At 38.0% G+C, this 70,122-nt stretch overlaps 2 protein-coding genes and 1 long non-coding RNA gene across 3 annotated transcripts; 1 reads left to right on the top strand and 2 right to left on the bottom strand.

Annotated features, from left to right (window-relative positions):
* The first annotated feature begins 26,572 nt into the window (after positions 1-26,572).
* On the top strand, positions 26,573-37,724 carry LOC107828834 (isopentenyl-diphosphate Delta-isomerase I-like). Its single transcript, NM_001326211.1, has 6 exons — positions 26,573-26,815; positions 27,247-27,302; positions 36,050-36,141; positions 36,727-36,829; positions 36,909-37,046; positions 37,266-37,724. Exons 1-6 carry the CDS (start codon positions 26,586-26,588, stop codon positions 37,517-37,519), a joined length of 873 nt encoding a protein of 290 aa, NP_001313140.1. The 5' UTR covers positions 26,573-26,585; the 3' UTR covers positions 37,520-37,724.
* A 125-nt stretch (positions 37,725-37,849) lies between these two features.
* Positions 37,850-40,469, bottom strand: LOC107828835 (seipin-1-like). The gene is made up of 2 exons (XM_016656211.2): positions 39,716-40,469; positions 37,850-38,803 (listed from the first exon to the last, which is right to left on the bottom strand). The coding sequence occupies exons 1-2, from the start codon at positions 40,334-40,336 to the stop codon at positions 38,159-38,161; spliced, it is 1,266 nt and encodes a 421-aa protein (XP_016511697.1). The 5' UTR covers positions 40,337-40,469; the 3' UTR covers positions 37,850-38,158.
* A 22,326-nt stretch (positions 40,470-62,795) lies between these two features.
* On the bottom strand, positions 62,796-64,195 carry LOC142166518 (uncharacterized). The gene is made up of 2 exons (XR_012696927.1): positions 63,780-64,195; positions 62,796-63,023 (listed from the first exon to the last, which is right to left on the bottom strand). It is a non-coding gene; the product is annotated as an uncharacterized LOC142166518 (long non-coding RNA).
* Positions 64,196-70,122: the final 5,927 nt, after the last annotated feature.

The following is a 70,122-nucleotide window of genomic DNA, read 5'->3' on the forward strand; positions in this document are numbered from 1 at the left end:
TATCAAAGATTGGTAACCAAAATGTTCAAGTACCAACTCGGCAAAACTATGGAAGTTTACATATATGATATGTTGGTCAAGTCGAAAAGGAAGAAAGATCACCTCGATCACCTGAAAGAGGCCTTCTGAATATTGAGGCAATACTGGATGAAGTTGAACCCCAAAAATGCACCTTTGGCGTAACTTCAGGCAAGTTCCTTGGTTTCTTGGTGTCACAAAGTGGCATCGAAGTCAACCCCGACCAAATCAAGGCCATTTAGGGAATACCTGAAATGTTAACTAGCAAGAAACATGTACAAAAATTGACGGGCCGCATAGTTGCCCTGTCAAGGTTCATCTCATGATCCTCTGACAGGTGTCACAAGTTTTTTAACGTGCTTAAAATGGACAAAGGGCTCCAATGGAATGAAGAGTGCATAAAGCCTTAAAAAAACTGAAGGCATATTTTTCATCTCCCCCGCTACTCGCCAAGGCAGAACCCAGTGAGCTCCTCCTTATCTATTTGGTCGTATCATAGATTGCAGTAAGCGTAGTGTTGGTCCCCGAAGATAAAGGTATGCAATATCCAATCTATTATACAAAACTCTTGTCGACGCCGAAATGAGGTACTCTCACCTTGAAAAATAGGCCTCGATGTTAGTTATAGCTTCACGGAAGTTTAGGCCATATTTTCAATGCTACCCTATATCGGTGGTAATGACTTTTCCCCTACGAGGTATCTTGCATAAACCCGAGCTATCGGGGAGATTGGCCAAATAGGCCATACAGCCAAGCGAACATGATATAACCTATCAGCCGTGAACAACAATAAAATTACAAGTACTCGCCGACTTCGTCACCGATTTCGGTGCCAAAATATTGACTGAGGTTAAACAAGAAGCTTCTCGCACCTCGCCCAGTCTACCCGACCTATGGGTCATGTATATTGACGGCGCATCCAACGCGTCAGGATTTGGACTGGGACTCGTACTCGTACTCGAGGTCCCAATGAGCGAAGTCATTGGCCAGTCCATACGATGCCCTGATATGACTAACAATGAGGCCGAGTATGAGGCCGTAATTGCAGGATTAAAGCTAGCTCTCAAATATGGAGCACGGCGAGTTGCCCTTAGATGTGACTCACAGCTCGTCGTCAACCAAGTCACAGGGACTTTCCAAATAAAAGAGTAGAGGCTACAAAGGGACCAGGCAGAAATTCATAAACTGCTACCAGAATTCGATGAATGTCGACTCGACCTGATACCTAGAGCACAAAGCATCGAAGCAGACGGCCTCTCAAAATTAGCAGCGACTACCAAAAAAGGAAAATGTGGTCACCCTCCTCCATTCATCGGTACACCAACTAGAGGTACACTCTATAAATTTGACTTGGGACTGACGCAACCGAATTATAACATATTTGCAGGAAGGAGCACTCCCAGCAGACAAAAAAGAAGCCAAAAAGCTTTGAATGTAGGCGAGCAGGTACAACCTCATAAATCACTAGTTATACAAAAGAATGTTTGGAGGCCCTTTAGAGAAATGCCTAGGGCCGAATCAAACGAGGCACGTACTCGAGGAAGTACACAAAGGCCACTGTGGTGCCAATACTGGCAATCGGGCCCTCGTCAGATGCCTCATTCGAGCAGGATATTATTTTGCCCACAATGAAGAAGGAAGCCACCAATTATGTCAAGAAATGCGAACAGTGCCAAAAGTATGCCCCTATGATACACCAAGAGGGCGAGCACCTCTATTCTGTTACATCGCCATGGCCGTTCACCAAATGGGGAATGGACATTGTCGGACCCCTCCCAGCAAGGCGAGGTAATGTATACTTTTTTTAGTTTTAACTGACTATTTCTCTAAATGGGTAGAAGCAGGTGCGTTCACCCAAATACGCGAACACGAAGTTATCACATTCATATGGAGAAACATCATATGTCACTTCGGCATCCCCAAAAAAATCAACTATGACTATGACAATTGACCCCAGTTCACCGGAAAGAAGACCGCCAAGTTCTTTGAAAAATGGCACATCAAGCGAATACTCTCCACGCCATATCACCCTACCGGTAACGGTCAGGCCGAGTCCTCCAACTAAACAATATTGAATATCTTGAAGAAAAAACTTGAAGATGCCAAGGGACTATGGCCGGAATTACTTCCAGAGGTACTGTGGGCATACCGCACCACACCGAAAAACAAACACAGGAGAAACTCCATACTCACTAGTCTACTGACTAACACCATGATACCGATTGAGGTCAGCGGTATCATTTTACGTTCGACCTCGCTCGAATCATTTTACGTTCTACCTCGTTCGAATTGTTTTACATTCAACCTCGCTCGAATTGTTTCACATTCGACCTCGCTCGAATTATTTTACATTCGACCTCGCTCGAATAATTTTATATTCGACCTCGCTCAGTTTACTTTGTATGCGACTTAGCTTGAAGCCTCCAATGTCCGACTGCGTCAAACATCAAACTTATCAAAAAATTAGGGACTTACCAACATAAAAAAAAAGAGCGAAAATCAAGAAACGCATAGCAAAAAAGGGGGAGGGACTATTCCATTACAACTGTCAAGGTACAATACTTTTTACAAAAGGCCCAAAGACGCCCTCACAAAAATAGCAAAACAAAACAAAAACTAAGTATAACGGCTTTACGCCGCATCATCCCCATCGGCATACTCATCATTATACCAATAATTAGAGGCAAGCCTATCCGCATCATCGTCAACGTCATCCCCACCAGTCATATCAGGGGCATAACCGCAAGCTTCACGGGTCGCACGTGCCTTAACACGGACGCTCTCAAGTTCCGCATAGGAAATATTCCCGTTGATTTTTAAAGACCTATATACGTCAAACTGAGCCTCGGCGTGAACCCACATCTCATAAAACTCTCGTGGCATGCCAGGATCAGTAGAAGTATGAGACATAGACGGCTGTGATTGCCGTTGCATCTCCTCAGCTTTCAAGGTAACAACTTGCTCATTCAATCCAGATAACTTTGCCTCCAAATTTTGGATCTGTTCCTCTAATCTCGCCACCAGAAGCGTCGATGTCTCTGCCTTGCTCTCCCGCTCGGACCTACAAACGCGGAGAGTCTTCCAAGGCCACCGCTTTAACCACAACGGCCATTCTGTGTTTCTCGGTACGAGCCAACTCTTCGACCCTAGCGCTCAACTCACCCCATAGATCAACAACATTCGCCTCTCTCTTCCCAAGTTCAATAGTTAAAAATGCCACCCTAGCTTGAAGATCAACATTCTTAGCCATCACCCCTTTACTCACCTCGAGCTCATCATCCTTGGCCTTTAAAGCTGCCTCGAGCTCACTGCATCGACCGATGACTCTTATCATCTCATTGTCCCTCTCCTTTAGCTCTTCATCTTTCTTCACCAACTCCTCATCTTTCTGTTTGAACCCGTCGCGAAACAACTGAAATTTGCTATTCTGGGTAAAGACATCGGCCATCGTTCGATACTTAGTATGGTACTCCTTGTACTTGGAAGTTACCTTTTTGAAGAGGGTCGTCCTCTGCTCTTCCATCCGTTATGCCCAATCCCCATGATAAGAGTCTAACATGCAAAAGAAAAGAGTCAGTATAAACAAATTACACATACAAAACAAATCCTAACATTGAAAAGCACTTACTCGCGAAGCCATGCCAGATATACTCAGCGATAACTCGGTATCGCTCATCGCCTGCAGCGTCGTGTTCTCAGAAGTGGCACATAAGGGGGCAAAGGACAGCACTGCCCGTTCCGAGTTGGCCAAAAGGTCGTAACCCACGGGGATGATTACGTGCCGGTTGGGACCCTCCGTCCTTACTTCTACATGAGTGTGCCTATCCAAGAAGGCCCGTATCTCTTCAGGGTCAATGTCCGAACCAGAACCATCATCCCCCGTAAGTACCGTCCCATCTCCCCTGACCGCCGACGATGCTCCACCTTACGCGGTCCTTACAAGTTCCCCATCTTCATGCGCCTCCTCGGCCCTAGAGGACCTCTTTTACCTAACGGCATCCGCCATCGAAATAGCCCCTACGTCAAGTGCAAATGGAGGCGCCGCTTTCGGAGCCATGGGTTTCTTCGGTTCAATACTAGTGACGACGACCTTCCCAAGCTCCACCCTTCACCTCTTTCTAGATGGTAACTCCTCTCCATTGGATGACTCATCTACAAGATGGTAGATAGGCCAGAAAGAGATCTCATCCCACACATCAACATTCCGAGGGGCAGAATCCCTCATCAACAAAGCTTGGGTACGACCCCGCGAACAAACTCGTCCAAAGCAATATGCATCCCTACCAATGCCATAGCCTGGCAAAATGCTGGCACTGGAGCTTTCTTCTTGGAACGCCGACAGAGAGCTGAAGTAAAAGTAATACTTACCAGACGGAACCTTTGGTCCGAAGAGCTTGTAAAGACCGCCCAATTACAAATCCCCGCCATGTAAGGCAACACGCGAGCCACCCAATCTTCAATGTCGAGGAAATGGGAGGGTGCACGTCTTTTAGCTAAAAACAAAGAGACCGCAGATGAGCCAAAAACAAAGGGGCAAAAAAAGACAACCAACGTATAACAAACACTTACGATTGTGGTTCCACTACTCGAGAAACCTAGTTGGGTCCGCCACCAAGTGCTCGACCTTGATAAAAAAATACTTATGCCAGAACTTCCGATTCGTCCTATCGTCCATTCCGACATCAGCCCCCTGGTCCCGCGATAACGTAGGTGTATCATAGTACCTATATCAAAACTTGGTGAAAATAAATGCAACAAGTGACGAACATCAACCTCACAACCAGCCAATTCTCCGTACTTCGTCAGCATCAGAAAAGCTTTATATAAATAAGGAAAGAGTTGTGTCGAGCAAACGTTGTAAAATTGGCAAAATTCCTCTGCTAGCGAAAGAAGGGGAAACGTGTAACCGATCAAGAATGGGTAGACATAGAAGGCACAATACGCAGGTCGATGGACCTCCACGATGTCGCTTCCAGTCGGAATTATCTCGACATGGGGGATAATGCGATATTTGGATTGACGCTCTGCTATATGAGACGGACCAGTTTCGGAGATCACCTGAGCGGGAGTAGGAGCAAGAGCGGGATCCTTGGGAAAATTGTTTCTATACAAAGGATTTCTGGGAACTATCTCCTCTGTAGTCGGAAAGCTTTCGTCTTCTTCAGCCATAAATTCCTTACCACCGGGAGGAGGAGCCACCGATAACGGAGTAGCATCGGAAACTTCATCATGAATGCAAAGAGTTTGTGACATGTTTCGACAATGGAATGTATTCTATCAAACTCAAAGAAGAAACTAACAATTAGGTAAGGAGGAGAGGAATGAAATCATAAAAACGAAATCAAGAGCAGAAACTGGCAAAGAAAATCAAAGAAGAATAGTGCTCATGCAAGGTGAAGGATGGTGAAAACTTCTGAAAAATGAAACCCCCATCTATTTATAGGGTAGGGTGGCGCGAGAATTGAAGCAAAGGATTGTCAATGGCACAAAAACCAAAGCGGCAGGCACACAGACGATGTATCAGATGTTATGTTAATGTCGTAACCAAGATTTTCATCTAGGAAATTCAAAATATAAATAAATAAATAAATATACTACGAGCTCTTGAATTATGTCAAGGAGATTTAACATCTATTAATATATATATATATATATATGATTTTAATTTTATATGTATAGTGTAATATTATTCCGAGGTTTCGATGAACCCAGGGGTGGATCTATTAAGGCTTGAGGGGGTGGCGCGCCACCCGCAAATCGAGACTGTATGTTTATATGTGCAAATATATAAGAAATGATATAAATATGTAGCCTACCACCCAGAGTTACAAACAATATTATGGTGCCAGTGGCAAATGGGTAGATTTTACTCTTTGGTGGTGAGGGATTGAACCCATTTGAAAACATCACTCTTCAAAAAATTTATCTGGCGCGTCAAATAGAATTTCTCTTTCCCTCTCCTTTCTAATTGTTCTTTCCCTTCTTTATCCATTCAACAATGAAAATAAGAGGAAAAAACAATATTAATTCTCTCATTTTTCCCATCTCATCTTCTAATTTCTTCAATTATTTTTGCTATTTTATTCTCAAACTCAGATTTTGTTTTACATTATTGGATGGATCAACTAGCTCACATTTTCCTTTAACAGGTTGTTTTGGACTAATATACTTCTTCCATTTAATCTTTCATTTTCCTTTTAACTTTTTTCTTTTCCTTTTCTAAGTTTTATACCAACTAACTCTGCACCTAAAAAGAAATGGTAAATAAAGAAAAAGAAAATATCATAGAGGATTTGGATTGATCTGAATACCACTTTCTTAAAATGGACAAGTTATTTGGAGACCACCATGTTAGATTCTAAACTTTTTTTTGTATATGTATGAAAATTTACAAAGGGCATGATTTCTCTTGGCTCTTCACTTCTTGATTCGCCTCAGAGGAGTGCTTGATCTTTTATGGCTAGCTATAATTGAAAATTTAAAAAGTTCTAAATATAGATCGATCATTGATGAATACAATATAGAGTACTCTATAGAAAGAAAAAATTAATATTTTTAGTAATGTTGTTGGAAGTTTTGTAATTTGCGCCGTGTGGTTATTAGTTTTATATTTTTTTTGTTCAATCTATTTTTATATTTAGATAGTAAAAGTAAATAATTCGAATTCCAAAGTTGATCGAACCAAACGAATGTTTATCTTTGAACCTTGTAAATCGCAAGATGTCTATGTTCAAAAAAGTATTGCACCCGAAATCTTCAAATACTGGATCCGCCTCTGGATGAACCCCCTGTGCCCTTAGTGTCACGATCCAAAATCCGTTAAAGGTCGTGATGGCACCGGACACCACTCTCAGGCAAGCCAACACTAAATAATTAATTAAATTCTCATTTTAATATTTTTGAAATCATAAATTTCCTTCAACTTAATTGGTAAAAGATGAACTTTACAGAATAATAATAATGTTTTCCAATTTCAATACTGAATATCCCATAATCATCCCAGAACCCGGTGTCACAGGTGCATGAGCATTTACTAGGAAATAAAATCAAATACAATAACTGTCCGAAATAAATGTTTGGACCGAAAAGAAAATATAAGTACTCTGAAAGAGACTCTGCTGGATGCGGATCGTCTCATAAGATGTAGCTCACCTAAGTTCCAGTATCAATCACGCCGCTGCGCCCACAAGGCTACTAGACATACATGTGCATGTATAACAAAATGTACAACAAGTGTAGTATGAGTACGAAAATAACACGTACCCAAAAAGTATCCAGTCTAATCTCGAAGAAGTAGTGACGAGAGGTCGACTCCGATACTTACTATGGCCAATAATAATATACCGATAATATGATAAACTATGGATTTTATAAGGAGAGTGTAAATTCAATAACATGTAGTAGGTAAACAATTCTTTTGTTAATAGGAGATTTAAAAATTTATTTTCATCTTTTAACAATTTATATCTCCGGCGTAGGAGGCCATATTAATTATAAAAAATTCCAAAACAATCAATTAAGTCATGCGCAAATCATGTCGAGGACGTACAACCCGATCCAATATAATATTTAAATTGTGCACTATTAGAGGATCAAACGGCACGAACTATAGATGTATCTATTTAATTTGCCGAGGCGTTCAGCCCGTTCCACAAAAGGAAAACACAATCAAACAGTCAATCAAGGATTCATCAAGGAGCAATTATCCAAGGAAATGTAAATCCCATTTTTCCGGTCAAGAAAATGAAGTTTAACCTTTTAGAAATTCATTTACCAAGTTCGGTATGATTTAAGCAATTTGAATTGACAACAAGGTTACAAATATCGCAAGTATAGCATGCTTTTGGGTCCTAGACTATCCGAACTTAAGCATAATAGTAGCTATGCACGAACTCTCGTCATATTGTGCGTACGTAGCCCCACAAATAGAAGCAAATATTGAATTATTTCACCTATAGGTTAATTCCTTTTTACAAGGTTAGAAAGGAGACTTACCTTGCTCCGAAGTTCCATAGCCGGCTCCCAAGCCATTCCAACAATTCGCCGATGCCCAACGCTCCAAAAGTAGTCAATAAATGTGAAAACCCATAAAAATATATTCTAATACTCACAACAATTCGATCTAAACAATTTCCGAACTCCGCTAGAAAAGTTGATAAAATCACCCTCGGGCCCACGTGCCCGGATTCTGAAAATTTTCGAAGATAAACATTACCCATAACATCAAGAACTCAAATATATAATTTATTCTCAATTCTATGCCTATATTTGTTGTCAAAATTCAAAATACCAATTTTTAGATTTTCTACCAAAATCCCAAATTTTCACTAATTTTTCATGAATTTCCATGTTAAAATCTATATATAATCCAAGTATTTAACTTGAAATAGATGGGAATCACTTACCCTGACATAGATGATGAAGATGTAGCTCCAAAATAGCTCCGAGGGCGTCTCCCATGGAGGAAATGAGATGAAATGAGCCAAACCCATTTTTGCTAACTTATACACTGCCAAGCAACCCTTCTTCGTGTTCGCGGGCCTCCCATCGCGTTCGCGATGAACAAAATTCTCAAAAGTCATTTCTAAACTATTCTTAGACATTCTCTAGTATTTAATAGTCATAACTTTTTGTACAAATTCTAAATGACAAATGGTTTAACTTTTTGAAAACTAGACACCAAAGTCTACAACTTTTATGTTTTTGCCATCTCCCAATTACTTATATATTTCGAGATATAAGCTGCCAAAATCAGCCCTGTGCAACACAAATTTCTTCTTCATCTTCCCGGACAGCATGTAGTGTACTAGCCATAACTTTTTACACACAAATCTAAATGCTAAATGGTTTATCTTTCTGAAAATTAGACACAAAGATGTACTTCTTTTAATTTTCGATCATCTCTAAATTCTTTACAGATTGCGAGATTTGAGCCTCCGAAGTCAGACCTGTACAATAGATATTTCCTTCTTCGTCTACGCGAAGTACAAAATCCCAGAAGCCAAATCTTTCTTCGTGAATGCGAGAGAATCCTCGTGAACGCGAAAAACAACACCAGAAATCAGTAAATCAGCATCCAAAGTAGCCTAAAATGATCCGAAAAACACCCAAGGCCCCCGGGATCCTGTCCAATCACACCAACGTGTCCCAAAACATGTGTGAACTTGTTCGAGGCCTCAAATCACATCAAACAACATTGAAATCATGAATCACACTCCAATTCAAGCTTAATGAACTTTAGAATTTCAAAATTCTACATTAGACGCCGAAATCCATCAAATCACGTCCGATTGACCTTAAATTTTGCACAAAAGTCACATTCGACATTACGGATCTACTCCAACTTTCAAAATCGGAATCCGAACCCGATATCAAAAAGTTCACTTCCGGCCAAACTTCTAAAAAACCTTCAAATTTCTAACTTTCGCCAAATGACCCCAAATGACCTACGGACCTTCGAATCCACTTCTGGATGCGCTCCGTATCAGAATCACCATATGGAGCTATTCCCAGATTCAAAATCTCAAACGGATATCGATGACATTGAAATGCAGTTGAACCCAAATTTATGAAATTCTTCCAAAATGCCAACTTCCACAATTGGCGCCGAAATGCTCCCTGGTCATCTAAAACCTGATCCGGACATAAGCCCAAGTCCAAAATCATCATACAAACCTGTTGGGACCTTCAAATCTTGATTCCGAAATTGGTTACTCAAAAATAAAACCTTCGTCAATTCTTTCAACTTAAAGCTTCCGAAATGAGAATTTTCTTTCCAAATTAACTCCTAACTTCCTGAAATTCAATTCCAACCACGCGTGCAAGTAATAATGCATGAAGTGAAGCTACTCATGGACTCAAACTACCGAACGATGTGCTAGAGCTCAAAACGACTTGTCGGGTTATTACATTCTCTCCCACTTAAACTCACTATTTAACACCTCGTGCACCTACCCGTGCTACCACAACTCAGTTGAGCACATTTGCTCGAGCAAATCTAAAAATTCCCCTTTTGTTTAGTCAAATTAGCCTTAGAGCCAAATTCCAACTTCCGGAATTTTTTACCAGGCCCGCTTTCAACATATGAACACGGTATCAATCACTACACATTGTACCAAAACATGATTGCACACCCTTGCCGAATTCACACCATGCACCGCATAATTCACGTGGCCATTATGTCATTCTCTGAAGCCAATAGTCAAAATTCTACGAATCTGATGCCCTCACCACACCTCATGAAGCATATAAGTCTTGTTTCAACTCTTGCAATATTGTCACGATAGAAGAGATGTGTAGAAACACATAAACACATGACGAATCACAATTCATAGAGTCTCTCCTCCCGACAAGAACCACTATCTCATTATCGACTCAATATATCGATATTTACTCTTTAATGTGCCTCATATAAATCTGATCACAGTGATCCCAGGTCCAATAATCTCATCTCACCCAGTACAAGCTGCTCAGGCAATAAGCCACCTGAGACACTACAAAAAGTCTCATATGATGCCACAGAGTGCTAACAAGACACAACCTTGAATGCGATACGTAAGGAGAAATGAGCTCTGGAAAGAACTTCTCAACCCACGCAAATAGTTTAATAAGCGAAAAAGATGTTATGAACCTTCCTCATAAATGAGAAGCAAAACACACAAGAATAGATATAGGAAACTGTACCCAACATCACACTATTGCGGCGTGCAACCCGATCCACACATAATACCCTATAAGGAAATACTTTACCAAGCTAAAATTCTCATAACTACGAAATACCTGAATATCGGCCACAAGCACGCCAAGTGCATAATACTATCCCTGGGGAGACGGATAGCGCCATAAGCTACAAAACTCAAGCACAACTAAGGTGCGATATATGATCTGCATCTCAAGAGCCATCCTACTCACATAACACCATCGCGATGTGGAACCTCAACACATATGAAATTCATCAAGCCATTTCACAACCTACGCAGCATAATATAGTATTACACTAAATACCCGACGACGAAGTATCATCCAACATCTGAATACCCTTCCATAAGGAGCGCTATGCTAAAATGAATGCATCCGGCCTAATATAGAGCCCATATTCATATTAAGATCCATCCACGGACCTCAAGCCAATTCTGATCACACCGTACTAGGCTAAAAATCTTTCAAGGGTCCATAATTACCCTTTTTCCCAAAACACACAAGAACAACCATCATATCCGGAACAAACCTCTACATTCCACAACTAAATGAATCGAGCACCCTTCAGTCATAAATTCTCACATCAACGATAGTACCACAATCTCCATACTTGGTTTCAATCTTTAATCATTTAAGTGACTATCTGTCACACTTATACAGTTTTTTTGTGGGACACGCTCCCCCGACCTTCCCCACCAGACAACGAGTCTGCAAATCGATACTACCGGCCACACATACGCTGTAAAGCAATTCAAGAATCTGCAATCAGTATGTAAAGCCTCTCACACCAGACACCGATCTCAGGTGACGCCAAAAACAATACCAGCTAACTCTAACCATCTGAGTCCTTTCTCGCTCATCCGAGCTCGTGATATTCCTGCCAACACCAAATGGCAACCTTGATCCTCAACTTTCAAATTTCCATGCTGCCCACTGCACCTAATCATGCCAATACACAATTGTACAAGAATTTCATCATAACCGCTGAACCACTAACATATTAAACACTTCATTATATAGGAACCTTTTACTTAACTCATCTCAAGAGTACCATTGCAACACGTGGCTGAATTCTCATATCCACAGAAAATACCAACCTCAAATAGTGGTCTAAACTACCATAACTCTTCCGGTATCAATATACACATAACATGCCATAATACTCGAAAGCCTCCAAATACAATCAATTACGGCGACTGTCAAACCTTGCATGTACCGTCACAAATCACATGAGTAACTCAACACGATGAATGAGCTGATCATTGACATCATTATGCCGATTCAACCATTGCTAACCAATCCAACTTCTCCTAATTTACCCTGGACTTGCCTTACGCATAATAATAGCTCCATTCAAAACATAGCGAACTCAATACGCACTCGACCTGTGTGATCCCATTTCACGAGACCATATTGTCTCAAAACCTACGAACCATTTCATACCCTCCTTGTGCACACATTCACATCTTCAACTGGTACACCCATTCTGATATTTCTTCTATGAATCCAAAGTTATTTCCTCCCATTCCTTTCATACTACATCGAAGACTAAAGGTAACAGAAAACACTCCAAGACCCTTTTCATAATCCGCTGCAAAAGCTCGGTGCTTAACCATACTACGGACTCAAAATCCTTAGGCACCACATTTTAACTTTTGAATCTACTAGGACCATTGTTGAGAGTTACCCACTCTTGCTTGGTCCCGAATATACTCAAACTCTAAGGCTCTGCTAGCACATGAACACCTTCTCAAAGAAGCACCCAGTTGAATCACTTTCCTTGTAAATTAGCTCTACCCAAAGCATAAATCCTAAATCTTCCTAAAGCTTGGACATGAATCGATAAGGCCAATTATAGCACATATTCCTCAAATCCTTCGCTCAAATCACCACTGATATCCTCTTTCCTTAGTCGTAATAACCTACCAATATGCTGATAACCAGAAATCTCACAAGTAGACAACCATGCAATCCCATCGTAGGCGGTGAGGCTCTCCCACTTAGCTTGAAGCTAGCATTGCACAATTCTAGAATCCACCTAGACTCCTTGTCCCCCATTGACATGATCTTACAGAATCAACCCACCAATTTCCTTGAAATCTTCCGGTTAACCATTTCATGGACACTCTGAATCACTAGCCATGTTTACATATTCAACCTCTCACCGGATAGCCAGTATAATTCTTGGTAGAAGCTTTGTCAACCATGCGACCACTGGCCTGCTCACGAGAGATAACCCACCTATGAAAATTACATGCCGACATCTTCTAACATCGTTGCACTCGGTACAATTACTACCAAATCAGTAACCCATCCTGAGCTCGTGTTCATTCACCAGCCATACAAGTTTGCTCACTCCTCATGGACATCAACTAAAATGTGTGCAGTACATTCCAATCCAAAGTCATGTTGTACCCCTCTTCATATCAAGCAACTCTTTTCTGTCGTATCCAATCACCCTTGTATAATAGCCAATATTCCAAACTAAGTCTATAGACCTAGTCAGTGTCCACTATGAATCCCAAATCAATCTAAACTTTTCTCAAGCCGTATAGTCATCCTACCACAAAACCCATATGTTACCCTGCCACTCTCCAACTTTGGTCAAACTTACTCCTTTAAGCAACTACTCGACTCATATTTCTCACACTTGGCCCTCTAGAAGTTTAACCACAGCAAGACACCTCCCACATGTCCTTCCTCATGCTTCGCTGCACAATTGTTGCCTTAAATCAATATCTTTCTTTGTAGCATTTGAACCAATAGATCGCCACCAACTTTAAACCTCCCCGAAGATCATCTTCCTTGAGCCCTCAACACCAGGAACACCGATTCAATCCTGAACCACCGCACACTACGATCTCTGACAGCCGTTTCCCTGGTAATATTTCACAATACCCTTCCCTGAATGTAAATTGATGAAGACCATAACACCGACGAACTTAACACATTCAACAATGACGGTGATGCCACATTACAAATGAAAATTCCACCATGCTCGAAAATACCAAGTCTCGTTACTCCATCAACCCAACCCTAAGAATTCATAGACCGATTGCCCTTCCTTTGCTGGAATTAAAATACCTAATCTCTAAATCATGCACTAAGTAAACCTTCTTCCAAGTTATTCATTGCTTCGACGCATAGGCAATCATCCTACCATTACACAAACACGGTGCGATAGCAATGCACAAATTGTCATAACCATCGATGCCAAATCTCAAAACCTTAGGTAATACTGATACTAAGCTGAAATGACAGAACGACCTCCCGCAAGACGACAACAATAGCCCAATCAAATACGCAGGGAGAAAAATCCTGCACCACATCAGTAGTACCCTTACAATTCCTCAATTCCCGATTTATAACAAGCATTTCATGTCGCATAAGATTGAATAGGAAAGAAACAAAGGCATAAGCCTCAAAGGAATCAAATCGCACGATGAGGAATCAAGAAGGGAAGTACTCCTAACAACCTTGTAGCCTCTCAAATATAAGTACAAACGTCTTCGTACCGATCCGCAATACTTTACTAGACTTGTTCATGACTCGTGAGATCTAAGTGAACCTAGTGCTCTGATACCATGTTGTCACAACCCAAAATCCATTAAAGGTCGTGATGGCGCTGGGCATCACTGTCAGGCAAGCCAACACGAAATAGTTAATTAAATTCTCATTTTAATATTTTTGAAATCATAAATTTCCTTCAACTTAACTGGTAAAAGATGAACTTTACAGAATAATAATAATATTTTCCAATTTCAATATTGAATATCCCACAATTATCCCAGAACCCGGTGTCACAAGTGCATGGGCATTTACTAGGAAATAAAATAAAATATAACTGTACGAAATACAAATTTGGATAGAAAGGAAAATACAAGTACTCTGAAGGAGACTCTGCTGGCTGCGGATCATCTCATAAGATGCAGCTCATCTAAGTCCCTGTAGCAACCACGCCGTTACGCCCACAAGGGCACTAGACATACATGCGCCTGTATAACAAAATATACAGCAAGTGTAGTATGAGTACGAAAATAACATGTACCAGTAAGTATCCAGTCTAATTTTGAAGAATTAGTGACGAGAGGTCGACTCCGACACTTACTATGGCCAACAATAATATACTGATAATATGATAAATTATGGATTTTATAAGGCAACTGTAAACTCAATAACATGAAGCAAGAAAACAATTCTTTTGTTAGTAGGATATTTCCAAATTTATTTTCATCTTTTAACAATTTATATCTCCGGCACAGGAGGCCACATTAATTATCAAAAATTCCAAAATAATCAATTAAGTCATGCGCAAATCATGCCAAAGTCTTACGGCCCGATTCAACATAATATTTAAATTGTGCACTACCGAAAGGTCGAACGATGCAAACCATAGATGTATCTATTTAATTTGTCGAGGAGTTCGGCCCGTTCCACAAAAGGAAAACACAATCAAACAGTCAATCAAGGATTGATCAAGGAGCAATTATCCAAGGAAATGTAAATCCCCTTTTTCAGGTCAAGAAAATGAAATTTAACCTTTTAGAAATTCATTTAACAAGTTCAGTATAATTTAAGCAATTTAAATTGGCAATAAGGTTATAAATATCGCAAGTATAGCATGCTTTTGGGTCATAGACTACCCGGACTTAAGCATAATAGTAGCTACACACGGACTCCCGTCACCTCGTGTGTATGTAGCCCGCACAAATAGAAGCACATATTGAATTATTTCACATGTGGGGTTAATTCCCTCTTACAATGTTAGAAAGGAGACTTACCTCGCTCCGAAGTTCCATAGCCAGCTCCCAAGCCTTTCCAACCATTCAAACCGCTGTCTAACGCTCCAAAACTAGTCAATAAATGTGCAAACCCATAAAAATATACTATAATACTCACAACAATTCGATCTAAACAATTTTCGAACTCCGCTCGAAAAGTTGATAAAATCACCCTCGGGCCCACGTGCCCGGATTTCGAAAATTTTCGAAGATAAACATTACCCATAACATCAAGAATTCAAATATATAATTTATTCTCAATTCCATGCCCAAATTTGTTGTCAAAATCCAAAAATACCAATTTTTAGATTTTTTACCAAAATCCCAAATTTTCACTAATTTTTCATGAATTTCCTTGTTAAAATCTATATATAATCCAAGTATTTAACTTGCAATATGTGGGAATCACTTACCTTGACATAGATGATGAAGATGGAGCTCCAAAATCGCTCCTAGATCGTCTCTCATGGAGGAAATGAGATGAAATGAGCCAAACCCATTTTTGCAAACTTATACACTGCCAGACAACCCTTCTTCGCATTCGCGGGCCTCCCATCGCGTTCGCGATTAACAAAATTCACAAAAACCATTTCCAAACTTTTCTCAGACAGCCTCTAGTATAATGGTCATAACGTTTTGTACAAATATCCAAATGCCAAATGGTTTAACTTATTGAAAACTATACACCAAGATCTACAACTTTTATGTTTTGGTCATCTCCCAATTCCTTATAGATTTCGAGATATAAGCTGCCAAATTCAGCCCTGTGCAACACAAATTTCTTCTTCATATTTCCGGACAGACTATAGTAAACCAGTCATAATCTTTTGTACACATATCCAAATACTAAATGGTCTACTTTTCTGAAAACTAGACACAAAGTTCTACAATTTTTATTTTTGGATCATCTCCAAATTCCTTATAGATTGCGAGATATGAGCTTCCGAAGTCAAACCGATGTAACAGAGATTTCCTTCTTCGCGAACGCGAAAGTCTCTTCGCGAACGCAAAAAACAAAATCCTAGTAGCCAAATCCTTCTTCACGAATGCAGGGGAATCCTCGCAAACGCGAAGAACAACACCAGACATTAGTAAATCAACATCCAAAGTAGCCTAAAATGATCCGAAAAACACCTGAGGCCCCCGGGACCCCGTCCAATTACACCAACCTGTCCCAAAACATGTGTGAACTTGCTCGAGGCCTCAAATCACATCAAACAACATCGAAATCATGAATCACTCCCCAACTAAAGCTTAATGAACTTTAGAACTTCAAACTTCTACATTAGACGCTGAAACCCATCAAATCACGTCCGATTGTCCTTAAATTTTGCACACAAGTCACATTCGATATTACAGATCTACTCCAACTTTCGGAATCGGAATCCGAACTTGATATCAAAAAGTTCACTTCTAGTCAAACTTCTAAAAAAACTTCAAATTTCTAACTTTCGCCAAATGACCCCAAATGACCTACGGACCTCCGAATCCACTTCCGGACGTGCTCACAATACCAGAATCAACATACAGAGCTATTCCCAGACTCGAAATCCGAAACGGACATCGATAACATGGAAATGCACTGCAACCCAAATTTATGAAATTCTTCCAAAATGCCAACTTCCACAATTGGCGCCGAAACGCTCCCGGGTCATCTAAAACCCGATCCGAACATATGCCCAAGTCCAAAATCATCATACAAACCTGTTGGAACCTTCAAATCCTAATTCCAAGGTCGTTTACTCAAAACTCAAACCTTAGTCAATTCTTTCAACTTAAAGCTTCCGAAATGAGAATTTTCTTTCCAAATTAACTCCGAACTTCCTGAAATTCAATTTCGACCATGCGTGCAAGTCATAATGCTTGAAGTGAAGCGACGCGCTAGAGCTCAAAACGACCGATCGGGTCGTTACACCTAGGTTTGTCCCTGATTGGGTTTGGGTGAGTGAACAACAACAACAACAACAACAACAACAACAACAACAACAACAACAACAACAACAACAACAACAACAACAACAACCCAGTATAATCCCACTTAGTGGGGTCTGGGGAGGGTAGTGTGTACGCAGACCTTACCCCTACTCTGAGGTAGAGAGACTGTTTCCAAATAGACCCCCGGCATCCTTCCCTCCAAGAACTTCCCACCTTGCTCTTGGGGAACCTCGAACTCACAACCTCTTGATTGGAAGTGGAGGTTGCTTGCCTCTTGGTTTGGGTGAGTGAACAAAGAACAAATATAAGGAGGAGAAGCAGAAAAGCATTTCTTTTAAACAAATAAAAGAAATCTTCAAAAGCAGATATAATACATAAAGAAAGACCAAATGTAAGAGTTCTAAACTGGTTTTGTCAGATCACAAGTATCTGGTCACATGGACACATATTTTTTTTTTTGAAGGGCACAGTTCGCTTTTGGAGTAGGAACGTTTTGATTTTTTTTTTTTTGGTTGTTGTTAATGTTTGGTTATAATTTTGATTGCTTTTAGGGTTGTTTTGTGAGGGAATTTATTTTCCCCCTTCCCAAAAAAAAAAAAAAAGGAAAGATTATTATGAATAGAGACAAGAAAACAAAACGACTACTTCGAAAGACAATTGTGTATTTTGCCATTTTTTTTGGCCAAAGTCAATTTGCTCATCTTCTAATAAAATTTATTAAAATTCTCACACACCATTTTGGACTTAAAAACTCAGTCGACAGGATTGACTAGAAAAGCCTGCATCTTTGGACCTTGGTGGTGTGGCTTTAATTTCTTACTTGGTAGGACATTGTATAATTTATCAACTGCTTCGTCTAATCAGGATTCATGCAGTAGAAATACCATTATATATGAAGGATTTTAGCGCTTTTTATCAAAGATGACTCATTCCAAAGATTTGAATTCGTGTGAGACTATGACTAAGAGTAGAGTAACTTTACCATTCCACCATACCTTTTGGTGGTAGGTTAGATCGTTTTCCACTACGACAATAAATTCTTTTATTTCTACTTTAAAGAAATAATAGTGAAAAAATTCTAGTATATTTGGTGCAAAAAATTTCCTTTTACTCTTTGATCATTTCGAATTACAGCGTTATTCTCATAGAAAAATGAAAAACATCGTTAAACTTCTTGTTTTCGGATAATTACTAAGAGTAGCAATGACAAAAGGAAAATCAAACAAATGTCAGCAGTAACAGCAAGAGATATTTGTATACGTATGACTATTTTATTATGGATTCCGAATAATTTGATTTTAAAGTGGTACTAACTGTCCATTTTCTTGAAATACGTTACATATATTTCTTATGTAGAGTGAAGCATTGTGAAAAGGTCCAATAATTTGACCTGAATTTGCACATAAGAGCAACCTTTAATTTTGGTGTACTCTTAAAAGTGAATATTAAAGCAGCTTACCAAATCTTGCTCCCTATTGTGTTATTTGTCTGTGATGTAACTATTATAACTAAAAAGTAATTTAATTTATATATGACTGATAGTGTGAAAAATTTCTACGCTATTAAAGCTTCTTTGGATAGAAGTGATGGTGTAAAATCATAAAATCATTTTTATGTTGGTGATATATATAAATATATTTGGATTATACACTTTACTAAACGATCGAAATACAGCTTAATAATGCGAAAGGGAGTTGTTGGGAATCATCTCCCTAATAAAAGAAAGAAAGAAGGGAATCAATTTCTAATGTGAAAAATGATTTCTTAAAAGCTTATTTGACTGATCGAAAAGAACAAGAAAGATATTGTTGTAAAGCCAGAGTCCCTGACAAGTTAATACTTACTCATAGATTTCCAAATTTGTTTTGAACAATCTGATTTGGATGAAGTTTGGTTTGAAGATAAAAATATGTTTAGACATAAGTTTTCAAAATATATTTCATTTTTAAAGAAAAGATATGAAACATAACTTATACCCACAAATTCTAAAAACTATCACAAATACCCGACAATACCTTTATCAATAACATTCATTATATTATCGCATACTATAGTCCTGAACATAAATAAATTTGGTACAAAATTATTATTTTTATAATGAACTATATAATACACTATCAGATGACCGAGAAGACGAAACAACATTGTTACAAAATAATAAATGGCGGGTTCTTTTATAAAATATAAAAGTTTGGGAAAATGTAATAGTGATATTTTGGGCCAAATGGTTTTGGGATTTGGGTTTTGGGAATTGCCAAAATTTAGATAAAATCTATGGCCTAATATATATTTGACAAAATAGCCCCAAATATATTTTGGCAAAATCTATAGTCAAACGGGTACTTACTTGTCTTAATTTTTGCTTTTCTAGTGTAGCCATACAAAAATAATTTGTTTTCAAACTTATTGGATGAAAATTGCAAAATAGGATGGACACGTAATTGAATTCTTAGGCTAGGTTAATGCTGTATTTTGTCCCGGGCCCGGGCCTTAGTGGGCCTAACGGGCCGGGCCTCGCGGTCCCGGGCTTCGTGGTCCCGGGCTCTGGCGGTCCCGGGCCTGGCGGTCCCGGTCTTCGTGGGCCTAATGGGTGGAACCGGCCCGTGACGGGCCTAAGCCCACATGGTCCTGTGCTTAACGGGCCGGGCTCGTGGGCTTCGCGGGCCTAGCGGGGTTTTTTTTTTTTTTTTTTTTAAGACAATTTCTTGTAGTATCATGGCTATATTAATATGTAGTATATATGTATATCTAATTATTAAAGTGCTTGACGAAAAAGAAAATAACAAAACAATAGTAAAACACTAAATTGTCATGCATAAATATCACTTCTTGATATTATATTGTATCTTATGTATATATATTCTCTTATATATTTTCTTTTAGTATATATATTGTATCTTATGTATATATTGTAGCTTATAAATATATTTTCTTGTAGTATATATATTGTATATTATGTATATATTGTAGCATAATATATTTTCTTGTAGTATATTATATTGTATCTTATGTATATATATTCTCTTATATATTTTCTTGTAGTATATATATTGTATCTTATGTATATATATTCGCATAATATATTTTCTTGTAGTATATATATTGTATCTTATGTATATATTGTAGCATAATATATTTTCTTGTAGTATATTATATTGTATCTTATGTATATATATTCTCTTATATATTTTCTTGTAGTATATATATTGTATATTATGTATATATTGTAGCTTATAAATATATTTTCTTGTAGTATATATATTGTATATTATGTATATATTGTAGCATAATATATTTGCTTGTAGTATATTATATTGTATCTTATGTATATATATTCTCTTATATATTTGCTTGTAGTATATTATATTGTATCTTATGTATATATATTCTCTTATATATTTTCTTGTAGTATATATATTGTATATTATGTATATATTGTAGCTTATAAATATATTTTCTTGTAGTATATATATTGTATATTATGTATATATTGTAGCATAATATATTTGCTTGTAGTATATTATATTGTATCTTATGTATATATATTCTCTTATATATTTGCTTGTAGTATATTATATTGTATCTTATGTATATATATTCTCTTATATATTTTCTTGTAGTATATATATTGTATCTTATGTATATATTGTAGCTTATAAATATATTTTCTTGTAGTATATATATTGTATCTTATGTATATATTGTATCTTATAAATATATTTTCTTGTAGTATATATATTGTATATTATGTATATATTGTAGCATATAAATAATTCTAAGTATAGACAAAGAAATATTGCGAAAAGAAGCTCATGGGTAGAAGCAATAAATTTTATTACCAAAAAATGACATATCTTTCTTAGTCATCCTTCCCCCAATGGAATGAGCACAACAAGGTACTAATACCACCATTAGAAGGAAAAAAACTAAGGAAGATGTGCCAAAATACAAGTTACATATTATTCTATGTATTATCTCTAACAAATCTCATAAATCCTTCAAGGTTCGGAGGAGGTTGCGTTGGTGGTGGTGGAAAAGAAGCTTGTTCATCACCACTTCCGGGCGAAGCCGAATCCTCCGTAAGTTCCGCTATCATTTCTTCATAAGCTTCATCTATCGCCGGTTGTGCTTCTGCAATTCCAAAGTTTCTTCTTTCCGAGCGGATCCAATCTCTAAACAATACTGATTTTTCCAAGCTATCCCTCATAGACGCTCTATGATCACCTATTTGCAGTCTTGCTTGACTGAAAGCGCTCTCTGATGCAACAGTTGAAGCTTGAATTGATAAAATATCCCGAGCCATCCTTGCAAGAACAGGAAAATGTTTTTCCCTTGCCTTCCACCATTCCAAAAGATCAAAAGAGCCGTCTGGATTCTCCTTTTCAAGTCCCTGAGACAAATAAACTTGAAGCTCATTTAGATGTGAAGTTTCATCATAATTTTCACCTTGAGACCCCCTGAACTCCGTCCAAGATTTAAGAGCTTTTAAGCCCGCAACTCTTTTAGAGGATTGTGAGCTAGACGAAGTAGGGGTTGGAATAGTTGGCCTAGCATGCTCTAAGGCAAGTTGATAAGCATTATAAACTGTTTGAGCGTTAATCTTAATTGAAGCTTTTGCATCTGCAAGTGTCGCAATTTCCTCATTTGAAAGATCTAAAGCCTTATAAATATTTGAATACCAAAAATGAGGACCTCCCAATTTCATTGTAGGATTTAGCATTGCAGCAAGACCATAAATAGGAGGGATAGGAAAAAAATATTTTTTAAACTTTTGTTTCATTTCATTTATAGCAAGTTCATAAATATCCCCACCCTCACTAAATTCAACAAACAAATCAGATAGTGCTGCAATATAAACTAAACAGTTTGAAATAGTAGGATAATATTGCCCAGAAAATGCATTTGTTGCAATTTGAAAATGTTCTAAAAAATCTAAAAGAATTTTAACATTAGTCCAATCTTGAGTGGTAAGCATTTCATCATCATCTTCACCACCTACCCGAGAATTAAACGTTGCATTAATTGGGTTTCTATATTCATATGCTACTACTAAACTTTCGTACATACAATTCCATCTAGTCGGGCAAGGTTTAGGAACCTTTCTTTCTCTAAGGCCATATTCATCACATTTTTTAAAATACTCTCTAAGTCTACTTCTACGGTTTGAATAAAAAAGCCAATTAAGAGCCATTCTAACCTTTTCAATTTCTATGTTTAATATTCGCATACCATCACCGACAATTAAATGATAAATATGACAAATACATCTAACATGGAAAATATTAGTAAATGCAGGATTTAGTGTTGTTGTAAGCATGCCTATAGCACTGGTGTTACTAGAAGCATTATCCATTGAAATTGCCATTATTTTATCGCTAAAGCAAAAATATCTACAAATATCTGCAACAGTGTTAGCTATAAATTTACCTGTGTGACGCGAATTAATTATTCTATATGCAATTATGCGTTTTTGCATTATCCATTCTTCATCTATCCAATGACTTGTAACAGTTAGGTAATCACAATCATTACCACTTCTACCAATATCAGTAGTAATAGAAATCCGATTAGGTATATGAGTAAATAAATAACGCAAATATTGTTCATATTCATGTTTGAATTTATAAATATCACTCTTAACTGTTGCGCGAGGCCAACCTTTATAAGTAGGATTAAACACTCTTCTAATATAATGAACCCAATTAGGATTAGAAGCAAAAGTATAAGGTAAGCACATAACAGTAATCATCTTTGCTAATTCTTCACGATCTCTATTTGGATCGTAATATAAAATACCTCCAGTGACAGTGTTAATTCCTGGTTGAACTAGATTTGAACCTGTACTAGGGTTAATCGCAGAATCTACACTTGTCCCCTCTAGATGCGCTTTCATTTGAAAAAATCTAGCCTTATCTCTAGGGTGTGTTTTTATGTGCCTAGTCAAACTACCTGTGCCGCTACGGTCTCCTACATATTTATGCGACATTAATTTCCCACAAGTTTTACACTTAGCCTTATTTTTTTCTCTTACTTGAGTAAAAAAATTCCAAACTAATGATGTTTCTAAGCGTTTAGCAGGTTCTCTATTAAAAGTAGGAGTTTCTACAGGTGGGTCGACCGGTGCATCACTTGGGTTATTAAGAGGACTAGTAGGTGTATCATCTAAATCCGGTGCTTGAGTTTCATCATCATCCTCATTTTCCTCATTATTTTCTAAGATGGTTTCATTAGGATAAAGAGCATTCATAATTTCATCATCTAATCTATCACCTGGTGCAACATTATGATAAAATTCACTATCGGTAAATTGAAAACAAGGGTGATCACTATCAAGAATTACGGAAGGAGGAGGACGTCTAGGTTGGCGACTACTTTCAACTTGCTTATCTTTTCTAGGTCGGGGAGCCGGGGGAAGGGTAGTTGGTTGGCCACTACTTTCACCGGTTTTATCTTTTCCTTTACCAAACATTTTTTTCAAAGTAAATGCCATATTAATTATAATTATGCAAACTAAACCACACAAAAATATATTATAAAAACGTAAGAGTTGAAACGAGTTTACCGGATTGCCGAACAACTTCTTGAAAATTGAAAATCGTTGAACACTTGAAAACTTCAATTCAACAACTTCACAATTTTTCACGAAATTTCAACAATAAATTAAGTAATTGTAGTAGAGAGATTGAGAGAGATTGAGAGATATTGAGAGATATTGATGAATTGGTGAATAAAAATGAAAGAATGAGGGGGTATTTATAGTTGAGAAATGGGGAAAAGTGTAATTATATAAAGTTTGGGGTTAAAATAAAGTTTGGGGGCCAAATGGCCATTTTTTTAACTTAAAAAACGGTCATATTTTCAGCCCAAACGGCTAGATTTTAAATATGGCCGTTTGATTTTTTTTTTTTTTTTTTTTGAAAAATAGCCGTTGGGCCCGCCAGGCCCGCCAGGACCGGCCCAGGCCCGCCTGCCGGTCCCGGGCCAAACGGTCCCGGGCTCGTGGGCTCAACCATGGAGACCAGCCCGTGACGGGCTCAGAGGCCCACCAAGACCGGCCCACCCAGGACCGGCCCACCAGGCCCACCAGGCCCGTTAGGACCGCGGGCCCGGTCCGGTCCGGTTCAGGCCCGGCCCACCGAGCAGCATTAGGCTAGGTACAGATACTAGTTCAGCCAGTTGAGAATTTGCAACCTAGTAAGTAAGTTCTTCCAATCAAAATCACATAAAAAAATGGTACTTCTTGTCCTTTCTATTCAAAAGGAAACATATGGACGTCCATGTAACCACAATACATGCAAAACAAACAAACAGACCCTATCTGATTAAAGTGTCTTCTTACCTAATAATTTTATTGTAAAAATAGCACGGTATAACTAGTTTTCGGATTGGTCATTCAAAAATAGCCAGTTTTTACCAAGTCAATGAAAAATAGCCACTATTTTGCTGCAACAGAGACCGGTCCAGCATAATATACTGGAATTCGGTGCACCTGTGTATGAACTCCAGCATATTATGCTGGACCGGTATACTTTGCTGGCTCCAGTATAATATACTGGAGACTGGAGCACCGGTGCTCCAAACTCCAGTATATTATGCTGGATCGGTATACTTGCTGGAACTCCAATATATTATGCTGGAGTTCCAGCATACTTATGCTGGAACTCCATCATATTATGCTGGAGTTCCAGCATACTTATCCTGGAACTCCATCATATTATGCTGGAGTTCTAGTGTACTTATGCTGGAACTCCATCATATTATGCTGGAGTTCCAGCATACTTATCCTGGAACTCCATCATATTATGCTGGAGTTCCAGCATACTTATCCTGGAACTCCATCATATTATGCTGGAGTTCCAGCATACTTATCCTGGAACTCCAGTATAATATGTTGGAATTCAAGTATACTTATGCTGGAATTCCAGCATAATATACTGGCGTATTTTCCGAATTTTAAATAATGTTTTCGCTCAGATTTATCTTTACATGAAAAATGGCTAAATTTCGATTACTTTTGAAACTGGGCTATTTTTGAATTTGTCCCAATTTTAATGTTGCAATACAAGTTAGCAGCGTTACTCTGATAATATGTTTATTTTACTAACTTGCAGAAGTCATCATAATAAGATTATTCAAGAACCAATCCCATGGTTTGTACTTTAACTGGACTAGGCAGGATGTTAATAAAGTAGTTTACCTCTTGTTTGGATTTGGGTAATTTTTTTGTGTGTAATTCGTGTAACTTAGGAATTTCTATCATTTATCTCTAGCTTATTTTACTTGTTGTGATACTTCTCACTTATGGATCGTTTTGGTTTGAAGACAAATTATGTTGTAATTAATTATGTTGGGATTAGTTATAAGTTTATAATGTGATTAATTATGCTAGGATTATTTTTTATTGATTGTTTAGTATGATGTATTAATTGTGGGATTGTTAATTTTACTGTTTTATCACGGGGTAGCTTATCCTTGAATTACTGTTCCGCCATCTGACAAGCATTACAAGTTATACCAGTACTATTTTAGTCCTGGAATAACTTATCTCAGGATCAGTAACCAATCAAGAGAAAAGATAATACTAAAATTTTTATCCTAAAATTATTCTTTTCTTATCCATCATACCAAACGACCCCTTAGAGATCAAATATGTTTCCCTTGTACTTTGCCTCCACTTTGCTGTTGAACAAATTAATTTTTTTTACTTTTTTCCGAATTTTTTTTACTTTCTCTATTCCAGTTTATGTGAACCTATTTCCTTTTTGGTCCGTTCCAAAAAGAATGAACCCTCTCTAAATTTGGTAACAATTTAGCTTAAACTTATAACTTTACCCTTAATGAGAAACTTTTATAACCACACAAATATTCTGGCCCCATTTGGACTTGTTTAGGACCACAAATTCCAAAAATCTTTATTTTTTTCTTAAACTCTTTGCCCAGTCAAACAGACTGAGATAAATTGAAACGGAGGGAGTAAATCTTATGTCCAAACGCCCACTTAGTACCAACCGAACAATTAGGTAGGAATTGTTTTTTTAATTTTTTTTTCCCCTTGAGATAGTGAAGAAAATCCAAGAGAGGGAATTAAAATATATAAGGGGAAAAGCAGAAGAAGAGGAGAGGAATCAAACAGTTGATGGGGAGAAGTCCCAGATGTCGCTGACAACTACGCCTTCTTTTCAAATCTGGCGGAGGTTCATCGCAGCCTCCCCTATAACTTGTCCTTCATCCCTCTCACTTGTATCCGTATCCAAATCCCCTCTTCTTAAAAGCCATAGAATAGCTGCCTCTCTCCGCTGCTATTCCTCTTCTACAAGAATGGGTGACGCCATTGCTGATGCTAACATGGACGCTGTTCAGCGCCGTCTCATGTTTGAAGACGAGTCTGTTCTCTTTTCTCTATCCCCCTCAACGTGATTTTATCATTTTGGATATACTGTTTTTTCCAAATTTAGGAAAACCGCCTTCTGCCGTATTCAATATCATTTCTAAGCTCCTCCTATTATTGACAGATAAGATTAAAAAATTAATTTTCTACGATACAGGATTAGGTGAATGTCGTAAATGTCTTTTTTTTTTTTTTTTTAATTATATCTAAACCCTGGGATATGAAATTCTGGATAATCTTGTGATAGTTGTTAAATTGCATGTTTTCTAGAATTTTTGCCACCAGGTGTTTGAAGAAATTATTTTGAAGCACTTCTTTTATCTGCTTTAATGCTTTTCAAATCTGCATCTAACTACTTAGTGGTGCAACAATTTTCCAGCCCCTTTTGCTAAGTTTAACACCTTTTCCACGTTTTCACTCTTTCAGATGTATTCTGGTGGATGAGAATGACCGTGTTGTTGGTCATGACACCAAGTATAATTGTAAGTTTGTGCTGCCTCTTTCAAAATGTCCTCATCTGCATATCTTCTACTAGTGTATTGCTATAGTTCATTTTGATGCTTAGATGGTTCTGTGGTTTGATATTAATGCAATACTATCTACCTCAATGTTATTCAAGGGAGTCCGATGATGGAAAATAACAGATTTGTATTAGAGAGAGAACTTGCGAGACAGCTTTTGATATTTTGTTACCTTTAAGTGTGGGGCTGTTATTCTCTTTGGTCTCTAGGCAGAGGCGGATCCAGGATTTAGGCTCGAGGGTTGATACTTAGCATTAAACTCAATTTCATATTTAAAATGATTGGTTCATATGCTATTTGTTGCAATTTTGGTGGATTTTTTTACGAAGCATCGTTCAGATGAACCTGGCTGCAATGCTGCATCCGCCTCTGTCTCTAGGTGATAGCACCTTTCCGATCAACCAGCTTCATTCTCCTTTCCAAAAATAACAAGCAGATACTACTGTGTCTGTGTGTGTATCAAATTGCTTATTTCGGAAATACATCTTTTGTTGATTTTGTGTTCTGTTAATATTTGTGGAGACCTTCTCTTGATTTTGTATTTGGACGATGTTTTTCTCCATTAGTTGTCTCGGTGCATGTTACCTGAATTGATACTGGTGATGCACTTCTTAATTGAGCAGTGTTAGATAATTCTTGGGGTGTCTTCTGAATTATATCTATCTGATAAAGTAGATTTTATATGGTTTAACTTGTTATGGTGGCCTAGCTGGAAATTTAACTTTTTTTCTAGGCAGCTGTAAGAATTATGATTCCAAGGGAGCACTCTCATCGTAACTAGAATGAGCTTGCTATGATTCAGTCTAAACCATAAATTTTGAACTTCTTCTACTATCGTTTTGTAAGATCAACTTACATGCTTCTTTTCATCTTTCCAATATTGCCTTCGAAAGAAAAGGAAAAAGAAATTTGTTGTTCTTGGATTCTTCCATCCAAGAATATTTTCTATCATCTCCTTAACAAGATGACAGAAATGTCCATGCTTATTCTATGGTGGGTACCTAATGCAAGCTTGTTTTGTTGAAACAAGTAATGCATTTTGTGGAAAAAGTAAGAAACTTGAATAATTTCATTAATATTTTTGAATGTCATATACATGACTTTATATACAAGAAGAGGTTAGAAACAGAATCCCATAAAATCTAACAAAATCCCATAAAATCTGGGATTATACAAAATAAAATAAAACAAAACAAAGAATCAAAATTTGATATGGAAAGATCTTAGAGAATCAAAACTTGATATGGACAAATCTTAGAGGATCAAATCTTGATATGGAGAATCTCTTCTTGGAAATCCTTTATCATTCAACACTCCCCCTCAAGCTGGTGAATGGATATCTTTCATTCCTAGCTTGCTTATCAGGTCTTGAAACACATTGTTTGGCAGTCCTTTTGTTAAAACATCGGCCAACTGATCTTTTGTAGATGCAAATGGTGTACAGATGAGTCCACTATCTAATTTCTCCTTAATGAAGTGTCTATCTACCTCAATATGCTTAGTGCGATCATGTTGTACATGATTATGAGCTATACTTCTTGCTGATTTATTGTCACAATATAGTCTCATAGGTCCTTCCCATCTTATCTTCAAATCATCAAGGATTATCTTTAACCATAACAACTCACAAACTCCCATCGCCATAGATCTGAACTCGGATTCTGCACTTGATCTAGCTACCACATTCTGTTTTTTACTTCTCCAAGTCACAAAATTTTCTCCTAAAAAGGTACAGTATCCAGAAGTTGACCTTCGATCCACTAATGAACCAGCATAATCTGCATCAGTATAAGCCTCTAAAACCATGTCTCCTCCTCTTCTGAATAGTATTCCTTTTCCGGGGCTTCCTTTAAGATATTGTAGAATCCTGTTCGCCTCTTGGAGATGCATTTCTCTAGGGTCATGCATAAATTGGCTAACGACACTTACAACAAAAGCAATGTCTGGCCTTGTATGGGACAAGTAGATCAATTTCCCTACAAGCCTTTGATACGAGCCTTTATCTACCACAGAATCTTCTGGAGAATTACACAACCCATGATTATATTCAATTGGTGTGGCCACAGGTTTACACCCTAATTTTCCTGTTTCTTTCAACAAATCAAGCACATATTTTTGTTGGGAAATAAAGATTCCTTGTTTAGAATGTGCTACTTCATTTCCCAAAAAATACTTTAATTTTCCAAGATCTTTGATATCAAATTCCTTGAGTAAACAATTCTTCAAATTGTGTATCTCCTCTGAATCATCATCTGTTACTATGATATCATCTACATAGACTAGTAGAGCAGTTACCTTTCCTGTTTTTGAGTGCCTTATGAACAAGGTGTGGTCTTCTTGACTCTGCCGATAGCCTAGCTTGATCATAACCTTTGTAAATCTTCCAAACCATGCACGGGGTGATTGCTTTAGTCCATAGAGTGCCTTCTTCAGTCTACATACCATTCCCTTCTTGCTTTCAAAACCAGGTGGTACCTCCATATAGATCTCCTCATCTAAATCTCTATGTAGAAAAGCATTTTTAACATCAAATTGATGTAGGTTCCAATTAAAAATCGCAAGCCAATGACAATAAGATCCTCACTGTATTCATTTTTGTCACTGGGGCAAAAGTCTTCAAATAATCAATTTTATAGGTCTGTGTGTAATCCTTTGCTACCAAACGTGCTTTAAATTTTTCTATAGACCCATCGGACTTGTATTTCACGGTAAACACCCATCTACACTCTACCGGCTTTTTCCCTTTTGGTAATTCCACCATTTCCCAAGTTTTATTCTTCTGCAATGCTTCCATTTCCACCTTCATAGCTTCTTCCCACTCTTTCTTGCCTAATGCTTCAGACAAATTTTTTGGAACAGGAATTGTGTGGAGATTACTGAGAAAAGCTTTATGGCTTGGGGATAGGTTTTGATATGTCAAGGAAAGGCACAAAGGGTGTTGTGTGCAGGTTCTGGTTCCTTTTCTAAGTGCAATGGGAAGGTCAAGATCATTTGGTTGGTTATGATCTTCATGATCAGTTTGGTTTGGTGTTTCTGATGGTTCAACAGGTTCAGGTTAGGTATTAGGAGCAAGAACATGAGGAGATAATTGTGGTTGAGTAGTTTGATCAGTTAGCCTCTTTCTTCTGGAATAAACCTGCAATGGTGGATTACTTTCTTGAATTCCTTTATCTATATCAAGATTAGAAGACTCAATAGGTTCATTAGATTTAGAGACTCAAATGAGTTAAGAGATGGTGACTCAGGCAAGGACATAGATAAGGATTTGTCATGGCTAGGAATAGACAAATCAAGTAGTGATAAGTCTAGAGATCCTTTTCCATCCAATGACTCCCCCGAATGTAAGAATTTTTAAAAAATGACTCACTTTCATCAAATGTGATATCAGCTGAAACAAAAAACTTCTTGGTTGATGGTTGGTAACACTTATATCCTTTTTGAGTAGGAGAATATCCAATGAAAACACACTTAAGAGCACGTGGATCTAATTTGCCTCTATTCTGAGAATGAATATGAACATAGGCAATACTCCCAAAGATTCTAGGAATCAATTTACTGGAATTTTCGAAATTTGGGAAGAAACTCCTAAGAGTATCAAGTGGGCTCTTAAAATTCAGAATTCTTGATGGTATTCTGTTACTAAGATATGCAGCAGTTAGGACAGCTTCCCCCCCCTACTGATTTGGAACCCTTTTGTGAAACAATAGTGATCTAGTAATGTCAAGTAACAAACCGTTTCTTCTCTCCGCTATCCCATTTTGTTGAGGAGTATTGACACATGAAGATTCGTGAATAATTCCCTCATTTTTGAAGAAAATAAAGAGGTTTTGATTGAAGTAGTCCTTGGCATTATCAGAACGGAATCTTTTAGTTGTCACATCAAATTGGATTTTAACCAGATTAAAAAAGGTAGGAAGAACGTGGCTGACATCTGATTTTTGCTTTAACAAATAGATCAATATTACTCTTGTACAATCATCAATGAATGATACAAACCCTCTAGCACCGGAAATATTAGGAATGGAAGAGGGTCCCCATACATCACTATGAATAAGAGAAAATGGAGTGTGACATCTTTTGTTGCTTATTGGAAAGGAAACACGTTTATGTTTTGTGATTTCACAATCTTCACAATGAAAAGACTCAACAACCAAATTTTTGAATAACGATGGAAACATTAGTTTGATTACATAAAAAGAAGGATGACCTAAGCGACGATGATAGAGCCAAACTCTCTCTTTATTGGACATAACAGATTCAGACAAGAATGAACTAGATAAAGAATTCTTAATTGTATCTCCACCATTGTGAAAATCCAGAAAATAAAGACCACCTTTCTCACTAGCATGCCCAATCATCTCCTTCGTGTCATGTTTTTGAAATGCACAATATGAAGAGAAAAAGGTTACTTTGCATTTGGAATCTTTGGTGACTTTGTGGACAGAAATGAGATTTGCAAATAACTTTGGGACATGAAGAACATTCTTAAGTATCAAAGACTTTCCCAGTTGTATGTTTCCTTGGCCAGCTACAGTAATAACTTAACCATCGGCTATAGTTATTTTTTTATAGCTAGGGCAAGGTGAATATGATATAAAGAGATGGGAGGAACAAGTCATATGATCAGTTGCCCCGGAATCAACCACCCACATTAGAGAAAATTTGTCTCTAACATTAGCAACAAAAGTGGAAGAAATACCTGCAAAGGCCATTGAACAACTACCTGCCGAAGATGATATCTCCAGAGATTCCAGCAGTGTCTTCAATTTCTCAATATCTTCTTTGTTGAATTCTGGGACTAATGGACTTTTTTTATCAACCTGGGGGCTGCTAGCAATGTGTGCCTGCGTTCCATCAAAAGTATTTTTGGTTGGAGGTTTACCATTGAGTTTCCAACATCTCTCTCGTGTGCCGGTACTTTTTGTAGTAAGTGCAGTAAAGATTGTCCCTGTTGACAATCCGTTTGAATGAACTTGCGGGCTTGATGGTGCTCTCCAATTGTGAAACTCCATATTCCTTTTTATTTGTCCCTTTTGTCATAAGAGCTGATCCTTCGTTTATTTGAGTTTCAAGCATAACACCCCTCCGTCCTTCCTCTGTCCGTATAATGGCCATTGTCTCATCTAATTTCCCTTTACCTTTTAGAAAGGTACGAACAAGCTGAGACCATTTTAGATAATTTTTCCCATTCAACCGATAAAAGGCTTGAATATTTTGTAAATCTCCAGTTGAAACTATAGAGCTATGCTCTACAGTGGCAGAAACATTTTCAGAGACTGGAGTGTTCACAATAGTACTCTCTTCGGACATGGTTTTCAAATGGTTTCAACCCTTGGGCGGAATAAAGAGGACAAATGTGATGAAAAGATGGATGAATGAAAAAAATCTGTCAGTAATAAGCCTAAGGCTCTGATACCATGTGGAAAGAGTAAGAAACTTGAATAATTTCATTCATATTTTTGAATGTCATATATATGGCTTTATATACAAGAAGATGTTAGAAACAAAATCCCATAAAATCTGGGATTAGACAAAATAAAATAAAATAAAGAATCAAAATTTGATATGGAAAGATCTTAGAGAATCAAAACTTGATATGGACAAATCTTAGAGATTAAATCTTGATATGGAGAATATCTTCTTGGAAATCCTCTATCATTCAACACATTTTCTTAAACAATTATCCATGTAATGCATCAATCTTTCTCCAAATTAGCCAGGTCAAAGCTTCTCCACCTCAAACGCTATAATACAATTGCTACAAGAAAATGGCAATCAGATTTAGTGGGTCTCGTCTCTTGAAACTTTTTGTTAACTGATTGTGGGCTGTTCGTCCAGAAACTTAACAATCAAAGTAGAGATTTGGAAACTTATAAAGAGAATTCCTTTCGAGGAAAAAAAACAGAGAGGGAGGGGAGGGAGATGATACGTACATGGAAGCAATGACGGAGAGAAACTTGGACAACCATGTTTATGTAAAATGCATGTCTAAGGAAAGATAATTAGGAGGGAGATGGAAAAATCAAAGACAAGGCTTTGAGTTCTTAACTCTGAAAGACTTGTATGTTCCAGCTGGCACTCCTGCCCTAAAGTTGATCGGAGTGAGAAGCCCAAGAGATCACAACTCTAGCTTCTGAAGAGGTGAGCAACCAAATTCCTCATGCTTGCTTAAGCTGAGAGAACAATGAGGAATTGAGATGCTGGAAAAGAGGAAACGTAAATCTTTGCTTGCTTTGTTCACATTTTCAACACATAAGGAGAGTGGATTTTTGATACTGCTGGCAAGTAAACAATGACAGTATCATCAAAGATTTAAAGGATGATAACTATCTTGCTTTCAGCCGTTAATACTAAGAGAGCAACATTTTTAATTCATTTCTCAACCAGGACAAGAAAGAGGAAATATTAACTAAGTGATGCTTCTGTTACGTCTGTCTCGCCAACCATTTTCTCATCTCTCTTTTTGCTTTTCTACCATCTTCTATTTTAGTGCCTCATGCACAAATTCTTCATTAACTTGGAGATTTTAGTACTACTGATAGAGTACGACATGCTAATATTTTATCGTAATGTGTTGTCATATCTACCTACATACATGCTTTTTCCATACTAAAAAAATGATTATACCCTTTACAAAGGATGTTTAAAACCTTACGCCCTTAGGTTATTCAGGTACTCTTGTTATGGAAGTACCTCTTATGACTATCTACTATGAACCTTATGGACTATGGGAGGTACTAACTAGTGACCTATAGAACTATAGTATCTTGCTTATTCCCCAGTGTTTATTCATTGTTGTTCGTAAAGCAAGAGGGGTGGAGCAATTTTATGTCCCATTGACCATATCATTGTTAATATGCTCCCACGTGTTGGTAGTTCACTTACAAGAATTAAATTTAAATATCATAGCTAATATTAGTCACTATGCACCTATGACCTGTTTCAACGTACATTAAATTAAGTACGTCAATAACTTGACTCACCTATAATAAAGTGCATAATAAGTTGGTTGGAAGCATATTGATAAATCTGTGGCAAAAATTCACTGTAAAAATAGTTTCTTCCATTAATATCCATGTCTTTTCATGGATTAAAGCTGGAATGGATTTGGAGTTGGAGAAGTTGGTGTAGGGGCTCCTGTTTTATGTTGAACTGGTATTGACAAAAACAGTGATTTTGTATATTTGTCTTTCAAGCATCTTCCACATAGTTTTGGTTTTGTTCATGTGTGTGTTAGAGAGAGTGAAAACTTCAGATTGATATGGCTATGTAACTATGTGACAACTAACATTGTGCTCAATTAGGTGAAGGAAGGAGGAGGTGTAGGGAAGTAAAAGAAGAAGGATGGGGGCATTTCCAGTGTCTGGCAGAGAAATAGTGGAGGAATATGCAAACTTGAATTTAGTGTTCTGAAGCCCTTTGTGACTTGGAAAGGAAGGAGGAAATAGGAGGATGTTTGAGTAAGTTTAAAAGTTGGTCAAACTAGTTTTTAAGCACTTCTTGGCTAAGTTGTTCGGATTCTTCACTTTCAGTGTTGCACTCGTGTCGACATGACATGGGTGTGGGATTCGTACTAGATTTGGTCAATCAATTTTGGGTACTTTGACCGAAATCGAATTTAGATCATGAAAGACCCGATCTCTAGATCCGTATTGGACACCCGCACCCGAGTCCGAGCAACTTAGCTTCTTGGCTTATTTTGGTGTTTGGTAAACTCAAAAGTGCTTTAAAGCCAAAATATATAAGTTGGGCCACCGCAACTTATGGCCCTTTAGCTTAAATGATCTTTAGGTTTTATTGAGTATTTTACTTTGTTTTCCCTTACGTTCTTTTATAATCATAAATACCCTTTGCTACACCAAAAGCGCTAACTCCACCCCGAAGGTGTTAGGGATGACAAAGTAAAATACTCGGTCAAACCCAAAGAGTTTTTAAGTTGAAAAGCCACAAGTTTTAGCTTATGGCTTTTTTTGGTGGAATAGCATTTGTCTTAGGAGCACTTTTGGTGTTCACTAAACACCAAAATAAGCCAAAAATATGCTTAAAAGCTTGTCAAGACAAAAATACTAGGTGTTTTCTTCTCATTCATCCCAGCGATGATGGATAGAATTACTTAGTACCCGTTGCTGGTGGGGCAGGTATCTTGTGGAATTAGTCGAGGTGCACACAAGTTGACCCGGACACCAAAGCTTATTAAAAAAAGTGTTCTTGGGTACCCCAAGCATCCTATAAGGTTTGGTTAAAGAAGTATTCTTATTTTCTTTCCCAGCAAAAATTGAAGTGCTTCAAGTATATGCCTATGTGGATATTAATTATTCAAGAGAATAAAAGATTTCAATTAAAATATGATTTTCTTCTTGAAAATCCTTAATCCACAAACTACTAGTACCTCTTTTATTTGATTAGGATCTTGAATAAAATCATTATATGTGATGGTATTGTCCCTCATCTTAGACAATTAATTTTTGGCATGTTTCATGTGCTGTGAATTATATTAGGTCTTTTGTGTTGAAATTAGATGGACGCAATCTTGTAATTCCTCTCTTTTGTATTTGTTCTCTGGATGCATCTGGGACTGTGTCTTTTGTGTTTTCTTTAGTTTTTTGTTAATACTTTTGTGTCGGTTAGATGCATTTTTCAAGTGAGCATTATCTTGGATTTGTTACGAACGGTTGTCTCATATTATAACCAAAAAACCATAATTGCAGGTCATTTAATGGAAAAGATCGAAGCCGAAAATTTGCTGCATAGAGCTTTCAGTGTATTTCTATTTAACTCAAAATATGAATTGCTTCTTCAGGTATGTGCATTAAAAAACTCTAAAGCAGTTAATGGTTGTGAAATCCTCCTTTTGATTCTTTCCCTTTCAACTTTCGCCAAGTGAATGAGTTACTGTCAAAATGGTTAGTAACAACATATTGCTTAGAGTAAAGTAGTGGGTATTGCTTAGCGTTATATGATATCGTCTCCATATATTGATATTGCTGGTAAAAGTAAATTGCTGATATTTTTTTTCCTGAAGTTTGACAAATTGTTTCTGAAATGGCTGGTAGATGTAACTCGTTGAATGGCCTTTTGTTTTGTAGGGTTAAATGATAGGAGTGTCAGTTCGATTCCGTCTTAGTATTTAGATGACCTAGCAAACTAATTGACTAAGCTCTAGAACTGTTTTATGTTAATATATCTTAGATTTGATGATCTTTACAAGGTAGGGGTAAGGTCCGCGTACATACTACCCTCCCCAACCCCCACTTATGGGATTACACCTGTTTTTTTTTTGTTTTTTGTTGTTTTTGTTGTTGTTGTTGTTGTTTTCTTAGATTTGATGCATATTTTATGACTCTGAGATTGAAGCACTTAATATATTGTCATATTCTATATACAGCAACGATCAGCAACAAAGGTAACCTTTCCTTTGGTATGGACTAACACCTGCTGCAGCCATCCACTCTACCGAGACTCTGAGCTCATTGAGGAGAATGCTCTTGGTATTTTTTCTGCTTAGCTGAAGTGTTTAATTATGATCACATTTTCTTCTTCACCTCACTCTTTATTGTCAACTGCCAGGGGTAAGAAATGCTGCACAAAGGAAGCTTCTTGACGAATTGGGCATTCCTGCTGAAGATGTCCCAGTTGACCAGTTCACCCCATTGGGTCGTATACTTTATAAAGCTCCATCCGATGGAAAGTGGGGAGAACATGAACGTAATAACTCAATCTTCGTTATTTTTATCTTGCAGTTCTAGCCTGGAAACTGGTTCGGTTTGTTTCTTGCAATTTTGATTATAACAGACATGTGCTGCTTACCTTTGATCTCATTCACAGCTTTGACTGTCTTGAGATTAAGTGTTTACTGTACAATTAGCATTTGTATTTGCGTAGATAGAGTTATAACTGGTAGCTGATCCTTGTCTACTGTTGCAGTTGATTATCTTCTATTCACCGTTCGTGAAGTTAACATGAAACCAAACCCAGATGAAGTTGCTGATGTTAAATACGTGAACCGAGAACAACTGAAAGAGCTTTTGAGGAAAGCAGATGCTGGTGAGGGAGGTCTGAAGCTATCCCCTTGGTTCAGACTTGTCGTTGACAACTTCTTGTTCAAGTGGTGGGATCATCTTGAGAAGGGAACTCTCGAGGAAGTCATTGATATGAAAACCATCCACAAATTGACTTAAAAGGAGCTGCCTTACGATCTGGTTGTACCATCGTAGTTCTGTCCCTACAAACCAATAACTTCAGTTGTGATTTTCTGAAGGCATATTTCTGCATTATGTTGTTGCTTTTGTAGAATTTGAAGGAGTTATTTTTTTGACTGATTGTACCTTGTAACATAGCTGTGGCTTTCTGTCGAGACTCAATAAGATAGCTTCTTGTTTGGTGCTTTGCAACTTTTAATATTAAACCGGAATTGGTGTCCGTTGCTTTTCTGCGAATATGTTATGGGTATAGAACACATCCCTCGGGAAGACAGTTTTTAAAAGCGACAGAAATTTTGAGATCTTTCGTATACTTACGTACCAATAAATATTGCGGAGGAAAATGTTTTTAAGTCATTCAAATTATACAAGAGATAAAGTAAGCGTCTGCATCTCTGAGTGTACAATTAGTTCAGCACAATAGTCCTGATTGAGTCCAAAATTGACCTTGTTAACTTAAATCTATAAGAAGAACTTTTGACTGTCGAACAGAACAGATCCAGGTATGTATGCTAAAGCCTAAACAACTACTTAAACAGCACTCTCTCTTGTAACTAATGCTATAAAGAGCAGTCTATCCTCGAGTTTCACTTCTAAAAATCTTCAACTCCTGGCATATTACTCGCTTGACTCAGCTGTATCCTCCCTAGTCACAGAAATGCTTGATGCAGAATCATCCGCGAACTCTGGCGAGACACTCTGTTGAAGCATTGCCTTCCTCTTTCTTCTGCTCTGCCGCCATCTTCTTACCGACTCCGACACATCACTTTCTTCTCGAGCTTTCTCTTGTGGTTCTTCTGATGCTTCCACTGTTAAACTCTCATCAACGCGTGTCCTAAAGCTTGTTGCGATCACTGGAAATACGAGCGGTCTGCACCAGTTGAGTAGAATTATGAGCAGTGTAACATACATATACATAGAGGTCCAGACGGAGAATGTCCATTTCCACTTGTATGCCAAGTCTTTATACCAAGGAGGATGAGACTTCAATATGATCTCCGATTGATAAAGCTGCGGCAGGGCTAGCGTTCCAGCTCGAGGTATCATAGTTATTTTGATTGCCTCTGTTCTTGGAATACCTTCCTTATGCTTTAACATTGGAATGATCATCCTTTGTGTTTCAGCTGTAAGTCCAAGTACTAGGGGCACACTCATAATAAATTCTCGCATGAGACGGATTGGCAGGCTTCTGAATCGCAACATACATGGATGACTTGATCTTGCCATTATGATCCCCTCGGCTGATAACGCTTCTGCAACCAACTGATTAGAGAGTTATGAATACCTAAAGAATGGTGGATGTTCAATAGCTCTTTTGTTCTTTAGCAAGAGAGACAGGCAACTGAGACTTCCACATCTAATGTTAATGAAAATACAGAGTTGAAGCATTTTACAGATAATAAACATCGGAATAACTTAATTACGCGTATATGGCCTTAATACATGCCCCTAGAAGAGGAATTTAATCTTGTTAGGAATTTAACTGAATTCACTTGGCTATTGCTATTGGGAAAACGTACTCCCGATAGTATATAATTGTCTTTCACTGTTAGTGTAAGTTAACATGTGATGTGATAACAAGTTGATTATCCTTTTCACCGGGTTATCAATTATTGCCTATCATAGGAAATTTACTATTGTTAACACTGTCAATAGACTCATTGCTATTAACATAAATAAAGCTAACCAAAAATTGATGCGCATCAAGCACCTAACAATGTCCAATCACTTTGACTCCACATCCTCTAATAGAAGAGTATTTAAAAGAACAGTTAATACACTCAAGGCCTCCCTGTAATAATATCGCTATATAATAACTATTCACTAAAACAACCAAGTATTTTATGGTACTAATTTTATAATAGATGTTCTCTATAACATCACCTTGCTATAACAAGGAAAAAATCCTGAGTTTGTTACAAAGAGGTTTGACTGAATAAAGTTTCTAAATTGGACATTGATCCCTAATTTCCTTCCTATAACCAACAAAAGATAATTCATCCCCCACAACACACACACACATACCAAATGATGCAAGTCTAGTGACTCTCAATACATTGGAACCATCTTTAGTTCATCATCAAGAAACTACACATGTTTGTTTGATAGGCTATTAAGTAATATCAAGTTTGTATCCTACTCACAAATCGACTGAATGTTCATCCAATATTATACCTGGAAAACACCAATATCTCTGTTGAAATCAGATTCAGGCATCAGTAGAAACAAAGAAACATACATTGTATGCCCAACTGGCACACCAAAATTCTTCTTCTGCTTCAACATCATAAAATTATGGTTATAATTCTCCAGACCATATTCAGCAAAAGAAAAAACAGCCTTAGGATAAACATCTGCATAATCAAAATACAGCTTCTCTCTCAATACCACAGGCTCTTCCGCCCACATTCTCACTAACCCAAATCCCAGAACCCCCGACAAAATCAACAACGTTGTCAAAACCATTCCAACATAAGCAGCTCCAAGAATTCCAACACCAAATTTCTTGAGCAGTAAAGTACTTCCATGTACTACTTTTGAAGGTACTGTAGCAGCAGCATTTACAGCTACAGCTACGTTCTTTTCGGTTTCTTCAGGGCGGAGGAAGTTGAAGTCAGATACAAAAGAGAGGATATAGAAAATGGGGGAAACTAAGATAGTGGTGAAGATCTCTACTTGTAAAGATATCATTTTTGTGAACCAACTTATTGAAGATGAGTTTTGGACTGGTAAATTGTTCTTGATTTCATCATCAACATATTCTTCTTCTTCCTCAAGTTCATCTTTTTCCTCCATGGAAATGAAAAGATCAGTGGCTGTGACTAATTGTTGATACTAATGGAAATTTCCCTAATTGGTATGCATTACCAATGTCGCATTTCTTCATTTGGGATTTGGCATTTTACTTAAGGAGGTGAGTGACACAGATTTTGTGGAACAAGTCCAGGTGTGAAGTGCACAAGGAAGAAGGTGAGAGAAGTGGCAGCAAGCTTAGCTCAGGAGTTGACAAGTGTTACGGAAACAAACGCTTGTTTTTTTATGGGAAGATGAAATAATATTTGGAATTTAAGGAAAAGGAAAGGAGAAATTCAAAACTTTCTCATGAAAAAAGGAAAATGACTGCATTTGGTTAAAAAGTTATTTGAAAATTAAATAGGACCAAGATTATCACTAACAAACTTCAATTATCATATATATATATATATATATATATATATATATATATATATATATATATATATATATATATAAAGTTGGGAATAGAAAAAGTGAGGTGGCACTCTGTATACGGTCAAGGAGCTCGATTTCGAAGTCTTAAATTGGGCTATGAGTCCGAGTTCGGGCTGTCACACCCCTTTTCTACCCCTCAAAATAATAATAATATGTGTATGGGTCAAAGAGTTTTTCCAATTAAAGTGACAAAATTTGAATAGGGATTATTTTATTGTTCAGAGTCGCCACTTAGAACTGATTTTTTCGGTGTTCCAAGTCACCATTTATTTGGATCCCTAGTCAAAGGAAGGTTTGACTCTATTTTAATCGGTCCGCGAAAACAAAGTTCGGGTAAGGAATTCTGTTGACCGGGGAGAAGGTATAAGGCATTCCCCGAGTCCCGTGGTTCTAGCACGGTCGCTTTATTGACTTAATCTTGGCTTGAATTAATTTTGGATAAACTGTGATTTATATTATTTTCATGTTTTACCTATCCTCTTTTTTCTCTTGATTATTAGAGAAAATTAAAGAATATTTTTGAATAATAAGATGTCATAACCACACTACGCAAGCGAATGCGTGATCGACGAAATTTATTATTTATTCATAACGGCGCTACGCAAGCGAATCCGCAGTCATGACAGACAATTGTTAGCACGTTATTTACTTTTGAAAAATTGCTGCAATTGTGTTAGAGGAAACATTAACCCTCTTTTTTTCAGAAAATTTATTAAATGTCACTACCACGCTATGCAAGCGAATCCGTGATTATGACAAAAGATTTATAAATTAATTAAAACTATTGAATATGACATGAAATTGATGAATTAACTTATTAAAAGTTAAGTGTCACACTACACAAGTGAGTCCGTGAAGTTAAAACGCACCTACTATTTGCCTAACGTTTAAATTAATTAAAGGAAAACTAGTTAATTAAAATAGTAGAAAAATCTGATATTATTATTATTATTATTTCGAGCTTTATAGTTGGGAAAAATTATGCAAATAAATGTTGGACCAACTTTATCTATTTCAAAAGAAATGAGCCAACTTCTTGTTAGAAAAATGGGCCAGCTTGTATAGAGCTTTTGGGCTGCTGGAATTTATTATTAAAATGGGCCAAGAAATGAATTTCAATTGGCCCAATGCTATATAGTAGAAAAGGGGTAATTTTGTTGTTTAAAGGTAAATGTGCCAACTTTTATCTTTGATTCAATAAGGCCCAAAGTTGATACAATCTTAGCTCTTTACTTAGTTTGAGTTCATGACCATTAACTACATAGTCACAATTGTATAAACGCTCACTTTACAAAAATAGCCATTTTTGCAAATCCGACAAAATGGCCAGATTCACAAAGATATTATCACAGCATTCCTAAAAACATATGTTGACAGTGAAATTTCAGCAACTAAAACGAACTCATGCTATGTGTTATACACCTAAAGTCATTCATGGCATACTTAGCATTGTTACTCGGATATAATAACTTGAAAATATGCTTAAAAAAATCCATAAACGACTTACATATCCCATTCAAAAACTTACAACTCAATATTCAAGTATTATGAAGGACTATATTCACATTATCACATGCTTGATACATAACAATAACATACAAGCTCTTTTGTTGTCAAAATATTCATCACATCAAACACATTTAAATGGTGCAGCATGTTCAAGTTGTTCCCATTGCTGAAAATACGTACATTACGAGTTTTAAAGGATTACCTGGTACCAAAAGAATAAACAATAGTTCAGCAACTAAAGCAGCATAAAAACAACAACAAAACCAGCAGCAAATCCGTGTTAAAACAACCCGAAAACTTAGAGAGGGAACACAGAAACGAACTCTAAAGAGGACTTATACTTTTTTAAAAGTTTGCACTCTAAGATTCACTCCCAAAGCTCACCATTTCAGCTTACTTTTCATGTGTTCAACTACTGAATTTTGTTTTTGTTTTTGTGACAAAGCAATTAAAAAGAATGCCCCCTTGGAAGTGTGATGGAGTCCCCTCTATATATCAAAACAACCAGCTATTTCAAAAATTTAAAATCAATCTTTTTGACAGATTTTTCAACAAAATCTGCTCTTAAATTCAAAAAGCAAGACTTTCTAGTTCAAATCTTGTCAAGTATTTCAAACAAAATCTGCTCTCCACTATTCAAAGATAGACTTTATTCAAATAATGTCCAAAGGTCTACATTTTCTTACCAAACAATTTGACTTTTGAGTGTTGTACTCAAAGAGTCTTGAAGCAGTAAACAAACAACCAAACAAGTACCATATACTCTTAAGTATTTTTCATTACCTCACTTTTATCAATACAAAACTATTTTACTACTTCAACAAGTGCAAAAACAGAAAATTTAACATTTCAAACTTCAAAAACTAATGCTAAAATAATTAATAATAGACAAAAATAAAATCTGAAAATTAAAAATAAAAATAAAAAAATCAGCCATGAAAAAGAATAGTAATTTACCATTTTACACATCAAAAGGCCGAAAAAATGATGGTATGCCAAAGAGGGTGTTCCGGGAGGTCGCCGGAATTAGACCGGATTTGATCGCCGGATTTTTGGGGTAGAATTGACATCAATAGCTAGGTCTTGAGGAGCTCTATCCATTGATGCATGTATTTTGGGGTGGTAGTGGTTGGAGCTTCAAGAATTTGGACAAAAAAGTGACGGAAAAGTTTCCTAAATCTAAGATTCAAGGAGTTTGAGGGATTTTTTTAGGATTTGGTTTGGAGATATGGAAAGAGGAAGTTGTGGAGATTACGTGGTGTGAATTTGGAGGTGTTTGGAGGTGGTCCGCCGGCGGCGGCGATTTCCGGCAGGCGGCGTAGAGAGAGTGAAGAGAGAGAGAGAGAAGAGAGAAGAAGGAGAGGGAAAGAAGAGAGATGAAATAAGGGGGAAATGGGAAAATCTTTTGGGGATTTTAGGCTTTAAATACCTAGGATGAAGATCAAACTAGGACCGTTGGATTAAATCAAGAAGGGTGGATGAGATTGAATCTTGTCACTTAACCAAAACGACGTAGTTTCAAGACAAAACTACGTCGTTTTAAGCTCTTCTTGGCAGCCCCTTTTTGGACCGGGTTTGGGCTCTTTGGGCTCAAATTTTGGGCCAATTTTGGCACAATTTTAATTAAATTACACTAGCTCAAACCCCACCCCATTTATCAAACCATTACTCAACTCTTAAAACCTATACATACACAAATAAGAACAAACACACACACATACACACATACATATTATATATATATATATATAAGGCGAAATATTTTATATATATATAAGGCGAAAATTAGGCATTTACAGCTGCCCCTCTTTGCTCGAGAACATGAAGAGTTTTCGTGCAAAGACAAATAAATGCCATGGATAATTTTTTGCTCACATTCACTCTAGTGGAAGCATTTTGAAAAAGGCGGTGACTGAACCTTGCTTCTGAGGTTGCCTACATATCTTTGGCTATAAAGGAATCAGGTCAGTGTAGTTCTGGGAAAATTTGGTAGGTGGGACTACCAGACACTGGAGTTAAGACTGTTGTTGCTGCTGCTGTTGCTGTTACTCTTACCGTTACTGCTTCTTACATCAAAAGAAAAAGATAAGAGCACTACATTTGTCTGCAAACTAAGAGTACAAAAATTCCTATCCACGTGTCTTCTAGAGTCAAATCTTGACTCTTGACTTGCTCGCTTGTGTTGACCTTAGATTGGATCTTAATTCTTTTGAAGAAAGATTATGACTCAATCTCGATGGCTTGCTTTCTGGATCAGAATTTGAGAAGATGAATCTTGAGAAGCTGGGATGCTGACACATTATCAAAGCTAAACTCCGACTATCTTGTGATCGAAGGATTTCTTTCTTCTGATGAGAAACTAAAACTGCAAGCTTTAATCGTCACTTGTGCTATACGATAGAGCCTGCAAAGCCATCAAAGACAAACAAAAACGAACAAAATTTTTCCGCCCCAGTCTGGCACTAGAAAAATTCTGTGAGTTATTAGAGAAATCTGTAAATTATCTAATTTATTGAAAAGGCAGATAGAAATAGTAGTATAAACTAGTTGAACGAGATAAAATTTGGTAACGAAGGATAGTTTAACCAGGGATTGGTACCTTGTGCAACTAAAAGGAAATGTAATCATAGGCTGGTACCCTCTCTTACTGGAAGGAAATAGAATCGGGTGTTAGCATCATGTATTATCGATAAAGTGTTGAATCCCTCTAGGCGAAACGGTTTGATCTTAGTTAAACTGTATTTAAACAACCTGAGCGAAGATTACTTCTACCCGGAACTACGAACTAGATCCCCTTAGGCGAAACGGTTCTACCTAGGTTAAGCTACGTAAAACACCCTGAGCGAAGAGTACTTCTACCTGGAAACTATGAGCTGAATCCCCATAGGAGAAATGGTTCTACCTGGGTTAAGCTATGTAAAACACCCTGAGTGAAAAGTACTTCTACCCGGAAACTATGAGCTGGATCCCCCTAGGCGAAACGGTTCTACCTAAGTTAAGCTTCAGAAAACACCCTGAGCGAAGTGTACTTCTACCCGGAAACTATGAGCTGAATCCTCATAAGAGAAATGGTTCTACCCGGGTTAAGCTACGTAAAACACCCTGAGTGAAGAGTACTTCTACCCGAAAACTATGAGCTGGATCCCCCTAGGCGAAACGGTTCTACCTGAGTTAAGCTTTAGAAAACACCCTGAGTGAAGAGTACTTCTACCCGGAAACTATGAGCTGAATCCCCATAGGATAAATAGTTCTACCTGGGTTAAGCTACGTAAAACACCCTGAGTGAAGAGTACTTCTACCCGGAAACTATGAGCTGGATCCCCCTAGGCGAAATGGTTCTACCTGAGTTAAGCTTCAGAAAACACCCTGAGTGAAAAGTACTTCTACCCGAAAACTATGAGCTGGATCCCCCTAGGCGAAACGGTTCTACCTGAGTTAAGCTTCAGAAATAGGAGGTGTGAACAATAGTGATGCATGCTGAAAATAAAAGAAAAATGGAGATTTTAAGGATCTTACGTTTGGTGACATTCGTTCACTTAGGACCGACATTCTGCACTACTTTGTTCCTGCTTTAAACAAAGAAAAACTTGTGAGTTTTTAAAGTGGTGGTTGGTTTGTGGCCTTGATGCCCTGAGTAGCTTGATTCACGACCACTGTTGTCGAAGAACCGATTCTGTCAGCGTGGTACCGAGATGTTATGCCGCTCTGTATCATTTTCTAGAGACCTTGGCTTCACAATATTGCCCCCAACTGTTTCATACCCAGATTTTCGTGGTACCGCTACCCTTGTCTCTAAGGCAATGCATTTTTCTCTAAAATCAAACTCAGTTGTCTTACCCTAGTATCAATTTGTGTCTGTAGTGCTCATCAACTTTTCTCATAAAGCAGGTCTTGCTTAGGTGACCTTTTCAGCTCTTTTTTTAGACACTTTGTTTGTCTTATCGAATGAGATCAGAGATGGATTCATGCCTTCGCCAATGCCATATATGCCCCAAATTGTGCTCGACATTACGGGGAAGCTGTAGCCAGTTTTGTAGCCCTTTCTTTGATTCGATTTTGATGTAGTATTAGACCGAAGGGGACTCAAAGAAAAATTATGGGTAAAAGCAAAATAATAATTGGAAGCGAAAAAGAACTGTGCTTAAACAAAAGGTGTCCCTTTCGGGAAAAGGAATAAGGAGACTTATCTGGAGGTATGTGAATCATGACATGCATTTTGGACTGGATGCCTGATCTGTCTGAGCTTTCTAATTCTCAAAATCCGCCGCAAATGTTCATCTTGAATTTGTCTTGGTTGTGCTCATTCCGGAGAATCAAAGACCCTTATTCGGCTAGTAGCGCCCATTGCAGGTTTTCGCTAACTAACCTCTCTCATTTCTCTACTAACTTTCACCTTATGGTGCCCATATGGGTTTTCACTAATAAGACTCTCTTATTTCTCTGCTCACTATCGCCTTATAGTGCCCGTACGGGTTTTCACTGATAAGACTCTCTCATTTCTTTTTTTTTACTAAGATACTGTATGAGGGAGGTTATCCAATGCCTTTGGCATGGGGACTTCAATTATTCTTAAAAACATCGATCAGAAGTTCTTGAAAGATAAAAAGGCGAAATGAACCTTGAACTGAATTACAACTTTTGGAATCATTTTTACAGAAAAAACCGTGAAATAAAACAAACTTCTGCCCCGGTTTTGGAGTATTGGGAATATGGATTTTTTGTTCTCATGGGACCGAACCCAGGGTAAGGCTGCCTACGTATCCTTTCGAAATCAAGTCAGACGTAGTTCAATGACTTAGAGATTTGTTGTTGTTTTTTACAAGTACACAAGTTCCAAGAAGTGAGAAATAAGGAAGACAAATACGGCTCAAAAAGATTAACAAAAAGGGTGACACCTATTTGGAATAGCGAGCAAATGACAGCCTTCGCCACTTCAATCTGAGAAAATCAATGCGTGAAAATTCTACAATGGGTATATATCAGACATAATATCTTTTGACTGCATCTGCGTTAATAGTCATGTCTGGTACCCGTCCTTCTTCATCTACCAAGTTCAAGGCCCCTTTTAGTAACACTTTCTTGATGATGTAGGGTCCTTGCCAGTTCGGGGCGAACTTTCCTTTAGCTTCTACCTGGTGCGGAAGGATGCGTTTCAAAATCAGCTGGTCTACCTCAAACTGCCTTGGGCGCACTTTCTTATTGTAAGCGCGTGCCATTCTTTGTTGTTATAACTGGCCGAAACACACTGTTGCTAGCTGTTTTTCATCGATCAACATCATTTGTTCTAATCGGGTCTTGACCCGCTCAGTGTCTTCAATCTTTGATTCCACAATAATTCGGAGAGAGGGAATTTCGACTTCAGCGGGTATTACAGCTTCAGTTCCGTATACAAGCAGATACGGAGTTGCGCCAACAGATGTGCGAACAGTCGTACGGTATCCCAAAAGAGCAAAAGGCAACTTTTCATGCCATTGCCTGGAACCTTGGATCATCTTCCTAAGAATCTTCTTGATGTTCTTGTTTGCCGCTTCGACTGCTCCAATGGCTTTTGGACAGTAAGGGATAGAATGGCGATGCATGATTTTAAATTGTTCGCATACCTCCTTCATCAAATGACTATTTAGATTGGCTGCATTGTCAGTGATAATGGTCTTTGGGATACCAAAGCGACAAATGATGTTGGAGTGAACAAAGTCTACCACCGCTTTCTTGGTGACTGCTTTGAAAGTGACGGCTTCCACCCACTTTGTGAAGTAATCAATTGCAACCAAAATGAATCTATGCCCATTTGAAGTCTTTGGCTCGATCGGCCCAATAACATCCATTCCCCAAGCAACGAAAGGCCAAGGAGAGGACATGAGATGCAACTCCGAAGGAGGCGAGTGAATCAGGTCACCGTGAATCTGGCACTGGTGACATTTGCGAACAAATCTGAAGCAATCTCGCTCCATAGTAAGCCAGTAATACCCTGCCCGTAGAATCTTCTTCGCCAAAACATATCCATTCATGTGAGGTCCGCATACCCCTGAATGCACTTCACTCATGATCCTCTCTGCTTCTGTAGCATCTATGCATCTCAACAAGTTTAAATATGGGGTCCTCTTGTACAGAATTTCCCCATTCAGGAAGAAACCACTGGCGAGTCGCCTTACAGTTATTTTTGATCTCCTTTGGCATGCTCTGGATATTCTCTTGTTTTCAGGAATCGTTTTATGTCATGATACCATGGTTCACCATCTGGTTCTGTCTCGATTGTATTACAGTAACCGTGTTGATTCCGAACTTGGATTTCTAGTGGATCAATATGAGTGTTGCCTGGATAAGGGAGCATCGAGGCTAGAATAGCCAATGCATCGGCTAGCTCGTTGTGAAACCGGGGAATGAACCTGAACTTGATAGATTTGAATCTTTTGCTCAAGTCTCGCACACGTTGTCTGTATGGAATAAGTTTGATGTCTCGAGTCTCCCATTCGCCTTGGGCTTGCCTGATAAGCAAGTCAGAATCTCCCATAACTAATAGTTCATGCACATCCAGATCGATGGCCATTTTCAAACCCATGATACAAGCTTCATATTCTGCCATATTATTAGTACAGAAGAACCGAAGTCGGGCCGTTGCAGGGTAATGGTGTCCAATAGGTGAGATGAGGATTGCCCCGATCCCAACTCCTTTGATATTGACAGCCCCATCAAAATATATTTTCCATACAGGGTGATCGTGGAACCACTTCCTCTATCGAGTTGACCTCTTCGTCCGGGAAGTATGTGCTAAGTGGCATGTCCTCATTATCAACTGGATTCTCTGCCAAATGATCTGCCAAAGCCTGTGCTTTCATCGCGGTGCGAGTGACATAGACGATGTCAAACTCTATGAGTAGGATTTGCCATTTTACGAGCCTGCCAGTGGGCATTGGCTTTTGGAAGATGTACTTCAAGTGATCCATTCTGGATATGAGGTAAGTAGTGTAGGCCAAAAGATAATGCCTCAACTTTTGAGCGACCCAAGTCAAGGCACAACATGTCCTTTCTAAAAGGGAGTACTTAACCTCATAATCGGTGAACTTCTTGCTCAAATAATATATTGCCTGTTCCTTTCTGCCTGTTGCGTCATGTTGCCCTAGAACGCATCCAAAGGAATTATCCATCACTGATAGATATAAAAACAAAGGCCTACCAGGTTCAGGTAAGACCAGTACAGGGGGTTTTGATAGATAATCTTTGATCCTGTCAAAAGCCTTTTGGAAATCATCTGTCCATCTGACAGCGACATCCTTTTTCAGCAACTTAAAGATGGGCTCGCACGTGGTTGTGAGCTGAGCAATGAACCTACTGATGTAGTTCAACCTCTCGAGCAAACTCATGACCTCTTTTTTGTTCTTCGAGGGTGGCAGATATCGACTGGACTTTATCTTAGATGGATCCAATTCGATACCTCTCCGGCTGACTATAAAACCGAGGAGTTTCCCAGATGGGACCCTAAATGCACACTTGGCTGGATTAAGCTTAAGGTCATACCTACGAAGCCATTCGAAGAACTTTTTCAAATCACACACATGATCGGCTTGTGTCTTTGATTTTATGATGACATCGTCGATATATACTTCAATCTCTTTGTGCATCATGTTGTGAAAAATGGTGGTCATGGCCCTCATGTAAGTTGCCCATGTATTCTTTAAACCGAATGGCATGACCCTGTAACAATAAGTACCCCATGGCGTGGTGAAAACGGTCTTTTCTGCATCATCCTCATCCATTAGAATTTGGTGGTACCCAGCATAGCAATCCACAAAGGATTGGATCTCATGCTTTGCGCAATTATCTACAAGAATGTGGATGTTTGGAAAAGGAAAATTATCCTTTGGACGTGCTTTGTTCAGGTCCCTATAGTCGACACAAACTCTGGTTTTTCCATCCTTTTTTAGCACGGTCACAACAATTGCCACCCAGGTGGTGTATCGGATAGCTCTGACCACATTGGCGCTTAGTTGCTTCATTATTTCTTCTTTGATTTTGTCGCTCATATCTGTTTTAAATTTTCGTTGCTTTTGTTGGACTGGTGGAAAACCAGGATATGTAGGAAGCTTATGAACCACCAGATCAGCACTTAAACCCGACATATCATCGTAAGACCAAGCAAACACATCTCTGTATTCAAATAAAAGTTGAATCAAGATATCTCTGGTTTTTTGTTTAGTGTGAATGTTTATCTTCATTTCTCTAACTTCTTCAGGACTTTCGATATTAATTGTCTCAATTTCATTGAGGTTTGGCTTAGGCTTGTTTTCAAATTGTTCCAACTCTCTTTTTATTTCCTCAACAATCTCATCTTCCTCATATTCAACCTCTTGATGCGTTATTTCGATATTAGACAGCTTTTCAAGATTTGGGCATGAATTCCGCATACATGTCATGTTATTAATGCCGACATTAACAAAACTGAAATGAAAATAAAATGACAGGAATTAGGAAAAGGAAAAGATAGGAAACTTAATAGGAAACTGAACTGCATTTTATGAATTCGAAAGGATAGAAGGGTTAACATCAAAACAAAACAATCATCCTGAGATATTTGGATTACAACCCTGAAAGTAACCCAAAATACAAAAAAGAAGCTGCAAAAGCAGACTACCAAGACTCCTTCCTTGTGGGGAGAGGAGTTGTTTCCCAGTTGGTGAGCATGGTGTCTGGGTCAATTAGTTGCACATTGACACGACTAGTGCCTTCACCAGCCTGGATCATATTCACTTCAGAAAACATCTCGCTGAGGTCATGGAAATTTTTATCAATGTTTGCATGCGCCGAGGAATTTTGACCCTCTCGGAGTCGTGGCTTGACAAAAGTGTAGAAAATATGAGGGATAGGCTGTTGACCCTCTAGGAATTTTGTTTTTGTCTGCTTGTGTTGGCATGAAGCCTAAGCCAAAAGTACCCTGGTTGCCTAACGGAGCAATAGGCTCTGAAATTCCTTACAATGATGCCCCCAAACCTTTTCCTGGCTCATAACCTTTTCTTATCATAACCGTAGCCACTATTACAGATGTGGCGGAAAGACGAGGATGCAGAATGGGCTTTCCTTCCTCGACATGGTTCACAGCAACCACTTCAAAAGCCTGATAGACAATGGACTCAGACCCTTCCTTGGCCTCAATACAGGGGATTAATGGGTCTTTATAAATGGAAGACTTGTCTTCTCCGTGAACAATAATTTCTTGCCCGTCATGTTCGAATTTGAGTATCTAGTGCAAGGTGGATGGCACAGCTCGGGCTGTATGGATCCATGGCCTTCCAAGAAGAAAGTTATAAGAAGTGAGCATGTCCACTACTTGGAAAACAATCTCAAAGTCCACCGGCCCAATCGTCATGGTGAGGTTAATTTCCCTCATGGTATCTCTCGCTGAGCCATCGAAAGCCCGGATGCGAATATTGTTGGGTCGGATTCTGTCCGTATTGATCTTCATACTTTAAAAATTAGAGAGAGGGCATACATCTACACTTGATCCTTCATCAACCATGACTCTCTTTACATAATGCCCCTCACATTTGACCATCAAGTTCAAATCCCTATTGTGCCCGGCACCTTCCTCGGGAAGTTCATCATCGGTAAATGAGATTCTTTTTACCTCAAAAAATCTATTGGCCATCTTCTCTAACTGATTCACTGTGGTCTCCTACGAGATATGTGCCTCGTTCAGGACCTTGATTAGTACACGAGCATGCTCTTTGGAATGTATGAGCAGAGATAGTAGAGAGATTTGGGCAGGAGTCTTTCTTAGCTGGTCAATGATTGAGTAATCCTGAGCTTTCATTTTCTTCAAAAACTCTTCTGCCTCTACTTCAGTGACTGGCTTCTTTATTGGCAATTGGCCTCCTCTGATTTGTTTGGCCTTCATCAACTCTTCTAGAGAATAACACCTCCCCGATCGAGTCAAACCTCCAGTTTTCCCCACTTCCTCTATGATTTCCTTGCCTTTGCAGGTCATCACAGTTTTGTTGTAGTTCCAAGGAACAATTTTTGTGTTTGTCACATGGGGTTGCACGATAGGTTTGATTATGATCGGCTTTGTTATGCCATTCGTACCGCCCTGATTCTGCCTTATGATGGAGTGGCCTCCAAGGACATACAACCTTGGGCTTGGAACATTGGAGTAAACCTCTAACATCGAGACCTTGGGCACAAATAAAGTTACCTTTTCTAAGTTCGGTGCGCCTTTCACAATCAACGGCACATCTCGGCTTGGTCTTACTTCTAGACTTGTTCCTTCTTGAATTGCTCCCACTATCATTTCTGTTTGGTCGACCGTCTTGTATTCCTGATCTTGGCTAATCATTCCCACGAAATGAACATCATTGTGTTCCGGCAACGGTTGTTTGTCACATTAGGAGGGTCCTCGCCATTCGTTACTACAATTAATTTTTCAGAAATGAGTCTTTCTATGGCTCCTTTCAGAGTCCAACAGTCATCGGTGCTATGCCCCGGGGCACCTGAATGATATTCACAACTAGCATTTGCTTGAAATCCATGTGAATTCGGATGCATGTGGTGGGGAGCAATGGGTCCAATCACGCCCATTTGCTTCAGCTTCTGGAATAGACTAGAGTATGATTCAGCCAATGGAGTGAATTTTTCTGCCGGCCTCTGCTCTCGACCATAATCCTGCCTGGGACGAGCATTATAGGGTGCCCAAAATTTTTGTTGCTGAGGTCGGGGGCCCCTTGGAGCTGGTGCCCGTACCTGCTAATTGGGAGGCCGAGCATATGATTGAGCATTGAACACTGTATATTGTGGTGGGCCCACAGAGTATTGAGGAATTGGCGGGGGATAGTAATGTTGAGGGTAGCTGGATCGCCCCTGCTGAACTTGCACGTAAGGGTGCGATGCCCCTCTTTGAACTTCCCTAGATCCCGAGGTCATCGTAGAACCTTCATCTCTCTTTTTCCTATTTGCAAAACTTCCCGACCCATTTTGGATCGCTTGGGTGGTGGCTTTGAGAGCAGCCTGACTTACAATTATGCCAGTCTTTAGGCCATTTTCGACCATTTCCCCTATCTTGATTGCTTCAGCAAAAGGCCTACCCATTGCAGACATCATGTTTTGGAAATAATCAGGCTCTTGAGCCTCCAAAAAGACAGTGATCAACTCATGATTATCCATGTGCAGCTTAACTCTGGCCGCTTGCTCCCTCCACTTGATGGCGTACTCCCTAAAGCTTTCCGTCGGCTTTTTCCTCATATTGGATAGGGAATTGTGGTCTGGTGTAATATCAATGTTGTATTGGAATTGCTTGACGAAGGCCTGGGCCATGTCATCCCAAACATGCTAGTGAGAGATGTCTTGGTCAATAAACCATTCGGAAGCTACCCCCACAAGGCTTTCCCCAAAGTAAGCCATCAGCAGCTCTTCCTTTCCTCCTGCACCCCTCAGCTGGTTGCAGTACCTTTTCAAGTGGGCGATAGGGTCGCCGTGTCCATCATATTTCTCAAATTTTGGGGTTTTGAACCCTCGTGGAAAATGGATATAAGGGAACATGTATAGATCACTGTATGAAACACTTTTGTGACCACCTAGTCCCTGTATGTTCTTTATATTCTGTTCAAGACTTTTCATTTTCCTGGCCATCTCATCTGGCTCAATCGTCGTGGCAGGCATTTCATTTTCCACTGATGATTCATATTGAGGAGTCTGATTGTATGGATCCGAGACCCCAAAAGCCATATTCGGAGAATAGTATTGTCCATCATAAGCATGAGATGGTGTCTCATTATTTGGCCTCATCACAGGAGGTGGTGGCGGGATTGTATATACCGGTACGCTAGACACGACGAGAGGGGTGTTCCTGACCGGTGCGACTGGAGGTCGCATATTAGAGGTACTGGGGGCAGCATGAAGGCTGTAGTTCGGTACATACCCTGGTGGTAGAATGAGGTCGCTCGTTGCATGGAGCGGTGGTTGAGTAGCCTGGGGTATGGTGTAAGTTCCCTCTAAGGGACCCTGGGGTGGAGGTCGACCGGAAACCCAAGCTTGATATACATCTGACAGTTGTTGTCTCAATTTTCTTATCTCCTCAGACTCTTGCTCAACTGACTGACCCTGCGGATTGTCACTGACCAACTTGATTTCATCACTGTTATCCATTACTACTGGTCCCTTAGATCTTGTGAAGTAATGATGTGCTGCCAGATTTACCACAAACCAACCACCTTAAACTTACTGGTTTAAGAGACAACAAATGTGTTAGGGTTAGGCATTTTATAGATATGAATTACACGTAATATGTCATGCTCCTAACATCGCTACCATTTCTAAAATGCTTTTGGAAGGCTTCAATGTTTCATTCCGGCCTATCAGCTTGTTGCTTATTGACACTGTTATTTCCTTCTTCTTCTTTTTTCTTCTTTTTTTTATTATTTTTTTTCACTCGCCTTATTTGATCCCTTACTTTAGAGCCATTTTAAAATGAATACTTGATCGAGCCTTTTGTGGGTTGCCTACGTATCATGTTGCTGCATGAATCAGATCATTACGTAGTTCAGATATGCAAGACACTTGATTTTTTTTTTTTTACAAAACAAACATCAAAAACTTTTTCATTGATTTTCGATATAATATTTTGATACAAGACTCAAAAATCAAGAGTTACATAAAGATAAATGAGACCAAACCTGACTCAAATAGTCTTTTTAGAATAAAAGTCAAAACAACACCAAAAAACTCTTATAGACTTAGAAACAACAAAAGCATAATGAAAAGGACTGATAACTAAAAGAAGACTTTGATCTCTGCAGTAGAATCCACCAGCATTACTGTAATCAAGGCTCTTGTTCCTGCGGCTGACCCCCAACATTACGGTATATCCTTTCCAAGTCTGCAGATATATGATGAGCAACGTTCAATGATACTTCTGCAAACCGCTCGAGCGTCATGCCCTGACAACTCCTGCATGCTCTTGAGGTATATGTGGCTACCTCAAGGATCTTTCCCTTAATGTATTCCTGAGCCACATGCAGCTCTTGATTCTGCCGACCACGGGTCTCAGCTAGATCCAGCACATCACGCTTGCGGTCCAAGGCCATATCTTTCTAGCGCCAAACTTCTAGTGACTCCGCTTCTAATTGATTGATCACCTTTTGGTAGTGGTGTCTTTCTATTTCAAACTCCGCAATCTGGCTCTCTTTGCTTGACTCAACTCCCCCTATCTGATCCCCCAGACCTTGGAAATGGAGCGAAACCTCTACGTTCATGATCACGGACTACCCTGAACTGGGCTTCTTTCTCTTCTTGTTGCTGAGCGGTTGTGACTATGTTTTTCTTTCAAATTTGGGCTTTGAGTGCTTGCTTCTCTCGTGCCCACTGAGCCGTTTCCCGCTCAAAATCAGCTTGTTGTACGTCAATGGCTGTCTCCAGAATGCCCTTATCTTCTTGTAAAGTGTCAATACGAGATTGGAACTCTTGCATCACTTCCCTTCTGGTTTCTCTAACTCTGACCTCGATCTCTCTCTCCCAATCATTTGCGTACCGTATGGATCTCTCTGTCCTTTGCTCGGGGATAGCCTGGTTGTGAAACCACTCAAGGTATGCGAGGCTTACCTCCCCACGTTCATGATCAGCTACCATCTCGTCTAAATCGGAAAATCGACTACCAAACCAAATCTTCTGTGCATATGACTCCCTTGGAGGTTCCTCTCCCTTGAATTCCCACATGAACGGGCGCATGTCCTTAATCGGGGGCCTCTTTTGCCCTCTCCCTAACTGGCGTATGACGCTTAAAGGTGCGTAGGGTTGGAAACCCCTAAAACCCATGAGTATGAAGAATGGGCGATATGTCGACATATGCATGACCCTAGAAGAAGGGAACCAATAATAGTTCCAAGTGATTTTATCAGCACTCAATGAACCAAATAATGTCCGCCAAGCCCTCACCCCCTCTGGAAGATTACAACTCGCAGCTCTGTCTGGGTGACATCCAATGTAATTCAGCCAATCATCATTGAAATTTACTACTATTGGATGATGATAAAGGTGCTTTATGAACCACATCTGCAGCAGAATGTTGCATCCCTCAAAGTAATCTTCACCTTCTTGACAATGGGTCAAAGCTCGAAAAATATCTCCCAAAATCATGGGAAGAAATACGAGACTACCGCAACCAATCGAATTCTGATGCGCCCACCACGCTCCGGAAAGACCATGATCCCTAGAAATGATATCATGAACGCGAAGATTCTCAACTCCCTCCAAGCGTCGTAACTCAACTGGTTGACAAATTTTGTGCCCGAGAAGTTCTCAAACCCTTTCTCATCCCAAAATCTGTTATAAAAATATTCCGATGGAACCCAACCTTCGTTTAAGCAAACCATTGGAATTCGATGGCATAACTTCTTTAAAAAGTTGTTCACACCAACTTTTCTCGGAGCAGCAGGCCTTTTCCCACGAAGGTCTCTCCCCAATCCGGTGAACCTACCTAATTCTTCCAATGTGGGTGTCATTTCACAATCTTTGAACCTGAAGACATTGTTCGCGGGGTCCCAAAAACCTACTAGAGCCTCAATTAAATCTCTGTTAGGCTTAATTCCCATGAGGTTGGTGAGGAACTTGAGGTACTTAAATACTCGATTCCATTCCTATGTAGCAAAACTAGCCCACCAATTACAGAGACTACTCGGGGTCTTATCTCTGATCAAGAACATAGGGGGTGTCTTGTCCCTTACCCTTTTTTGACTGCTTCTTTGGGGAGAACTCATAGTGATCCTAAGAATAAGATAAAAAAAGGGTTAGGACTTACCTAAACTATATGCAAATTATGATCATTCATTATTTTATTTTATTTTCTGGTCAATTTAGGACTCGATCTATTTTTTTTAATTACAACATATATTTTGAAATTACCGGACACAAAAGTTGAGATGATAAAAGCGAAAAAATGGCTATTATTACAAAAATGACCCTTTAATACTTCCATAGAAGGCATAAAGGATGTCTCGGAAAAAACAACCAAACACATGAACAAAACAATAAAAATAGACAAAATAATAATAAAAAAACTATTTTTACGCAAATGACCCTTTGCAATATGAGTATAACCAGATAAAAATAGCTACTTTTTGCAAAAACAATCTTTCCGGAAAGGTTTAAAGTTGCTTCGACAAAAATGGTCAGACATAAGGGCAAAATGGTAAAATGTGAATAAATATGGATAAAGTAACTATTTTTAGAAAAATGGCCCTTCAGCACTTCCCAGGAAGATTTTAAGGTTGTCTTGGCAAAACAGCTGGAACATGAGGGCCAGACAGTAAAAGGTGACCAAAATAGGCTTTTTTTTTTGAAAATTTTATGCTCCCTTTTTTTTTGAAACATGTGGGATGAACCCAATGGAGGTTGCCTACGTATCTCACATCCGGTGAGAATCAAACCCGCGTAGTTCAGTTGTCACGACCCGATCCCCGAACCCGGTCGTGATGGCGCCTCTCGTGAAGACAAGGCCAGCCAGACCAAAACGGAACACCTCTTTTAAACATTTAATCATCATAAACAGTAATAACATATAATATAATGCTCATAAATTGCGGAATTTAACGATAATAACAGCAGGAACCATCCCGACAGAGCCCAAACCGGGGTGTCACAAGTCATGAGCTACTACAGAATCTACTATAGGTCTACAAAGTACGGAATCCGATACAACAGTTTGAAGAAAACATAAATGATAGAGGATAAGAGAGTCAAGGGGTTGCGGACGTCAACAACTACCTCGTAACTCTAAATCACTGCCTAGCCTGGAAGGAATCAGCGCTCAGGTGCGAACTCTGCTATACCTGAATCTGCACACATGGTGCAGAGAGTAATGTGAGTACTCCGACTTAGTGAGTAATAATTACAAATAATAGCTGAAAGTATGAAAACACGTAAATGCACAAAGCAATTCCATATCAAGCAGTAAAATCACTTAAAGCAGTAAATCATTGAAGAAATCAAATGATATTCCTTTTTAAAACAAGTAAAATAGGTAATTTAACAGGTAATTAACAAGTAGAAATCCGCCCCTCGGGCACAGTATAAATCGCTCAGCATAGTATCAGCCCCTCGGGCTTACTCTCAGTACAGTATCAGCCCCTCGGGCTACCTCACAATCACTCAGCATAATGGTCAGCCATTATTACCTGACCAACTTTCATCAAACAGTGTCATTGTTACCACTGTTTCAAATCACATGGGTACCCGCGCTCACTGTGGGTGTGCAGACTCCGGAGGGGCCCCTTACGGCCCAAGCGCTATATCAAGCCACCTCGTGGCATCATCACTTAGCATATCCTCACATCACTCAAGCCACCGCATGGCATAAATAGTATCTCAGGCCCTCAGCCTCATATCACTCAGCATATCCTCACATATGGCCCTCGGCCTCACTCAGTCCAGAAATCATCATAAGCCCCTTGGGCATTAGTAAAACAGTAGTTCTCAGCCCAAAACATGATGTAGAAATATCATTTAAGTTTCAAATCCGAGTAAAAGTGGCTGAGTTTGTAAAACAGTAGATATCAACAGGATTGAGTTCAAATAATAAGTCAAGTAGTGAGGAAACAGTGAAAAAATCCCCGAAGGGTCCAAATAGTTGGCACGACGCCCAAATATGGCAATCAGCCCAAATCATGATGGTAACAAATGAATTTCAGTCAAATATTCGGTAAAATCATCAATCGGGATGGACCAAATCACAATCCCCAGTAGTGAAGACCCCACGCTCATCATCCAGCGCGTATCTTGCCTCAATATAGCACTACGATGTGCAATCCAGGGTTTCAAACCCTCAGAACATCATTTACAATCATTACTCACCTCGAACTGGCTAATTCTCATGCTCACGACGCCTTTTCCCCTTGAATTGACCTCCACGTACATCGAATCTATCCAAAATCAGAACGAATACGTCACAATATGCTAAGGGAACAAAGCCCAAGCGAAAATATTCGAAAAATATCAAAAATCTCGAAATTAACAAAACCCGAGCCCCGGGCCCACGTCTCGGAATCGGGTAAAATTTACATTTTCAGAATCCTCATACCCTCACGAGTCTAACCATACCAAAATTATCCAATTCCGATACCATTTGGTCCTTCAAATCATCATTTTACATTTTTGAAAGGTTCCACAATTTTCTTCCCAAATTCCATCTCAAATCACGAATTAAATGATGAATTCAGTGATAGATTCATGTACTCTAACCAAATCTGAGTTAGAATCACTTACCCCGACCAATTTCTTGAAAAACCTTCGAAAAATCGCCAAAATCCGAGCTCTTTAGGTCAAAATATCAAAAAAAACCCAAAACCTCGTATTTATAGAGTACCCCTCGGATTCCGACACCGCTGACCGCACAAAAATGACCGCGGTCCGCGCAAAACCAGCGGGGTCCGCGCAAAAACGACCGCGGCCGCACAGGTCTTGCTCTGCAGGGACAAGATTTAGTATTTTGGTCATAACTTTCGCTACAGATGTCCAAATTGTGATATCTTTACCTTTCTGGAAACTAGACACGCAGGGCTACAACTTTTGTTTTTGAATCACCTCAAAATTCCTTCTGGATCAAAAGATATGAGCTTCTGGAGTAGGACCAACAACCTGCAGTCTTCACGACCGCGGCCACTTTGACGTGGCCAGCACTAGGCCAGCGCGCCCAGCGCGAAAAGGAGTGCGGTCCGCGCCAAAACTGCCGCTCCCTCCATTTTTCTAAGTTCCGGGGTGTCCATACTCGCTCAAAACTCACCCGAAACACACCCGAGGTCCCCGGGACCTCAACCAAAAGCACCAACGCATCCTAAACATTATTCAACCTCGTTCCAATCATCAAAACACCTCGACTAACACCAAAATCATCAAATCACATCGAATTCAAGCCTATGAATCTCAAGAACTTCCAAATTCCATTTTTTATCAAAAACCCAACCAAACCACGTCCGAATGACCTCAAATTTTGCAGACAAGTCCAAAATGACATAACGAAGCTACAGAAACTCTCGGAATTCCATTCCGACCCTTGGATCAAAATCTCACCTATCAATCGGAATTCGCCAAAATACTAACTTCGCCAATTCAAGCCTTATTCTACACCGTACCTCCAAAACCACTTCCGATCACTCTCCTAAGTCACAAATCGCCTCCCGAAGCTAACCGAACCATCGGAACTTACATTCGAACCCTCTAACACATAAGTCAATATTTGTTTGACTTTTCCAACTTAAGCCTTCTTAAAAGAGACTAAGTGTCTCATTTCTTACCAAATCCTCTCCGAACTCGAACTAATAATCTCGATCCCATAAAACACGGATAACGAAGTGTAAAGAAGCTGAAATGGGGGAAATGGAACGGTAACTCATGAGACGACTAGCCGAGTCGTCACATCAGTAAAATAGGGTACTCTCCCCTTTTGTTTTTTAATGAAAATTAATCTTTACAACTCACACTAGACTACTACAATATATATTTAGAAAAGGTTTATTTGCACTAAACTAGGAGAACTATTCTCTTTTTTTCATTTTTAATAATTACACTAATTTTTTTTTTAAAACCGGTCGACAATGCAAGTAAGCCTTCCAAATGATGTATCAAGTAGAACATACGTGAACATGTTGGTCTCAAAGAGGATACCTGTCTTATACGGACCCGGCCCCTGTGCCGGGTTTCGCTAAGTCAAATGCACGTGATGCAAATAAAGCGAACCTACTAGGGATATCCGGCATGAGGCTTGTTCTTCTAGGTTTAGATCCTATTGGAGAAGGTATCTAGACTGGCTTACTCGAGCGGACAACTCGAGCCGAGGAGGGTTAGTGTACCGGTAGCATTGCTTTCCGGCTTAACTGGTGGTGCTCCCCGCCTAAAACAGGTGTGACTAAAATCCTTCACCGGATGACAAACACCTCGGCTATCTCAAAGAAAGCGGGCTATGTCAAGCAAATGCCCAATTTTAATTCAAGAAGACTCGGAGGGAGTACGTGAGAAGACAGTTTATATGTACCATTCAAAAATATCAAAGCGGTAAAAAGCAAACAAGTGGCACATTATACCCAAATAAATCACAGTATATACAAAATTAATAAAGCCAAATAAAAGTCAACATGTACAAGCTCGAATTCTGGCTCTCCCCAGCAGAGTCGCCAGAGCTGTCACACCCCTTTTCTACCCCTCAAAATAATAATAATATGTGTATGGGCCAAAAAGTTTTTCCAATTAAAGTGACAAAATTTGAATAAGGATTATTTTATTGTTCAGAGTCGCCACTTAGAATTGATTTTTTCGGTGTTCCAAGTCACCATTTATTTGGATCCCTAGTCAAAGGAAGGTTTGACTCTATTTTAATTGGTCCGCAAAAAGAAAGTTCGGGTAAGGAATTCTGTTGACCGGGGAGAAGGTATAAGGCATTCCCCGAGTCCCGTGGTTCTAGCACGGTCGCTTTATTGACTTAATCTTGGCTTGAATTAATTTTGGACAAACTGTGATTTATATTATTTTCATGTTTTACCTATCCACTTTTATCTCTTGATTATTAGAAAAAATTAAAGAATATTTTTGAATAATAAGATGTCATAACCACACTACGCAAGCGAATGCGTGATCGACGAAATTTATTATTTATTCATAACGGCGCTACGCAAGCGAATCCGCAGTCATGACAGACAATTATTAGCACGTTATTTACTTTTGAAAAATTGCTGCAATTGTGTTGGAGGAAACATTAACCCTCTTTTTTTTAGAAAATTTATTAAATGTCACTACCACGCTACGCAAGCGAATCCGTGATTATGACAAAAGATTTATAAATTAATTAAAACTATTGAATATAACATGAAATTGATGAATAAACTTATTAAAAGTTAAGTGTCACGCTACACAAGTGAGTCTGTGAAGTTAAAGCGCACCTACTATTTGCCTAACATTTAAATTAATTAAAGGGAAACTAGTTAATTAAAATAGTATCTGATATTATTATTATTATTTCGAGTTTTATAGTTGGGAAAAATTATGCAAATAAATGTTGGACCAGCTTTATCTATCTCAAAAGAAATGAGCCAACTTCTTGTTAAAAAAAAATGGGCCAGCTTGTATGGAGCTTTTGGACTGCTGGAATTTATTATTAAAATGGGCCAAGAAATGAATTTCAATTAGCCCAATGCTATATAGAAGAAAAAGGGTAATTTTGTTGTTTAAAGGTAAATGGGCCAACTTTTATCTTTGATTCAATAAGGCCCAAAGTTGATACAATCTTAGCTCTTTACTTAGTTTGAGTTCATGACCATTAACTACATAGTCACAATTGTATAAACGCCCACTTTACAAAAATAGCCATTTTTGCAAATCCAGCAAAATGGCCAGATTCACAAAAAGATATTATCACAGCATTCCTAGAAGCATATGTTGGCAGTGAAATTTCAGCAACTAAAACGAACTCATGCTATGTGTTATATACCTAAAGTCATTCATGGCATACTTAGCATTGTTACTCGGATATAATAGCTTGAAAACATGCTTAAAAAATCCATAAACGACTTACATATCACATTCAAAAACTTACAACTCAATATTCAAGTATTATGAAGGACTATATTCACATTATCACATGCTTGATACATAACAATAACATACAAGCTCTTTTGTTGTCAAACTATTCATCACATCAAACACATTTAAATGGTGCAACATGTTCAAGTTGTTCCCATTGCTGAAAATACGTACATTACGAGTCTTAAAGGATTACCTGGTAGCAAAAGAATAAACAATAGTTCAACAACTAAAGCAGCATAAAACCAGCAGCAAAACCAGCAGCAAATCCGTGTTAAAACAACCCGAAAACTTAGAGAGGGAACCCAGAAACGAACTCTAAAGAGGACTTATACGTTTTTAAAAGTTTGCACTCTAAGATTCACTCCCAAAGCTCACCATTTCAGCTTACTTTTCATGTGTTCAACTGCTGATTTTTGTTTTTCTTTTTGTGACAAAGCAATTAAAAAAAATGCCCCCTTGGAAGTGTGATGTAGTCCCCTCTATATATCAAAACAACCAGCTATTTCAAAAAATTTAAAATCAATCTTTTTAACAGATTTTTCTACAAAATCTGCTCTTAAATTCAAAAAGCAAGACTTTCTAGTTCAAATCTTGTCAAGTATTTCAAACAAAATCTGCTCTCCACTATTCAAAGATAGACTTTATTCAAATAATGTCCAAAGGTCTACATTTTCTTACCAAACAATTTGACTTTTGAGTGTTGTACTCAAAGAGTCTTGAAGCAGTAAACAAACAACCAAACAAGTACCATATACTCTTAAGTATTTTTAATTACCTCACTTTTATCAATACAAAACTATTTTACTACTTCAACAAGTGCAAAAACAGAAAATTTAACATTTCAAACTTCAAAAACTAATGCTAAAATAATTAATAATAGACAAAAATAAAATCTAAAAATTAAAAATAAAAATAAAAAAATCAGCGATGAAAAAGAATAGTATTTTACCATTTTACACATCAAAAGGCCGAAAAAATGGTGGTATGCCAAAGAGGGTGTTCCGAGAGGTCGCCGGAATTAGGCCGAATTTTGGTCGCCGGATTTTTGGGGTAGAATTGACATCAATAGCTAGGTCTTGAGGAACTCTATCCATTGATGTAGGTATTTTGGGCTGGTAGTGGTTGGAGCTTCAAGTATTTGGGCAAAAAAGTGACGGAAAAGTTTTCTAGATCTAAGATTCAAGAAGTTTGAGGGATTTTTTTAGGATTTGGTTTGGAGATATGGAAAGAGGAAGTTGTGGAGATTACGTGGTGTGAATTTGGAGGTGTTTGGAGGTGGTCTGCCGGCGGCGGCGATTTCCGGCAGGCGGCGTAGAGAGAATGAAGAGAGAGAGAAGAGAGAAGAAGGAGAGGGAAAGAAGAGAGAGGAAATAAGGGGGAAATGGGGAAATTTTTTGGGGATTTTAGGCTTTAAATACCTAGGATGAAGATCAAACTAGGACCGTTGGATTAAATCAAGATGGGTGGATGAGATTGAATCTTGTCACTTAACCAAAACGATGTAGTTTCAAGACAAAACTACGTCGTTTTAAGCTCTTCTTGGCAGCCCTTTTTTGGACCGGGTTTGGGCTCTTTGGGCTCAAATTTTGGGCCAATTTTGGCACAATTTTAATTAAATTACACTAGTTCAAACCCCACCCCATTTATCAAACCATTACTCAACTCTTAAAATCTATACATACACAAATAAGAACACACACACACACACACATACATATTATATATAAGGCGAAAATTAGGCATTTACACGGGCGACTCGGAGTAGGGTTCGGACCCAGTTGAAGGACACACACCTCGAGGAAACAGATCGAAGGCTTGGCACGACCTACACCAAGGGCAGTCCATTCTCGAAGGTACTCAAGAAAGAGCGGGAATTTCTCAACGACACGTGAATAGGGCATAAATTAAAGGATAAGATTTGTACGGAATGGTACAGGTCCGTACTAGGTTGTTATACACCTGTACCAATAGAATTCTTTACCTCAATTAGGAATATACTATATTGGAATTTTCTCCTCCTATATAAATGAGACCCCAATCATTCTGTAAGGATCATCTCACATTATTCACTGCAATAGAATATTCTATTTTGCTTTTCTTGTTTACCGTGCTCACCAAGTGTTCTTCAGTTTTATTGCTTTTACTTTATTGTTCATGCTACATTGATCTTAGCTGACCTCGAGGCCACCAAGAAACCCGAGCTCGAGGTCCCCATTGTTATAGTAACTCTGGTTTGGTTCATCATTTATTCTTATTTGAGCTTGATATTACTTGTATATTCACTAGTATTAGAATAAATCACATATCTTTAAAACCACAAATTACATTTAATTGTTACCCCATTTTTTGAGGTTAACACACTCTCTAAAGCCAAGGATTATATTTATCTTTATTGTCCTTTTTTTCCCTCTCATTTTTCTCAATTATCTTATTATATAAACTATTTCAACTCCATAAATCACACCCCTTGATCTCCATAACTTCTACTCTTAATTAATATCACAACCTCTTCATCTTCGTAACTCCTATTCTTAATTACTAATACCCATAACGCCTACTCTTAATTACTACTAATATCCATAAGTCCATAACTCCAAAGAAATTCCTTATAACACCCAATTGTATTGATCAAACCGAAATGGTGTTCCAATCTAAGTAAATTTGCTTTGTGGCTCATATGACTCACCAGTTCCAGCGCTTTGAACTCCTAATTTGGAGATACACTTTCACGATCGGCTGAATTTTTTTTTATTGAATTTGTCTCTTACTTGTAAATTACGCGCTTTTTTTTGTATAAAGATGTTTGTTGATAAATATATTTTGCAGGGCCAATTATGTTGGTCATTGAATTTGACTCTATTACTTGAAAATTATGCGCTTTTTCTTGTATAAAGATGTTTGTTGATTAATTTCATGTCTCATATTTGCTTTTAAAAGGAAATTCTCTATAACGTCGAATAATGTTTTGAATTTTTATCATGTGCATATATTTATCTTTACGCCTGGACGACGTCTGTGCTAGTTATCCTCTTAGGTATGCTTTTGTAATGAAATAGCCAGTTACCCACTGAGAAAGGACAGTTCATTTGGTCATTTGGTCTTCTTCCTTTCGCTTTTGAATTTTAAAGAATTAGACAATATAGTTCGTTTTTTTCTTCTTCAATTCATAATTATAGCATTCGCCTTGCAAACTTTTCATTTGCTTAGTTCACTTTTTGTTCTAATTCCTTTTCTTTGTTGGTGGTTTGACGTCTTCTATCTCCATGCCAGAGTATTTCCAGAAGTGTAAAAAGGAAACCTAAGCCAAAGTATGCCTGCATGCCTTAAGGAAATATGTATGTATGTACAATTTTAAGCATATGATGGATCATTTCAATGTAAAATTAGTTTGAAGTCCTTAAATTTTTCGAAAAAAATATGGAATAAAAGTCCTCAAGTTTTTTCTTATTAATCGATCTATTTCCCCTAGCTCCCTGTGAATTCTTTTTCCAGTAATAACTAAAATGTAATGTTTGTTTAGAAGCAAGTTATGTAGGTGTTAGGGATATAAGGATTAGTAATTCAAAAAGAATATAAATATAGAGATTAGTAATACAAGACTATAATATATGAATTGTAATTTAACGATTATTTGTTATTGAATATTTAGTTTTTTGTATTAAAAAATTATGCGATGTATTTTTAATATATATATTTATTGCTTTAACCAAAAAAAATTATAACGGCAAGGATGGGTTATTTTTGTCATTTAGTTAATTTAATTCTTGTATTACTACTTATTTTAAAAAATTCCATACAAAATAATATTACATAAATTTCTGCATAACTAATGCGCATATTAATTACACAAAACAGAAAATTTGAAACCAAATATTATAGTTGTAATAAATTACGTTAAGGTTTATGCTGAAAAGAAAATTAACCAAATATTGCAGTGTGTTGAGGCAGCACTTTTATACCATGTTATATTTTCTTGCTAGTGAATTTTGCCCGCGCTTCGTGCGGTCTTATTAAGCCATGTTTAGTTGAAATATTAATTATATTCTAATAAGATTAAAATAACACAAAATAAGAAATAAAGGTAAAGCAAATTGTACAAGAATTCGTCATTGATTTGTGTTGCTGAGTTTTATCCTTTGTATTCGAAGATTGCCTCCATTAGGATCATTCAAATTGACTAGTGATCACGCCCAACTATGCTTTATAAAAAGGACAAAGCGGTCGTTGCAAATATAATTCGGATATTTAGCCTAGAGTCGAATCCCACAGGGAATTAACCTACCAATTACTTTTGTCAGACTCACTGAATTCTCCGTAATCAACTTCCCAGATATTTTGAATAACACTTGGCTATATTTCTATTAACTATAACTGAATAAAATTAAGTAAACTAAAAGCTAACTATGACTGAGTTGTAAACAAATAAGAGAAGGATCTAAGGTTGTGATTTCCCCTATTGATGGAATCCCTTCCTGTTATGTTTCCTATAGATTTACCTAATCGTCTTTATCGATCATGAGCACTCTTACTACCGTAAATCTCTCCTGAGTAATTACGATAATTTACTAGACGCACTCTCCCGAGTTACGCTGGCTGGCTTTTATTAAAGCTCACTTAGATCGCACTCAGAGTTTCGTTATCCCTAATCCCACCTTTAAACCATCGGTTATTGATTCCTCATATACTTTGGGAGTGGTGTTATTCAACAACTACCTAAATATGCACTCTCTTTCGAGTAATACATATTAAATAGGCACAACTAATTGAGGATCCTATCAATTAACTACAACAAAAACGTAGTTGAACAAATAGAGATTAAATTGGGCAAACTATATTAACACAACAAGAAGTTCATCCCTCAACAGGTTCCATCAAAACCTTAGACTAAATAATTAGCTACTCATAATTGTGTTCATAATAACAACAACAAAATTCATCATGAATGATAAAAACAAAAGGACGAAAGGTAAAACTCAATGCCGAATTATCCTCCTTGCCTCTTGCCTTGAACAAAACTATAAAAACCTTGATATACTCTTTTTGGGCGAGCTGGACCTCTTATAGGTTAAGTGGAATTACCCCCAAACTTCCAAGTTTACCCCTAAAATTTTCACATTTCGGAGTGACTAGCGCGGTCGCGCTCGAACCGCGCATGGGCCGTGCAAATGGCGTTCTACACTGTCGCTGCTTCCTGGACTAGCGCGGCCGCGCTAATCGACTTCAACACTCTCCCGTTTCTTCTGCTCTAGCATGGCCGCGCTAAGGCCGCACTTGGCCCACGCTAGAGTGAATCTGCTATTTATCTCTTCTTTTCTTTCTTCTTTCACACGTACTCAACTCCGAGGGGTTTTCCTTGCTTTAATTTAGTCGAGTTGGGGCATAAATAGTAGCCAAACTACATAAATCTAGCCTATTATCAACTACACATGCTTCACTATGACAACAACTCCAATAGTATTTTGTCATGAAATTGTTCACTTTCTTTCCCATTTAAATTATATGTGCAATAGTATATTTGCATCCCCCTCTCCCATAGCAATCATGAAAGATATTAGTAAATTCATACTTTATAAAATGCGAATTTTGCTCAGACATATAAAGTATTAAACCCAGTAAAATTTTGTTGTGTCTCTTAATATAAATTCTTTAATCGCATTTATATTTTAAGAACCAATGAAACTTGATAGAGGTATTACCATCAACTCATATGATCCTAAAAAGCTCATTATCATTCAAAAATTACACATACAAAGAGGTGGTGAATAACTAACTCCCCTTAATTATCATATACAAAAATTTTATAGTCAACAATTAAAACTCATGGGAAGAAGATCCTAGTTTACCCATGAGCATCCATAATTATATCTTGAAAATTTTACTTCTAATAATCTCAATCGGCCACAATTATCATCAGACAAAATAAAATGGTAGAACCCGAGAAGACAAATACAGTCCTCTTTTAAAAAAATTAAACATCTAATGGATATCAATTAAATCATATGTGGCAGATTTTTATATCAAATACTACAACCAGCAATTAAATCTATTTACATACCTATATATTGTAATTATTAAACAAATAATGCTTACATTAAAAAATGAGGGAAAAGTTCCATAAAATGAAACCATACATATTGTAATGCCTAGCATTCACAGTGCCATTTGAAAGTCTCGTACTATACGCATGCAACGGACGCCACTTTTGGTTGATTTAGGTGTTCGGCCTCATTGTCGTGGAGATTGGACTTCGGTGCTGAAACATGTAATAATGTCATAAATAGTTATATATATATATATATATATATATATATATATATTTGGAGAGCAGCTTTACTCCTTTGGCAATTAAACACATGTTGAGAATAAGTAACAAAAAAGGATACTTTTATTTTTGCTAAGAGAAGGAAGATACAAAATCATTTTCAGAGGAGAAAAATATGTAAAAATGGTCATATGCTTTAAATAAATCATAATTAGTCACCTGTACATCATTTGCTTCCCAATTGTTTGCCTTTTGAGATAGAGGGCAAAAATTGACTTCGTTCATCTTTAAAGCAACCCTATCATTGCTAAAGGGGTATACATCATATATAGTTCCAAGTTTTTTGGATCCATAAACAAAGAGCACAATTAATATTACCAAAAAGGTTATCTTCTCATGAATTTGCGGTTATTGCATACACTATTCCTAATATTATAATATAATGGGTGCCAGAAATGCCTACTAAAGAAGAGGAAGTAACGACCGAAATAAAATCAAACCTCAACTCTACATTGTGTGCGAAATAAAAAGAGAAGAACTAATCAAAATGAAGTATCTTACCAGTTACCATTGGATTGGAATTAAAAATATGAATGTTTTTGAGTGAACTATGAAATGCTTGTTGTAGAAAGCTTTCAATAAGAAATAATATCTGCAGCCAAGTTAATAAGGAGCTTGGTTATCCAATGAGGGGTACACAACGGTTGATTTTAATTAGTAGTGCCTTTTGGACTTCCAAAGATTGTAAGTTGAGTTTAAAAATAAGGGAAAATGGCAAAAAAAAAAAAAAAAAAAAATTATCATTTTTATCTTTCTTTGTTATCCATTTCAGTTTTATAATTCTGCTTTCTTATGCCAGATTAGTATCACTAGAAGGGAAAAGTTTAGGAATGTTCTTCAACAATTCATTTTCTTTTGAGATTAATATTTTCTTCATGAATACTAATTTTGAAGATTTCATTAGCTTTCATAGTTGGCTTACTTTTGAAATGTAAGAAATATTGTTATGGAAATACTTGATGAGAAATTG

Source organism: Nicotiana tabacum, chromosome 11 (assembly GCF_000715075.1).
Source record: "Nicotiana tabacum cultivar K326 chromosome 11, ASM71507v2, whole genome shotgun sequence".
NCBI lineage: Eukaryota > Viridiplantae > Streptophyta > Magnoliopsida > Solanales > Solanaceae > Nicotiana > Nicotiana tabacum.

Coding starts and splice junctions, on each gene's coding strand:
- LOC107828835 (XM_016656211.2), bottom strand. CDS start 40,336: ATGGAGGAAAAAGATGAACTTGAGGAAGAAGAAGAATATGTTGATGAT. Junction 38,804..39,715: donor GAGATATTGGTGTTTTCCAG/GTATAATATTGG, acceptor CTCTCTAATCAG/TTGGTTGCAGAAGCGTTATC.
- LOC107828834 (NM_001326211.1), top strand. CDS start 26,586: ATGTCGCTGACAACTACGCCTTCTTTTCAAATCTGGCGGAGGTTCATC. Junction 27,303..36,049: donor TCATGACACCAAGTATAATT/GTAAGTTTGTGC, acceptor CCATAATTGCAG/GTCATTTAATGGAAAAGATC. Junction 37,047..37,265: donor AAAGTGGGGAGAACATGAAC/GTAATAACTCAA, acceptor CTACTGTTGCAG/TTGATTATCTTCTATTCACC.